Below are 72089 nucleotides of genomic sequence, written 5' to 3'. Positions count from 1 at the left end.
CGGGTGCATGGCACTATAATGCTACTGTACTGGCAAGCTACAAGTGTAGTTCAGATGGAATCAGCATTGGGTTTTGTTCTGACAGGTGTAGTCCTTTTGATCGATAATGATAATGGTTGTTTTGGGGATCAGTCGTAGTGATCGATTTGGTTGTCTGATTATATGGATAGAGTAGCCATTTCATTTAAGTTCTCCTTGCATGATAACGCTTTTGGGATCAAGTCAATTGATTGATGTTTTAGGTAGAGAGAGCATTGCATTGTTAGTGTCACCTTTAGATTTAGAGATGAATTGTTAGAGTCTTACCATTGTGGTAAGGGCTCACGTTTGTTTTGAGAAAGGTTGTTGTTGCGTTTGTTTTTGGAGACAGTTATGGCTAAGGCCGATCATTCCTTCTACCTAGACACTCTAGGACACGATGTCCATAGGGTTCATTATTGCATCACTTTTGTTTTCTACAGTTTCATTTATTACCATGTTAGTAGTATGATTTATGTTATTGCGATGCATGAGTAGGTGAAGGTCTACCCACATTTGCTTTCTTGTTATGTGGCTTTAGCATGCCTTCTTTATATGCTTAAAGATGCGCAGTTTGGGGTTGGTTGGTCCGTAAAGATCATCGTTGTTGATTTGAGTCTTTAGAGAGGATTTGGTGGATTTTGGTCGACTTACTTCCATGCAGGGGGGAAGTCTTTGACCTTGTTGTCATTCGTTTTAGAGGTGGAGTCGTGGTGTTATCCTTCTTAGGACCGGTGGTTTCCTTTCCTTTGTGTCTTTCCTTGGGGGAGTTTTGCCATGGTTGTTGAAGGAGTTTTGGTGCTCAGAGTGAGTTGATAGGTATGAGATCATTTTTCGGGGACTTGTGTCCAATTAATTGAGGATTTATTTAATTCGTGAGGTGAACTCACTACTCTTTTGAGAATGTCCTTTGGAGACTTGTTTTGTTTTTTTTGGAGACCTAGATGTGGTTGACCTTTAGGAGAAGTTTTGAAAGATCGCCGTTGGATTTGGCTTGTTTATGGAGTTTTCTCGTCCTAGTTATGGCTAGGCATAGTTTTTAGGAATTGTAGTTCCAGTGATTGATTGTGAATTGAAATTAAAGGATTTTGATTTAGCTTGGCAATGCCAAGCACGGTTTTGAGAGATTCGTTTTGTGACTTTGGTTGTCAGGACTTGATATGTGTACCACTTAGTGGACTTGTATTTCAAGGATTTGGTCATCCGTAGTAGGGATTTTGATCCGATGTTTGATGTCAGTGTGGTTTCGTAGTTGATCTATTTCAGGATGATATCTGGGATTTCGGAGATGATATTTTGCTTGTTAGACTTTGGAATCTTAATTGAGGTTGTTAATAGGAGTATTTTGAGGCATTGGAGTTGTTGGTTTTGTTGTATTGAGGACTTAGGACCTTAAGCTTAGCGGTGCCTATGACATTGTTGTTAGAGTTTTGGGATTAGCTACCCCAACTCTCACAAGATACCTGGTTCCCGTAGTGCTTTTGGTAATGATGATTCACGACATTGATGTCATTTGTGTCGAGAGGTTTCATGGGTAGACCTAGTGGGGGGCAAGTTATGAATTAGTGCCTTATACTGTCATGCTACCTTACTGACGAGTAAGTGTGGGCGGGTTCTGGTCGCTATTCATACTGCCACGTTGTCCTTGGTTTGTACTTTGATTTGATCTGTGATGATCTTGGAGTTGTTTTGGTGGTTGTTTTTGGATCGGTATGATGGTTCATCAGGAGAAATGCTTACAGTTGTTGTCTTCCATTCCTTTGTCTGGCGTTGGGTTCTGTGAGTGACCTTTGACTTGTCGTATGGCCGTGTGGTCATATTTCTTTTGAGAGGTTGTCCAGTCGTAAGCACGTGGGTGCAAATGTCATTGGCTTGAGCATTGTCTTTCAGCCTTGGGGTTGTTTTCGTTGCATCTTGTTTGGGGTACTCGGAGATGTACTCCATAGTTATCCTAGTTTTGCCTTTTGTTTTGTTGGGGCTGGATTTCGGGAACAAAATCCTTTTAAGGTGGGAAGGTTGTAATGACCCGGTCATTTTCTTCCTTTTCCTTTTTTCCTCAAATTTTGCGGATAAATTTTTTCCGTTGTCTTCTCTTTTCTGTGGATGGTTTTTCTTTGCTTAGTGTCATCTCGAGTGCTCAGAATTGGTTTCTGAGACTCTTTCATGTGAATTGACAACTTCCTTTGTGGACCGAGTCATTTTCGCATTTTTTTTTTGGACACTATGCGTTATTTCGTCTTTTCCCTATTCTGTCATTTTCCTTATTTCGTCTTATCTCCGTTTGTTAGTTTTTGGCACAACCTCACTTCTTGTGCTCGGAGTTGGTTTTTGACTTCACATATCCTTATCGTGAGTGGTTTCCACGAAATACGTATCTTTACTTTTGCAAGAAAGTACTCTAGTTGCTCCCGGTGCCCATAGGGGCATGAATGCATAATTCTTTGGAATTAATTTCATTTCTTTGGGTGTTTTTCATAAATATCTTTTGAAGATATTTTATTTCAGGGTCATCTAAGAAAATATCTTTTGGAAGATATTTTCATTCTGGGGCAGTTTCGTAGTTAACCCTTTTTTGTAGGGGCCATTGTGCAATTAACGAAAGTTATTGCAAAATTTCTTGTCTGGAGCCTAGATCCTCGTACGGGATTCATTTTCACTTTTTGTTAACTTGCAAATTCATAGAATTCCGTTCTGGTCATTTTTCTTTAGTTTCAGAGTTTTTGGACCTAATTGCTGCGAACTTGTTCGGGGCATAACTTTCTGCTCGGGAATCGGTTTTCAACGCCGTTTCTTCCGTTGTTCATATTTTCTCATTTTGAATCTTTTTTGTTCATGAATTTTTTCTGTTTGATTGTGTTTGCTCAAAATCTCATTTTCTGGACCCGGCGGGGCACTTTTTGTGATTTAGTATAAATAGGTGCCTTAAAGAAGAAAAATTAGATTTTCTTCTTCTTCCTCCTTTCCTTGCACGACCAAAGGCAGCCATGAATGCCCATGGAGCTGCCATCTTCTCTCTCCTCCATTAACCTACTTTTCCTAGGTGAAAATCCTTTGGCCTTTGCATTTGTTGCTCGCCTCGTCGTGCTCTACCATTACCCCTTATTAGAAACCATTTCTGACCAAATTTTGAGTTTGGGATTTAGGCCAAGTTTGGATTTTCATGGGGCTTCTTGGAGATTCATATAGATCGTGTTGTCCCCGACAAAACCTAGGAGTTTCGTCAGATTCGGAGCCGTTTCGTTTTGATGGCTTTTGAGATTTTTATCTCAAATTGAGGTAGGGGGTGTCTTAGGATTATATTTGTGTTGTATTGATGATTATATATACTTATACAACTTGTATGCATGTTTTGTACAAATCTTGGTATTTAATTTTAATTAATTTCTTTGTGAAGGATTTAATGCTCAAGGATATGTATGACTTGCAATTGAATTGTAACATGCTAAGAAATTATGCTTGGATATGTTGGTTAACATATATTAAATTTGGCTCATTTGATTAAAAATTACAACTTTTATTTAATATTTATCTTTAGTGAAAGTTTAATTCACATGGTTGTATCAAGCATGAAATCAAGTTGTAATGTGGTATTTAAATAGGCTTTTGCATGTTCTCTAACATAGATTAATTTGAGGTCATTTGAAATTATTTAAAAATATAGAGGAAATTAATTAATTAGCTTGATTAATTTTGTTTTAAATGCTTTAATCACTTAAATTGTCATTTGATGTTATATATGTGATGACCATGACATGTCCTTCAATATATATTAAATTGAGGTTATTTAAGATTAACTTGGAATTTAGAGAATTTAACTATTTAAATCTAATTAAATTCTATTTTATTACTCCATGGATTTAATTGCATTTTGGAAGTTGTTTTTATATTTAAATCATGGATTTGGATTTGGTGTATGTTCACTTGATTACTTTTGAGTATTGGATAACATAGTTGTTACTTTTATATTCATGAGAATATGTTTTTCCTTATTAAATATATTGTTGCTATGTGTAAGGAATTGTACACTTTGTATTTGACATCTTTCATGCCATAGTAGTTGTAGGCTTTGAGTATGTATTGTATATGTTTCCAAAATTGGGTTGTGCTTAGTAAATGGTGTTGGAAAAAGGGGCATTAAAAACATAAACTTTGAATGAGATTTGGAATAGATTCCGCTAATAATTTTTTACGGATCTCTAGACAAGCGTGTTTCTCTCCGTAAGGAGATGAACGGGATATATTTACTTTCTCAAATCCGTTTCCGGTTGAACGAGAAATTAGCTCCAAAGTGTGGTGTTTCGATAAGCCTAAATGGGTATGCAAAATGTGGGAAGTGTTTATCCCACATGGAAAAAAAAGTTGAAACCAATTGAAATTTAAATAAGCTAAATTTTGGGCTTGGTCTTTGGCTTGGGCTTGGGCCTTATTGTAAAGTCCGATTATTCTTTTTACTAAATGGAATTTTGGATTGGGCCTTTATTTTTGGGCTGGGCTTATTTAAATGGGTGGTTGGTTTTTGAATTTAAATTAAAAGTTAGTTTTTTAATCAAAGGGTTGTATCTATTTCCAAAGGGTTGCATCTATTTTCCAAAGAGTTGTATCTGTTTCTAAAGGGTTGCTACATATTAGAATGGATGTGTCTATTGGTAAACAGACACCATGTGAACCATTGCAACCTATTGGAATGGATGTGTCTATTGGTGAACAGACACCAACTAAACCATTGCAACCAATTGGAGTGGGTGTGTCCAGTGTGAAGAGACACTTATAAATGGTTGTGTCCAATGATGGAGAGACACATATAAATGGTTGTGTCCAATGATGAAGAGACACACCCAATCCGAAAAGGTACCTTACTTAAAAACTACTTTTTAGTTTTTTTTCCAAAGGGTTACACTCAATCCGAAAAGGCACCTTACTTAAAAAACTACTTTTTAGTTTTTTCCAAAGTGTTGCACCCAATCTGAAAAGGCACCTTACTTAAAAATTACTTTTTGGTTTTTTCCAAAGGGTTGCACCCACCCGAAAAGGCACCTTGTTACCTATAAATACCCCCATTTGGATCATTTGCAAATCTTTCATTTTTCATTTTCTTCTATCTCTCTTTCTAGACTTGAACCCAACCCAAGTGGGTTCAAACCATAAGTTAAATGGTTCGAGCCACTTAGACCCTAATCCAATTTCATCAAGCCATATTAAGATTGGTCCGAACCATTTGGTTCGGATTACACCCAATTTAGCATTTATATAGTATAGATGCATTTTTGAGTCAGAGAGAGTATTACATGAAGGAGGTTCGCCATATCCACGAGTTTGTAGTGCTGCCACTGGTGGATATAGACCATTGTATCCGAAGCTACTGAGTTCGTTAGCACCATAGTGGGGCGAATCTGCCTTAAGAACATAGTATCCAATACTAACCTCGGTCCAGGTTCTTTATTTATTAGTATTATTTTATTACTTTATTTTGCATATTTAATTAAATATAGAGTTGCATATTTAATTAATGATTTCTTAGCATATTGTTAATTATCTCATGACATATTAGTATAAGGTTTGTTATATCTTAAATGTCATATGAAGCGTATTTTTCACTAACAATCTTAAGACAGAATCGTTCCTTGTATAGATTTTATTATATGTTTCTATTTAAGATATAAACAAGTATAGATTATACTAATAATTGAGATATAATAAAATATTATTATATACATTATTATATGATAATATGCTAAATATTGATGTGTTCAATATTATGTGAAATTGAAGCATATTATATAAATAGATAATTGATATAATTCAATATTGGTTGGGTTATTTTTGTAATATGATATTATATGGTATATTATATTATCTTAAATTTATACGAAATAGAGATGGTGAATACAAAACAGTATCCTCTTATAATTGTTTAGAACTTGGTATAATTCATGAAAAAATGATGAATGCTATGTTGATAAGTTCTGATTTATATCTGAATTTGTGGGGGATAAGTTTTGCTTTCACAAACTATGTTCTCAATAAAACACCTTTAAAGAAAACGAATGTGACACCATATGAATTATGGAAAGGTTGAAAACATTCTTATAAATTCTTAAAAGTGTGGGGGTGTCTAAATCTTAGAACGTCTAAATCTTTTGGTCTTAATTTTCTAGCATGTTTATTGGAGAATGAGTCACAAAGCTTTAAGGAAGCAAAATATTCTCCTTAATATTATTATTTGCTAAATTAATTATGTGATATAATTAATCATGTAATATAATATTAAATTATATTGTTATTTTTATTTACGCGAGTTCAATATTGTTTTTATAAATGTTTAGTATAATATTGAGTTATGTAGTTATATTACTTAGTGTGCATAGTAATACAATTTTACAATACAGTTTATTTAATGTGTGATATTATTAACTTTGTATATGCGTTCATGATTGATTTGTGTATTTAATACAACAAACAAAAATTAACTAGTTTATCTATGTCAATTCTCCCAATAGTCAAGGGAAAAAAAAAAATCTATATTAGTGTCTAAGACACGTATAGCTGTGAATGGGCTGAATAAGAGAGAGATTTCCGATAACTCTAAATGGTTCAATGAAAAATGTTATGAATATACTAAGCAAGTACACCGAGACATGCTAAATCAAGCTAGTCAGCTCTGGTGTACAATTTAGCTAAAAGCTAAAATGTTACTGAGTTGCAAACTAGTTAGTTTAGCTACAAGTTAAAATGATTAATGAAGTGTATAGAACCTAAGAGGAAAATTTGTTAATTGGTTCTAGCTCTCTACTTGGTAGTAAAAAACACAAGGGTGATGAGTAGTCATTTTAGCTATAAGCTATTTAAGTTATACATCATATCTGCTCATATAAGAGTGAATAATACTACTTGTAAAGTAGTAGTTTTTGAAGAATATTCTTCAAAACAAATTACTCTACTACCAAGGTAAACTACTTAGATAAGTGTGTACTAAAGTTAAGAGCTACTAGAATTGATAACTAAGCAAACTTAACTTCAAGCTAGTGGTAATAGCAGAGAATTGTGTGCTCATCATAACCTAGTAGTGAGATATGAGAAGAGTGTGCTTAATCTAAGCTAGTAATGATAGCTAGGAACTCACTTTTAACTAGTAATGATAGTTGAGAAGTGAGTGCTCACTACGTGGTGATGTATCCAAGGCTTAAACAATAAGTGAGTTATTTGCTTAAATGGTTGAGTTATGTGATGTGTGACACATGAAAGGTTATGACATGTTAAGATGACTGACTTGACATGAATCTAAACATGAATAACTTAATTCATAAATACAAGAGATATAGAAGCAAATATTAATTAGAGCCTAATTAATTAATATCTTTAACATTAATTCACAGTAATGTTTGTGACATATTATAGATAAAATGAATACATATGCACTAGAAACTGTTATACATGCTTGTTGAGAAGCGAATATAGAACCTTGGAAATGTAGATAAGGAGAAATATTTAATATATGGTATTTCAAGAGTTAGATAACCATAAAAAATATATCATATATAAAATTTCACGATTATCTCAAAGTTGTGAGGGGATATTGTCCATAGATGATATTTGATACGAGTTACCTCATTAAATAAGAAATACTTATAAATGTGGGGGTTCTTAATCCTAAAAGATTTTGGATAAAACCAAAAATCATTTATAGTATTATAATAATAATGCATATTATTTCCTACGAGGAAAATATTATGGAACAACTAGAATTTCAGCTAAAGAACTGAGTTATTTGTTCTAGTTGAAAAGTCAAGTGTGCAAGCTTATAAGTCCTTGAGTGGATTAGAGCAAGAACCGAGACAATGACATAAATGTGATGCATAAGTCATTGTATGCCTTAAAAAATATTAATGATGTACTAATTAGTGTATTTGATATGAAAGATTTAACATCTGATAACATAATATATTCTCAATAGAGTGAAATTGAGATAATACTAGTTATAATAACAAAAGCCTAGCTAATTTTTGTAGATGAAAATCTCAAATATAAATACTAGTCAAAGTATATCATTAGTTGAGATTACAAGGCATCTTAATAATTGTGTTTAATTGCACACTTTCAATCTAGGATCGGATCACTGAAAAACAATGAATTGGGTAGTTGAGATACACCCTAAGTCCAATATTGCATAAATCAAGGTATCTAACTAAATTGGAGGTATAACAGTGATGCAATTTGGATATAGGATATTAAAGACTTCAAATCCAAGAGCGGATATGTCTTTTATTTTAAAGGTGTAGTTGTATGTCCTTAATATAACTTAAAGTTAGAAACTTTAAATAAATGAAATAGAAAAGTTAATAGACTTCACCTAGAGGACATTTCGAAGTAAGTCTACACCTGTGCCACTAAAGAAAAAAGGATATTGCTAACAATAAGCAATCTTAGGGCATAAAGTATACAGTTGTTCTCAACTGGAGAAATCTCTGCAGAGTGTAATATTTCTAAACACAACCTTGTGGCCACATATAAAATTGAAGGTTGTATTAGAGAGCAAATGTACAGTTCATCAAAGGGAATGGGGTTTAAAGCCGAAAGCTAATGAGTCACCTTAATGGAAACCCAACCTAGCTGACTGGAGATCCCAAGATCTAGGTTCAAAGGGACAACAGAAATTCTGAGTGACTCACCAGAAGCACTGGGAAAATATAAATCTTCTACCCATTTCTATGATGAGACAGTGCTACCTACAGCGATGATTAGGATAAGCTACGCTTTTAATGACTCTTATACCTTGAAAATTCAAGTGGAGTATGGTAGGATACTCTTAATAAGAAGTTACCTATATAAGTGTGAAGTGGGGCCGCTTCTATGAGAACTATAAAGGCTAAGTTTTCTGGAGCACTCATTGAATACCAGGACTCGTTTAGGGCCAAAATGAACACAACAATAAGAACCAACTTTGTGAGAAAAGCTACTGTGTGTTTGTTATTGTCTTGGTTTACACAAACGGCTGAACAGTTCAAGACATCACATTCACTGGTTAGCCAGTAAATTCGATAGCAATACACTAGGGAAGGTTCAAAGCCAAAAGCCACCTATCCTGATGCAGTAACTTTCCGACTATACTCTCTCTAGTGTCTGCATGATCATCTTTTACATTTTATGCAAATTTTCATTCATGTGGGGGATTGTTGGAAAAAGGGGCATAAAAACATAAACTTTGGATGAGATTTGGAATAGATTCTGCTAATAATTTTTTATGGATCTCTAGACAAGCGTGTTTCTCTCCATAAGGAGATGAACGTGGTATATTTACTTTCTCAAATCCGTTTCCGGGTGAATAAGAAATTAGCTCCAAAGTGTGGTATTTTGATAAGCCTAAATGGGTATGCAAAATGTGGGAAGTGTTTATCCCACATGGAAAAAAAAGTTGAAACCAATTGAAATTTAAATAAGCTAAATTTTGGGCATAGGCTTGGGCTTGGGCCTTATTGTAAAGTCCAATTATTCTTTTAACTAAATGGAATTTTGGATTGGGCCTTTATTTTTGGGCTGGGCTTATTTAAATGGGTGGTTGGTTTTTGAATTTAAATTAAAAGTTAGTTTTTTAATCAAAGGGTTGTATCTATTTCCAAAGGGTTGCATCTATTTTCCAAAGAGTTGCATCTATTTCTAAAAGGTTGCAACATATTGGAATGGATGTGTCTACTGGTAAACAGACACCATGTGAACCATTGCAACCTATTGGAATGGATGTGTCTATTGGTGAACAGACAGCAACTAAACCATTGTAACCAATTGGAGTGGGTGTGTCCAGTGTGAAGAGACACGTATAAATGGTTGTGTCCAATGATGAAGAGACACATATAAATGGTTGTGTCCAATGATGAAGAGACACACCCAATCCGAAAAGGTACCTTACTTAAAAACTACTTTTTAGTTTTTTTTCCAAAGGGTTACACCCAATCCGAAAAGGCACCTTACTTAAAAAACTACTTTTTAGTTTTTTCCAAAGGGTTGCACCCAATCTGAAAAGGCACCTTACTTAAAAATTACTTTTTGGTTTTTTCCAAAGGGTTGCACCCACCCGAAAAGGCACCTTGTTGCCTATAAATACCCCCATTTGGATCATTTGCAAATCTTTCATTTTTCATTTTCTTCTATCTCTCTTTCTAGACTTGAACCCAACCCAAGTGGGTTCGAACCATAGGTTAAGTGGTTCGAGCCACTTAGACCCTAATCCAATTTCATCGAGCCATATTAAGATTGGTCTGAACCATTTGGTTCGGATTACACCCAATTCAGCATTTATATAGTATAGATGCATTTTTGAGTCAGAGAGAGTATTACACGGAGGAGGTTCGCCGTATCCACGAGTTTGTAGTGCTACTACCGGTGGATGTAAACCGTTGTATCCTGGGAGATAGATGTCACTGAGTCCGTTAGCACCATAGCGGGGCGAATCTGTCTTAAGGATATAGTATCTAACACTAGCCTTAGTCTAGGTTCTTTATTTATTAATACTATTTTATTACTTTATTTTGCATATTTAATTAAATATAGAGTTGCCTATTTAATTAATGATTTCTTAGCATATTGTTAATTATCTCATGACATATTAGTATAAGGTTTGTTATATCTTAAATGTCACATGAAGCATATTTTTTCACTAACAAATGGTTGATATCTTGTATATACATGTTGACATATATACGTTGTTGCACAATTTGTTGATTTTGGAAACTTGGGGATGTCGTTGTTGTCTACAGCTAGGACTTGGTTCTAGTACGGGGGATTGTCCCTCTATATAGTCTAGTGTACACATAGGGAGGTTACCCATAGGCTAGTAATCCTAAAGTAACTATGTTGTCGGTCTGATCTGGCGTGACGTCCGAGTATCCACTTTGTTTGATTTCGTATTTCATTTCAAGTTGATAACTAGATGATATCGTAACTTGTGGTTCCTTATTTGATTTCTTATTTTGAGCTTAAGATGTAACTTTGTGAAAGCATGCTTTGTGCGTTGTATTGGAAGTTCCATTGTCGGTTAAATTGCATTGATATCATAAATTGTATTTTGATGTTCAAATGTAGTTTAGGAATGATCCTATAGATTCATTTTGAACATAGACGTTTGGTGGCATGACCTACTCTTGTTGTTTTCATATTTTGGATTTCAAGTTGAAGACTTTGAGATTCTATATCTTGTTGCTTTGTATAACATGTTTCTATGTTATTTAAATTGTATGAATAATGTGATCATGCTAGAAATGATCTAAGGTAGTTAGGATGCTCCCTGAGTCTCATCTTGACATAAACATTAGGTGGCATGAGCCCTTTAACATGTTTCACCCTAAGGTGATAAAACTGTAAAACGCTAGGTCAATGCATGCTCATCTCCTATGAGTAGCTTTATGTTACTCACCCCTACGTTACTAGGGTATATTTCAGGTACAGGACTTAAGACTTGAAGATTTCATTGCCTTGGATCATTTGGTAGCTTTATGTATCAAACTTGTATTCTTTGATTCTACGTATGTAAAGTGTACATAAGTACACTCCTTTTAATGCATTTGACATGTAGAACACGAGGCCAAGGACCAAGCAAGTTTATATTTGCACTTGTATTCAATTGGTGCCATATTTTGCTTGAAAATGTATTTTTATCAACTATTGAGGCTTTGTATGCTAAACTTGTTAATGGAATGTAAAGTGGCTTTAGGCCATATTGGTACATCTATTTTATCATATTGCATGCACTTGCATACTCACTTTGGCAAACAACACCATCCTTTATGAAATAAAAATTCTAAGTAGCATTTTTAGGGAGTTTTACCCTATTCTGTTCCAGGGGCATTTCGGGTATTTAACAATGCATTTTTTAAATTTTTTCTCACGATTCACGTAGAAAACTCAACTTTGAGGGGGGTTTATTCTTTGTATTTTTTTTCAAAAAATGCCATCTTGGCCTTCAAAAATTCATATTTGTCCGAAAAATCCTTGCTGCCAGGTTTTGCAGATTTTTAGTGCAAATGTATTTGGTACTATTCATCGACTTTTTTTTTAGAAGTGTGACGACTGATCCAAAACTTTCGGGGGTCTTATGGGTGTATTTTAAGATTGCATTTTCAATTTAGGCAATTTAAAAACCTCCCAAAGCCCTATTTCCTTTCTTTGGGCAGCAGCTCGGAGAAATTTTTACCCCCTTGCCCAGATTTTCTTGGGGGCATTCTGGGCATTTTACAATGCATTTTTTTTGTTTCCGTTCGCAAATGGGGTAGGAAACTTGATTTTAAGGGGGGTTTCTTATTTGATTTTTTCCAGAAAAGTCCATTTAGATGCCCCTTTTTACTCTCAGTTGCAGCAGTAGTGGGTTGACGGCACTGTAGCTGTCACGGCCTTCGTCGGGCCGCTACGACGTCGATTTTGTTTTTAACCTTTCTCCCTCATCCGAACTCCAAATCAAGTGAATTTTTTTTTGAAATTGATTAATTTTTCATTTTCTATCCAATGGTGTACTTAGTTGTACCTAGATATTTCTAAATAATTACTAGTTTACCCCTTTTAGCATTATTGCTCGTTTTTCTTTGTTTTGTCGTTTCTCCTTCGTCCGAAATCCGAATAATAAAATTCTTGAGTCCATCATGATTAGTTTTTCATTGTCTTCCCAGTGGTGTGATTGATAGCACTTGAATCCACTTTTTTGCAAAATGACCATTTTGCCCCTATGTTCCTTTTTGTCCGTTTTTGAAACGACACTTCCGCATTTGTTTTCCTTTGGGTTCCATGACCACATTGAGGGTCACATTAGTGTCTTAAAGACGCATTGTATCTCTAGAAACTGTTGTTTTACCTTTCGCTTCCGCATTTCGGATCCGTTATCGGGTCTTCTTTTGGTCGTCACTGACGCACTGGGTTTACAAAACTTGGGCCGTCACAAAGATGATATGATGTGATATAATATGTTATGATGTAAAAAGTAATCCTTATCCTTATATAGGTAGGTCAAATGACACCCAAAATGAGCTGCGGTCGTGCACAAAATATTCCCCAATGATTGGATAAAGGACAACTTTTGGTGAGATGGAGGAAGTTTGATCGATCGAACCTTGGACTTGGATCGATCGAACATGGCCGAGATCTATCGAACTAAAGTTGGATTGATCCTCAATGGTGGCGCTTTTTGGATAAAGACAAATCTGAGATATTTTGAAGATATTTTTGGGAAAAGGACAAAAATGGTTGGTATGGTGGTACAACTAGATAAGATCAATATTTTGGATAAGGATAAAGTAGTTCGATCGATCGAAGAATGAAGTTGGATCGATCGAACTTTTGAGATCTTTGAAAATGTCATCATGGTTCTGATCCATCTTGAAGTGCTGAGATCGATCATATTGGATCGATCGAACTTTGATCTGAGATTGATCGAAGATGTTGATTTCCACCTTTTTCTTCCTTTTGCTTCCACTTGGCTGCTTTCTTTGATTCATCCCAGAATTGCTTCATTTCTACTCTTATTTGGCTGAGTTAGCTTATTTTCGGGATAAGTGCCTGAAAATGGAAATAATACGAAATAAATCTAAATCAGTAAAGTAAGATAGATAAAGGTACTAGAATGCCTAAGCTTAAGGGGTTTAAATACGCACTTTTCAGCGCTCATCAGTTCCCCCTTGTGGGGAGTCTCCTCTTTGAGTGGGGAGTCGCCTCCCTTCAAAAGGGAGCCGACTCTCTTCCTAATTTCCACCTCTGCGTCTTCTCCGGCAACTCCCAACTCCTCTGTCCTCCATTGTTAAGGTTCCTAAGTGTCTGAACTAGGTCCCAGATTATTCTAGACGTAAATTGAAATCCATTTTGCATGGTTACATCAATTAAAACAAATATTCATGCAGAATAATTCAAGATCAAACAACACAATTTAATTAACAAACCTACTATTTTAATCGAATTCAACACGCAAAGAAGTTCAGTTTGATATTTATTTACTCCTAAAATTGTTCAGGCATGTAAAGAACACAAGCCAAAGGGAGAGAGTTAGATATAAAACTTGCTTTTAGGTTTCAGTTCAAAACCTTTCACCGTCGTCTCTGAGTTTCCGGTAATTTCCTAGACTGCCGTTCAACACCTCTATTGCTCTTGGTTCAACCCAGAAGTAATCCCTTCCTTCCTCCTTGAGCCTCTCTGTTTTTCTCTCAAGTCTCTCTCTGTTTTTCTCTCAAGTCTCTCTCTGTTCTTTCTCTTTGCCTCCACTGTTATGGGAATAAGGTTCTAAACCCTTGGTAGACACTAACGATGTATTTATAGGCCAACTTAGGGTAACCTAATTCTAATTATACTTAGGGAATGAAAAGAAAAGAAGACACAAGTCAGCTAACCCGTAAAGAATATAAAACCCTAGAAATATAATGAATAATAAAATTAATTAAATCCAAAAAAAACAATTAATTCATTTTCCACATAACCATATAATAAAGAAAACAAATACTTAAATTAAATCCTTAAACAATAAGAACAAATAATTCAATTATATAAAAAAATTAAAACAATTAGGCAAATAATCATATAATCAAGTAAAAATGTACTAAACAATAATTTAAAATACCGAGACTATCTTTTGAAAATTAGGGCTATTACATTCTTCCCCCCCTAACAAAAGAAATTCCGTCCTCGAAATTCGCTCTTACCTTTTTCCAATATTTCAAGAAACTGTGAGCGAATGACATCATCCCGTTCCCAAGTAGACTCAACCTCATTGTGATGACTTCACTGAACACGCACTAAAGGGATAACCTTATTGCAAAGAATTCGATCCCAACGGTCGACAATACGACATGGTGGCTCTAAATATGTTGCATCCGGCTGTAACTCAATCTCCCCAACATCGATATGCCGATACCGATCCTCATCTCGCAGAAATTTTCGCAACATGGAAAGATGAAACACATTGGGCACACGATCTAAATGATTCAGAAGTGCCAACCGATAAGCTACAGCTCTAACTCGAGCCGTAATCATGAATGGACCGACAAACCGCGGTGATAACTTCCCTTTCTTCCCAAAGCGTATTACTCCTTTCATAGGTGACACTTTGAGTAGAACCTGATCCCCAACCTGAAACTCCAACGCACGAGTACGACGATCAGCATAACTCTTCTGCCTACTCTGGGCAGTGCGCATGTGATCGCTAATAAGAGCAATCATTTCAGAAGTATCCTTAATGAACTCAAAACCCAAAAATCTACTCTTGCCAACCTCCATCTAACAGAAAGGAGATCGACATAGTCAGCCGTACAATGCCTCAAACGGTGCCATACCAATAGTCTTCTAGAAGCTGTTATTATATGCAAACTCCACAAGTGGAAAATAATTCTCCCAGTGGCCATTGAAATCAAGAACACAAGAACGAAGTATATCCTCCGTAATCTGATTAACCCTCTCAGTCTGTCCATCAGTCTGAGGATGATAAGTAATGCTAAGATGCAACTCTGTACCCAAAGCCTGCTAAAAACTTTTCCAAAATCCTGACACAAAACTTGAACCCCTGTTCGATATAATAGACAACGGAATTCCATGTAACTTCACAACCTCGGTAATATAAAGTCTCGTTAACTGCTCCGATGTGAAGTCAGTACGAATAGGCAAGAAATGAGTTGACTTAGTCAACCTATCAATGATGACTCAAATGAAATTGTGATCCTTAAATGAATTAGGCAATCCCTCTACAAAATTCATAGAAATGCTCTCCCACTTCCACTCTGGTATAGGTAGTGGCTGTAGAGCTCCCAGAGGCCTCTGATGATCAATCTTAACCATCTGACAAGTACTACACTGAGAGACAACTATAGCAATGTCTTTTTCCATAGCTGCCCACCAAAACTGTCACTTCATATCCTGATACATCTTGTCTTCTCCTGGATGAACAAAAAACTCAGGATAATGAGTCTCAGTCATCACATCCTTCCTCAAATTGTCAGCAAAAGGTGCTACTAAACGTCCCTTGTACTTCAAACCTCTATCAGTTCCAACATAGTAAAATGAAACCTCCCCAGAAGCTATCTCTGTAGCTTTGTCAAGGTACTGTTAATCCGTGAGTTGTGCCCCTAAGACTTTATGAATGATAGAAGGTGGAACTACCATGTAAGCCATAAAAGCATCAAATAACTCATCAACTGTCTTCAAAGCATTCCACTCAGTGGTGAATAAAGCAAAAAGACTCGCATAGGGTTAAATCTATAAAGATTGCTGGTGCGTTAGTCTGTCCGAAAGGCATGACATGAAACTCATAAGAACCATATCTAGTGAGAAACGATGTCCTAGGAACATCTGGCTTCCTAACCCAAAGTTGATGATATCCAGAATACAGATCAATTTTAGAGAAGTATGTAGCTCCCTTCAACTAATCAAAAAGATCATCAATCATGGGCAAAGGGTACTTATTACGTATAGTGACAATGTTCAACTCCCTGTAATCTATACACAGGCGAAGTGGACCACCATTCTTCTTCACAAATAGAACTGGTGCTCCCCAGGGTGAAGTATTCCTATGAATAATACCTTGGCCGAGTAATTACTGAATCTGATGCCTCAGCTCTCACATCTCCACTAGTGCCATCCTGTATGGTACCCTAGCAATAGGCGTAGTGCCTGGAGCTAAGTCAATCACAAAGTCTATCTTTCAACTAGGTGGCAACCCTGGAATCTCTTAAAAAACATCCAGAAATTCCTGTATAATTAGTATGCTATCCAGTGACACAGTAATCTCCTCCTCCATTTCCTCCTCCACATAGAACAAATATGTGCTAGTAGCCCCGTTAGAACGTGGCATAGTGACGACATACATATCTTGACTAAGTATGGTGAAAACAATAGACCTATCATAACAATTAACTTGGGTATGGTAATGAGATAACCAATCTATCCCAAGTATCACATCATAAGTGTGTATGTCCAGGACCAATAAATTGGCTAGAAACCCGAGTCTTCCAATATCTAGTATCACAGGCCCATCACCCTCATGTAAAATGGCGATATCGCCCAAAAGTGTAGAAATACCATGAGGTCTATCGCATACTCGCGTTATCATCCCAGATAATACAACAAATGATTTAGACACGAATGAATGAGTAGCACCCGTATCAAATAAAACACAACCATTTGTACTATGTATAAGAAACATACCCTCAACAGCCCGGGGTGCCTGAACATCCTGTGGCATAAGGTTGAAAACCCTGCCATAATGCAATTGCTACGATGCCTGTCTTTGAGGCTGTGGCAGTGCTGGTAAAGCCGGATATGTCTATCCCTGAATCCGTGGAACCTGAGGAGCAGGTAAAGGTAATGGTGCCCTCTGTCCTTGCTGCCCATGTTGTCCCTATCCCTGTCCTGCTTTAGGATACTACCTAAAAGTATGACCATACTCTCCACAAGTGTAGCCACTACCCTGGAAAGTGCTAAACTGTCTTCTCTACAATCAAACCTACACGATTGATTCCCACAAGTTTCTTTTATAAACTCATTGGTAACCGTCCCATCTCAACACAACATACCTAGAAGCAAATATTTGTTTGCTTACACAAATACCATTCACTCCACTGTGATACTCCTTTATCATCGCATCACACTCTTTCCAATATAGTTTAATAAAACCATTTATGGAAAAATCTAAAAAAAAATACTTTTATGAAACACAATTGAGATGCCAAAAACGCTAGTTCACTTTATTAAGAACTTCTTTAAACCATAACCTTCCAAAGAATAACCATAAAATATTCTTTAAAACTACTAGTGTATGTGAAAATCTGTACTACACTTTTACTATTATCTCCAACTACTACTAGTAATTAAAATAAAATTTTACTCTTAAAAGAGCATTCATCATTAAACTTCGATACCTTCCATCTTGGACGCTCTAATATCACCTCCATCATGATCTTCTTCAGGGTCCTCCTCTCCAGTTGTGTTAAGTCCACAATATGGTGGCCAATCTCGCACACCATAAATCTTCCTTGGCTTATACTCTGAAACAATACTTATTTGACACAATTCCTTGGTCTCCAATTCTACCTTCTTGATCTACCTTCGCAGGGGAATCGTCGGAGTAACATTTTTCTTCCTTAGGTCCTTCTTTGCTTTCATCGCGGACCACATCCTTCTCCTAATGCCAAACATTTTGAAATTATAGAATAAACTTGACATTAGTACGTTCTAAGCGAACCGTAAAGGAATACAACGAATCCTAAACTTAAGCTCTAAATAAGAGAATACATTATACGGAAGTCTTAATATGATATAACCCTAGAGACACTTGAACCTGGAGTGCTCTGATACCAACTATGATACCCCTCAATTCTAGAGCCACGGGTGCTCAAGTCCGAGCACAGATCCGAGGAATACCAGACAATTAAGTATGTAAATGAACACAGAATACAAAAAAATAATAATAATAATAATAAATAATAAATAATAAAGGCCAAAAGAATTCTAAACTATAATCCTTAAAATTAAATGATTAAAATCCAATAGTCCAAAACCTCCATTAATAAAACAACTTGGGAATCTATCTAGTGGACCCCTATTAAAATCCCAAATAGAAAGGTAAACAACTGAAATAAACTCTAAAGCTAAACCATAAAGAGAAGTCCTACATTATCGGAAGAGTGAGTGACTGTCTCTGCTCAGCACGAACAAGCTCTAAGCCCAGAACTGACGAACACTTGAAAAATAATAGTGGGTCAGGCCCACGAGCAAGTTCTACTTCTAACTACAATCCAAACAGAAACCTGATACGCATGTACATCCTAAACAACTCAACAATAGCTATATAGTTCGTACATATATATATCCACACTAAGGGACTCTCACTGGACTACAGGCCATTCTCAACCTGACTAGTAGGTAACATGCAACACGCACCTGAGGTAGGCATGTTTACCTAGACCTAACAGGGTACACCTCCAACCATCATAGCCAGCTATGCACCCTAATGCATATACACTCCCTAACCGTCGATCCTCAGACTCAAGCTCATATCAAGGTACTATAACTCTATATTTAAAGTCCATCCAAACCAAAGTAATGCCGCTCAACTATTCATTACCTTAACATAACATATCCATAAGATTTAACTTTATAGTTAATCTATTCCTTAATTCCAGAGTAGGTAGGACTTAGTGTTTTGAGCTAATCCATCCCTAATATGCCACTGTCCCATACCGGTGCATATAATCCATGCATCCAACAATTGATAATATAAACAAGAAATGTAAACATCAATTGATCCAGAATAAACATAGTAAAATTATGTTTTTTAACATGCTAATTTAATACATGTAATACCCCTAATTTAAAAAGATAGTCTCGGCATTTATTTATTATTTTTGTTGTATTTTTGCAGGATTATTTGGTTTAATTATTTTATTTAATTGTTTACCTGTGTGACGTGTATTTAATTGGTATCTATTTATTTGTTTAAATTGTATTTTTATTTTATTTAATTGATTATTAAAGGTTTTAATTTAGGAAGTAATTTAGGAAGTATTTTAATTAACTATTTTTCATAATTGAGGGTTTAGTTTCTTTAGCCGACACAGGATTTAATTAAGTTCTATGGGCCGGTTAGGATTTAGTTAGGGCTTTAATTAATTTAGGGTTTTGGTATAACTCTATAAATATATGGGTATACGTCTGCCGAGGGTTTCTAAAACCCTATTCACCATATTCCCGTATACAGTAAAGAGAGAAGTTGAGAGAACAGAGCATCGTAACGGTCTGTCAAAGAGAATAACAGAGAGGACCAAGGGAGGTGTTTGGTGGATTAGATCAGAACCAGAGGAGGCTAGAAGGTAGTCAGTGGTTACCGGAAAGCTTAGAACAACGGCGACAAGGTTCTGTTTATAAAACTGTACAGGCAAGTTCTTCTCTTTCTCCTTCCCTTTGGCTTGTGTTCTGTGCACCTAGACAGTCTCTAGGAGATTAATTGGCCTTAAACTGAACCATGCATGTTTGATATATGATTTGCTTGATCGTTTTATCTGTGCAAAATTTATTTACAAAATAATTATAGCGCGTATGTTTTCTTGACTCTGTTTTGGCATAACGTCCCACTGTTCTAATTTTTATTTTGAATCTTACTGAAATCAACCAAGGTCTGACTAGATACTAGATGTAAATTAAGACTTCAAATTTAAATTGGAGAAAGAACAGAGGGGTTGGGATAAAACTGATCTTGCAATTTAGTTTCAGTGCCGTTCTTCAACAACGCTAGTTTAAATGGCTTGATTAAACTCTGTAATTGCTTTCAAAAATATTGTAAACAATCTTGGGGAATGCTTCTAGACTAAATTACGAGTCCTAAGATTAGTTTTAGAGACTAACAGAGGGTTAGGAATAAGCCGGAGAAGGAGCACAAGAGCTGAAACGACGCACCGGGGACGAAGGCTCTCAGAGGAAGTGAGAGCCGGCTCCATGGAAGTGGGAGCCGGCTCCAACAACAAAGTGGAGCCAACTCTAGGGAGTCCTAGAGCCGGCTCTAGGCTGGAAAAGAGCCTGCTCCAAATTCTGGAGCAGGCTCCTTTGGTATTTTTGATTTATTTTACGATTTTTTTTAATTTTCTACATACTATGTTCACTGTTGGAGCATGGAGACTGTTTGAATGAATTTGGAACTTTACAGAGGGATCAAGGAATGAATTTTGAGTGTTATTAAGACCCTAAATTGAGTAAAGTTTAATTCTAAGTTGTCGGGACAAACAGTGTAAAAATTAAGGCACTTAACAAATGGAATTGAATTAATTGTTGAATTAAAATTCAGCAATTTGATGGAACATAATGTGTTTATAAAACTTGTATTAGAATGCATTCAAGTGCATGATAAGGTCATTTAATTATTAATGTTGATCTATGCATGCTTAGGAGGCTAGTTGCGGAATTATTAAATTGTTTACTGCAACTATATGGTTAATGCTTGGATTTAAACTGCTGAAATATTTAAACAATCTTCTGAATTGTTTTAGCAATTTATTGGTTAATAATAGGATTATTTAACCTATTCACATGCATGATGGAGTCCCTGACATATTAAATTTGGTCTATGCATGCTCTGGATGTTAGTTGTTGATTTGTTAAATCGTCTCCTGCAACTATATCGTTAAATGCTTGGATTTAAATTGCTGAAGCTTTAAATATTTTTCTGCAATTGTTTGGATGGTAGTTTTTGGTCTGTAAATTATTGAACTGTTATATATGTTGTAATTTACATGGATATGGAGGATGGTATGTACCGGTATGGGACGGTGACATACTAGGGACGGTTTAGCTCAAAACGCATAAACCTAACCTAATGGATTAATGGAATGGATTGAAAGATATCGAATCCTAATTGTGGCTAAGTCAGATCAGCTGTAAACAAGTTGGATGACTTCCTGGATTAACGGATGGTAGTTAAGTCATATCAACTGAATAAGTTGAATGACTAACTAGTTGGTTTATTGTATGACAGTTTAATAAATAGTTGAACTGCATACCCTGGATTTGGTCGGACTTTATATATATGGTTATGGTACCACGAGTTGAGCTTGAGTCTCAGACTCGTTGGTTAGGGTGCGTATATGCAGTGGATGCGTAGCTGGTTATAATAGGTTGAGGTGTACCCTGTTAGGTCTAGGTACTCATGCCCACCTTTGGGTGCGTATTCGCATGTTGCCTTCTATTCATGTTGAGACCCCTATTATAGACTGGTGAATGTCCCTTAGTGTGGATATATTTATACGTATGGACTAGATAGATATTGTGAGGTGTCTACGGTGTATCTGCGTATCGGGTCACTGTATGGATTGCAGTTAGATTAGAACTTGCTCGTGGGTCTGACCCACTCCTTTATTATTCTTTTCAGGTACAGGACGGTTCCAGCCTTAGAGCTTGATCGTGCTTGTCGAGGACAGTCTCACCTTCATCTGATTACGTAGGACTTCTCTCGATATTTCTAGCATTATCTATTTTCAGTTTTCAGTTTCAGTTGAACTTTTGGTTAGGGGTCCATCAGTGGATTCCCAAGTTGTAACCTTGAAGTTTTGGAGGATTGGATTTTCAATTTTCAGTTATACATAGAGGATTTTATAATTAATGTTACTTTCAGTTTTATTCCATCACTTTTGTTTCATTTTGTCATCTGTATTCGCTTTAAAATACTTTAATTGTTTGATATTCCCTCGGGTTTGGGCCCGGGCCTGATCAACCCGTGTCTCGGATCCGAGGGGTATCACAATACAACTCCAACAAAACCCAATAATTGATAATTCAGACAGTAGATGTAAATATCAATTTATCCACAATAAGCATAATACAAACCTATAAATTTGCATGCGTATTTGATATCACTAAAACATGATTAATTGTAAAACCATTCACAGAGAATTGCTAAACTAAGTTTAAGCAATTTAAAATCCTCCACATCCAATAACAGTAAATCAATTTATTTAAATATTATCTACTGCTCAAGTTATAAACCCTAGGTGGTTTATTATCCACTATCATGCTCTCTGGAGCTTTAGTATGCCCTTAGATATCATCTAATCCCCATTACAGCTCCCAAATTAAACCTGGAACATCAAAAACGTATCCCAATAGCCAAAATTACGCCGAAAATCAACAAAAGGGGAAGGAGCTGCCTCCCCCTTGAGTGGAGTTAGCTCTCCCTTAAGGAGAGACTCCTCCTTGCTAGTAGAGCCGGCTCCCCCTTGTGGGGAGTCGCTTCTTTGAGTGGAGAGCCGCTTCCTTTTAAAAGGGAGCCGGCTCTCCTTCTGATTTCCATTTCTACGTCTTCTCCGGCAACTTCCAACTCTTCTGTCCTCCATTACTAAGGTTCCTAAGTGTTTGAACTAGGTCTTAGATTATTCCAGACATAAATTTAAATCCATTATGCATGGTTACATCAATTAAAACAAATATTTATACAGAACAATTCAAGATCAAGTAACATAATTTAATTAACAAACCTACTATTTTAATCGAATTCGACACGCAAAGAAGTTCAGTTTGATATTTATTTACTCTTAGAATTGTTTAGGCATGTAAAGAAGACAAGCCAAAGGGAGATAGTTAGATATAAAACTTGCCTTTAGGTTTCAGTTCGAAACCTTTCACTGTCGTCTTTGAGTTTTCGGCAATTTCCTAGACTGTCGTTCAACACCTCTGTTGCTATTGGTTCAACCCAGAAGCAATCCCTTCCTTCCTCCTTGAGCCTCTTTGTTTTTCTCTCAAGTCTCTCTCTGTTCTTTCTCTCTGCTTTCACTGTTACGGGAATAGGGTTCTAAACCCTTGGCAGACACTAACGATGTATTTATAGGCTAACTTAGGGTAACCTAATTCTAATTACACTTAGGGAATGAAAAGAAAAGAATAAACAAGTCGGCTAACCCATGAAGAATATAAAACCCTAGAAATATAATGAATAATAAAACTAATTAAATCCAAAAAAATAATTAATTCATTTTCCACATAAGCATTAAATCATTAAATAATTAAAATAAATAATTCAATTAAATAAAACAATTAGGCAAATAATCAGATAATCAAATAAAAATGCACTAAACAATAATTTAAAATACCGAGACTATCCTTTGAAAATTAGGGGTATTACATGAACCCACCAAAATTCTAAAGTTAAGTGTACTTAACCTGGAGTAATACCAAGATGGGTGACCCTTTGGGAAGTCTGTGGCCCGAGGAATCCAAAAATTGTATCTAGTTAGGGTGAGGGTTATTACAGATTGGTCTTTCTTCGGCGAGAGTAATAACGAGAGCAATTGGGTAACATATAAGTAAAAGAGTATTTTTAGTCTTTTAGTTTTATATAAAATTTATTTTTAAATATTAATATATAATTGATGGAAAAATTTGTAAAATCTTACAACTCCATTAATAAAGTAGACAGGCGTCACAAATAGGGATGGTAGGTGAAATATTGAAACTTGGAAGGGATGTAAGTGAGATATTGACAAAGGTCACAGAATGTAGGTGAAATTTATCCTCAAAAATTATTGGTGGGGTAATTTAGACCCAAATGTACAGCGAGTTTGTCAAATATGAAATTATTAGTGTATAAATTATTGTATTTGTAATTATGTTTTGTTAAGTTGCTATATATATATACTTTTTATTCTTTTCTTTTCTTTTTTCTTTTTTTTTTTTTTTTTTCTTTTCTTTTTTTATTTTTTATTTTTTATAATACAGTCGCTTTTACAATAATTGTCTACAAAAATTGTCATCCATTAAAATTTCCGGAAGAAAAATCAAAACCGATTAAAGACTAACGACCATATATCTTATCACATTCCTATACTAGTCTAATCTCCTCCTCTCTTTCCACTCTTGTCACAAGGAAGATCAAAGTCGGTTTTGAGCTTTATATCAAATTTAATCACATCCTTACTGAGTTATTGTAATAAATATATATATATATATATATATATATATATATATATAGTTTGGTCGTGAAGAAACTTTTAGATCGAATACAACTTTCTAAGGACGTTTGAAAGGTGTTTGGCCAAAGATCAAGGGCAGGAGGAAAACAATAACGACTCACTGCTCTGCTGCTCAGCACATTCACCTAATTGTTAGTTGGTATGTGACTTATTATTTGAGCTTAACGAGTTGGTTGCTCGTTGTTAACTCAAGTGTACAAATAAGCTTGGTCTTTCTATTATTTTAAATACACTGCTTATCTATCTCATATTTGATCATTTGCCTCTGTTTCTATATTTCTGCATCCTAGTCGTATCCAAATATCTAATCATGAAGAGAATTGGTCTTGTTCATATGATCGGTTTTAAAATTTGTTCGCTGTGTGCTAGAATGCAGCTTTACCCAATCTGTAAACCTAAATACTCGTATACAAACTTTATCATATGTGTTGCCCAAACAATGATTCAAGAAGGAGGTGAATTGGGTCTTTTGGTAAACTATAGGAAATTTTCCAATTAAGAAATTTGTGCTCAAATATAAACCGATTAAAAGATTTGTGTAAAGATTGAAAAATAGATACACAATAATACAGTTATATAAGGACAAAGTAAATACTTGGTAGATTTTTTGATTAATTTGTTAAAACACAATAACTTAGCAAATATGTAAGCTAGTTGAAATTACTTTCATCAATCACCAAAAAAATTTAGCTAATGGAAAGGCAATGCCAGTGCAATATCAAAAAGTACAAACTAAAGACAATGTAGATTCTTCATTTTATCGAATGCTAGCGTGCAACAAGATTTTAGCAAATTAAAATGTAAATATAAGCACTATTACTCCAAGCACAATATACTCAATTTCGCAAAACAAATCTACTCAATCCAAGCATACATCCCATCCTCCCTTTTACCGTACATAATAATAAGAAATCTCATGACATCTTCATAGAATTTACAAGTAATGAGAGATTTATCAAATAATCAAACACTTGCGTGCAAGTGAAGGTAAATAAGCTAAATCTAGCAAATGACTATTCAAGTGTAAGTGCGATATTAAAAAATAAGGAGAGATAAGGGTAGAGAGATGCAAAGACAAAGACCACCAATTCTTTACATGTTCGGCACCACCACCTACGTCCATGCCCCAAGAGTACCTCTTGAGGATTTTCAAAATCCACTATCTTACTTCTCCTTCGCTAGTGGAGAGAAAACCCTTACATGCTCCTTATTCTGGGTCAAGAGCAAACACTCTCTTTTGCCGGCTAAGAGAAAACCATCTCTTTTGTGGGCTAAGAGACTCTCTTTCACGGGTGGAGGGCAAACCTTTACAACTCTCTTTCATGGATAGAGAGCAACCTTTACAATGATCTCAAAAGATAGATGAGAGATGAAGTTCAACAAGAGAATTCCCTCAATGGATAGATATATCAATACAAGCTCAAAATCTAGGGTTACAGATGATAGATTCAAGAGAAAGCTCAACTCTAGGTTTTCAAGATGAACCACAATGAATGATTTGCCAGATTAGGCTCAATGGTGGTTCCTAGGATATTCAAATCTAAACTCATTGATAGATCTTACCTACAACGGATGTTCTACCAACAAATGATTTACAAATCTAAGCTTCATAGTAGATCTTGCGTACAAGAGAGATTCAAATTTATGCACAATGATGGGTCTCTCTATTGCTCTCGTGCACTCCCAAAATGTCAAAGAAATTGGGTATTTATAACCCTTTAAGATTTATGACCATTGAAGAACTTTAGAACATGTTTGGTAACACTTAAATCTGACTTTTAAATCATCCTCGAACATGTAGACATCTAGTATATCCATATAGACATCTAGTATACCCATATTATTATTATTATGTTTAGCTGGACAAAAAACACTACTCACAAACACTTTGTTCCATGAAGATTTGAACCGGTGTGGACATATTTTCTGCCCGAAAGAGAAAAGTCCCACAATTGTGACTCTCTATTATTCCTTGCAATGCCAAATTTTAGGAGAGAAGAAACATTCCAATTAATCTAAATTCACTCTTTTCTCTCTCTCTCTCTCTCTTCAATTATTTATTTTGGACTAGGAAGAATTAAGAACCCGTTCAAATATTGAAACAAAATTATTTGACTAACAAAAGTCAAAACCGAGTAAAGACTTCTACCATATTATCTCACCAACCTATAATAGTGTTTGACCAAGGCATATCAAAATGTAGTCACATTCTTATTGTAATCTCTCTACAGTTTGTTTTTTTGTGAAGAAACTTTAAGAATACAAACTTTGTTTGTTTGTGAAGAATCCTTTAGAATACAAACTTCCTAGGGACATTTTAAAGGTATTTGGCCAAAGATCAGGCAACAAGAAGGACTCATTGGCTCATTGCTCTGCTTCTCACCATATTCACCTGCTTGTTAGCTGGTACGTGATTTACTGCTTTTTTAAGCTTAATGAGTTGGTTATTCTTTGTTTAACTCAGATGTATAACAAAGCTTCCTCTTTCTATTTTATTTTATTACTATTATTTTTTTAATTTTGTTGAGTGGAAATGAAAAGGCCTATTTAATGATGAACAACAGAAATAGTTGATGGGTTCTTAAGCGAATGCCTTGAATTAAGTTTCTTGTAATGTTTATATGCTCTCAAGCCAGTTTTCCAGTTGAGAAAGACACAAAAGGAACTATATATATACACTAATTAAAATATATGGGCTTGACTATAATAGAGAGATTTTAGTCTAAAAGAACTTAGTATATACTGTATAAGTGAAAAGAATTAAAAGGATAACAGGTTCAATATAAAGAATAATAAATTTGATGACAATTTTCATCTTTACAAGATTCAACGATGGAATTTTTTATTGATAGCTTTACATCATGATTTATTATTGAGCAAATGGATGCTAATACTTTTTTTTTCTTTTCCTTTTTCCATTTCTTTGGAAACTAAAGTTAGGATGGAGGGTTGATAATAAGGTTGGATAGACATTGGAATTCAATTTCCATCATCTATCTGAAAAAGAAAAAGGTAAGAGAAGGAGAGGGTGACAAAAAATAAGTTATTAGAAATGACTTTAAACATAGTACGTGTAAAAGAATGGAGATAGCGAATTCACGTGGCCTGACACATATTTGCATGGGATTAAGGCAAAGATGATAATAATTATTAGATAAATGAAAGGTGGACATCAATCTAAAAGTCTTATGATGCATTTGGATTAAGTAGGATTGAAAAGGAACATGGATGATAACATTAGTTTTAATCTTATTAATAAATGTTTTCATTTTATGGCAGCCTGTAAAGTTACTCAAGCCATAAACCCAAATACTTGCAGAAAAACTTTTATCATTTGTTTGAAACAATCTGTATCTCTACAGCATTGCCTATCAAATCCAAGCAAATATTATGTTCATTAGAAATATAATCAATCAAACTGAAGAGTTTCATTGATTTTGCCTTGTGTTTTTTTTCCAGAGATATCCACAAACGACTCCATGTCTTCACCAGAGAAAACATTCATTGTTGCAATAGTAATTGGTAAGTTTTGCGCAAAAAGGAGAAAATCAGGAAAAGGGAAATATGAAAAGATATTCAAGAATTTTCATTGACATCAAATTGAGCCTAAGATCTCACCATTTTAAGTTGTTTCCACTTCCAGGCATAGCAGGGCTTTTGATAGTACTGGCAGTAATAGGCCTTGTCGCTTTATATTGTTGGAAGAAAAGAGAACCAATTATAAGAGAAATGCAACCAATCATAGGTGAAGTGCAGCAAGCATTCAATCGGCCATCACTGAATGGTGTTCCAATTTGGGAGGTTGATGCACCTTCAATGGCGAAGTTCTTCCAAGACCTGGCAAATGAGAAAGCGATTAGATTTCATGAACAGGAACTACTTAGATTCACAAGTAATTACTCGACAAGGTTGGGTTCTGGAGGTTTTGGGGTAGTTTACAAAGGACAGTTTCCAAATGGAGTGCATATCGCGGTAAAGGTCCTCAAAAGGAGCTCAGAAAGAAGTGCTGAAGAGCAATTCATGTCAGAAGTTGGCACAATAGGAAGAACCAACCATATAAATCTAGTCAGACTATATGGATTTTGTTATAATCCCTCTATAAGTGCGTTAGTGTTTGAGTACATGGAAAATGGATCTCTTGACAAGTACCTGTTCCGTGATACAGAAGCAATTGAGTGGGAAAAGCTACATGAAATTGCAGTTGGTACGGCCAAAGGTATTGCTTATCTGCATGAAGAATGCAAGCAAAGAATCATTCACTATGACATCAAGCCCGGTAATGTTTTACTTGATGCAGAATTCTTCCCAAAGGTTGCAGATTTCGGGCTAGCAAAGCTGTGTAATAGAGATGGCACCCACACAAGTGTGACCGGATATAGGGGGACTCCTGGTTACTCCGCACCAGAGCTTATTCTGAAGAATTTTCCAGTAACTTGTACATGTGATGTTTACAGTTATGGAATGCTGTTGTTTGAGATAGTTGGGAGGAGGAAGAATGTCATAGGCAGTCCTACTGAGAGCCTAGATTGGTTCCCGAAACATGTTTGGGATCAGTATGAGAAGGGTGAGTTGGCAACGATGACCATATCGTGTGGGATTGAAGAGAAGGATAGAGAGAAGGCAGAGAGAATGTCCACGATAGCTTTGTGGTGTGTTCAAGACTCACCAGAGACTAGGCCACCGATGAGTGCCGTGGTGAGGATGTTGGAGGCAGGAGTGAACATTGCTCCGCCTCCTAGACCATTCCTCTATCTGTATTCAGTAGGCATGAATGTGCTCAAACCATTCAGCAGTACTGACAATAGTTCAAACGATGCACGAAGGGATGGATCTAATTCGTACTGGTACAAGGACTCCACCACACTAATGACCAAGTCCGAGATACAAATTGTCAGCTCTTCCTCATAAAAGTGAACATTGATTCTACCCCAAAAATACAGGATTGAATTTGTATGTGTGTTATATTTTATTTTATCTGTTTTGGTTAAAATTTTGGAAGATGTGATACTGTTATCATAACCTTTTAGTAGTAAATATTAGCTACAGTATTTGATTTGATCCTAGTGCATTGACCTTAGCAACTTTTTAATTTAATATTTCAACACCAGCGGCTAGATCACTTGATATATAGGCTAAAACGATATTGGTCTTATCTTCAGGAAGCTCCAGTCCAACTTTATATAGGAGTGGGGGCATATAGGTTTGAAATACTTTTCTGGGTTGAAGCTGCACATCCATTCAAGGTCACCCTCACAAACAAAAAAAATTATTAAAAAAAAAAATTCCATTTGGCTATAGTTATTCATACTAGAATGCCAAGGACATAAATGCTCAAACAGAGAAAGACATTACCAAATTATTCATGTATAAGAACCATCACAAAGAAGTATCATCAGCAAATCAAACACCCCAAAACTGCCTCTAACCCTCCAAATCAAAACACCCTCTGATCTCTTGACTGTTCATCAGTAAGAAAAATACAATTAAGCTGAAGATAAATCAAACCTTTAAATGTTATTTGATAGCAAATTCTAATCTGCTTACCATCTAGGTAGAGGCAATTCCAATTTATGAGATTGTAAGGCTTCTCAAAGTTGATCATGCGTCCCTCCAATGCTCTCTTGATATTCATAAATCTTCTTCTTTTCTTTTTCCCTTTTTTTTTCCCCTCTCAATGTTCAAGAAAAAGACCCCTACAATATTGGCCCTAACAAGTTCCAACACTCAACTTCTCTTTAAAAGAGAGATTATGCCATCTAGGCCAATGTCCATTTCTTAAGTCATAATCCTTTCTCTTACAAGCTTTCTCGTTATATTTTATTGTCATCGAAACAAACATCATTTTGATGCAAGTGCTACAAATTACTTCACAGTCTCCTTGAAAAAACACACATACATGTGCATTTAGGATGACAATGGTGCGGTTTGGGGTCGGGATCTCATTTCCCATTTCCATTTCTATCATCGTTTAGTTTATTCACCCTCATAACCACCTCAAAACTCATTAGGTTTTTTAAAGCAGCCCCCTTCCCCGTCCCCATTTACATAATTGGTTCCCCAAAACCAACCCAAACAGAGCGGGCCCGCTAGGATGGGGATTTTTGCCATCCCTTTATATGTACTTAACCTATTTTAATAATATATCATAGTATGTAAGGGTAATTTAATAAATTCACAGTATATTCGGGGCGCGGCGTGGCGGTGCAACCATCTCCGAAACAGGTCCAAAACCTAACAAATTTTTCAAAGCAGCCCTCATCCCCGTCCTCATTTACATAATCGGTTTCCTAAAACCACCACCAAATGGGCCGGAGGGGTGAAGATTTTAGCCATCCCCACGTGCATTGCTTCAAAGATGCAACATATTCCACACTCATTGCATTAAGAATGCAAACATTTTTCCCTCTACTTTCTTTGCCAGCTGTGTGACAAAGCCCATTGGGCTCAGCTACCCCTGGCTACCTCAATTTCTTCTTTATACTCTTGTGTAAGTGAATTTTTGAAATTTTAAGAAAATGCCCCCCTTAAAAACCCCCTTTTTTTTAAAAAAAAAATCTTATTATTTTTTTCTCTTTTACTCTTCTTCTTTACATATCATTGATCCCATCAAAATTTTACATTCTTCATCTTCAATAAAAACCTAATTTTCTCTTTACATTCTTCATCTTCAATAAAAACCTAATTTTCCCCCTTTAAAGTTTTCCCATTTACCTTTTTCTTCTCCTATTATTTTCTTCTTCTTTTGTTTTTATTTTCTCTTTTTTTTGGTCTTAAAATTTATTCTTTTTGACTCATATATGATGTATGTGCAGTTTCTTTAATCTTCTTCATCTTTAAATTTATTACGGTAATTTTATGAACTTAATGTCCATATTTATGTTTTTGGTTTTTTATACTGTAATTTATTATATTATTTTTTATGAAAAATGACTATTTGTACTTCTATTTTTGGTTTATTGTCTTGCTACACTGTTAGTTGTTATGTTAGTTTAAAAAAATAATAGTAATAATTTATTTTATCATGTTCAATGTGCCTATGAAATTAATTCCTGCCTCCATCACTGTTTGCTGGTTACAGAGCACCAAGGTGCTCATCTATGTAACAAGGAAAGCTCCATGGCCAACCCTTCTTTTAGAGTCTATTGTGTTGTGTCTGGTGCAGTACCATTCATGTGGGAGTCTCAACCTGCTCTACCCCTAAATATACGTCTTCAGACACCTCTCTCCCTCCTCTCACACCACCTCCCGCCTACTATTTCAATAATAACACAGAGAATACAAAAAACTCAAGATCCAAATTCTCGAATGCCTAGTTGCCAGAGGTTACATGTATCTTCATCACTATCATCATCATCATGTTCATCACATTCATCAATGTTTGTTCCAACGACACATTCCAATGTTCATGGTAAAAGTTTGTGTGCATACTATTCGTAGGGAAATAAAAGAATGAAAATGGGATTATGCTAGAGCAGAGCTTCGAGCTCTGTTTATGGGGTGACTTGGTAAAATTAATGCATCATTAATCATAAGATATACACTGAAATGAAGGCGAAAGACCACTGTACAGTGGATATGCAGTGGATATAGTTGCTGTAGTCAATGTGTGTAGTCACACTAAACTGATTTTTGCCTAAATTGGAACACAATAAAAGTACACACACCAGTTGATTGAAGCAGAACAAAAAATGACCATCCTTGGCTATATGGACTATGAATTTCAAAATTTTGGTTCAAGTATAATTCAGTGCTAGATAGGTGGAAATGCAGAAACTTTATTTGCCTTTTACCTCAAATTACGCTTTCACCTAGGATTAGAGAGAACTGATGCTTGTGGTGGTGCAGAAACATGGCCATTGGCCACATTAGGAGATACCATTGCATGTGCAAAGTTGTATATGATGTTTGTCTCCGCCTCCATTACTCCCTCCAATACCTTCACCACTGTTGACATGAAAGGCCTTCTTCTCTGATCATTTTGCAAACACCAAGCTCCAATCTTGATCATCCCGACCGCCTCTTCTCTATGACCTTGTACCTCCTCATCCAGATGTTCAACAATGTCAACGAGTTGGTTCTCCCCCCCTTTTCTCTGCAACAATGCAAGTAGATGTTTGCTTGATTCTGATTGCTTGTCATCAAAGTTTCTCCGTCCACAGACTATTTCAAGGAGGGCGATTCCAAAGCTATAGATGTCTGCTTTTGTGGTAATTCTTCCTCGTTGCAATTCTGGAGCAATATATCCAGGAGTTCCTCTCATTATTGTCTGAACATGGCTCTGATCTCTGTCTATCAGCTTAGCTAGCCCAAAATCAGAGACTTTGGCATTGAAATTTTCATCCAAGAGAATGTTTTGTGGCTTTATATCGAGGTGGATAATTCTCTGTCGACACTCTTCATGGAGGTAAGCCAACCCTTTGGCTATGTGGAGTATAATCTTCTTTCTTGCTTGCCAATCAAGACAAGCTCTTTGGTCAGTGTAGAAAATCCACTTATCCAAAGAACCATTACTCAGGTACTCGTATACTAGAAGCCTATGAGAATTGTCTGCACAAAATCCAATCAACTTCACAAGATTAAAATGGTTTATGCTCCCAAGTGTCTCAACTTCTGCTAAGAACTCCTTGATTCCTTGGCCTGATCTATCCAATCGCTTCACTGCAATAAGAATGCCATCTCCAAGCATTCCTTTGAACACGGCCCCAAATCCTCCACGACCAAGTTCCTCCCTAAAATCCCCTGTTGCAACACGCAGGTCTTCATATGAAAACCTTATGGGAATTCCCTGAACTTGCTTGAAAGAGTCTTCCCCATCTTCAGTATTAGTTTTCAGAAACCTCACCAGAGTGAAAACTATCATAAGACCAAAAATTAACACAGCACCAGCACCGGATCCTGCAATTATTGCTGCTAAATTTGTTCCATTTTTTGAATGGGGAGTTGGTGGCGAAACATGGCCTGTATTTTCTTTCCCAGGCACAGTGTCTGGTGCCTCATATGGAATCTGTACTTTGATATATGTGGCTGATCTGAAATTGTAATTGGGAATTTTCCCTTCTCTGATTGTCAAGATCTCGGATGGCATATAACAATAACCATCTGAAACGTCATTTACATACCTGAAAAAAGCTGCTCCACAAGAACAATTTTGCATGCAGGCTTGTTTGCATCCCTCTAAATCTCTGATATTTGGGAATGCAGCATCTGAATCGATGACATTGAAGTAGGTAACATTTCTTACTTCAACAAGATGGTGCTGCTGGTTAAGGGAAGGTGGGCAAGACAAGTTAGTGATCCTAGAGCAACCACTTTTGAGCAATTGAAGTTGAGTCTGCCGCCAATATTGACGCCCATCAGTGCCTACGGCACAGCTGCACTGACCTTCTCTGCATAAGCCATATTCCCCACATTGGCGAGGATGTTGGCATTCACCCAAATCTTCAGTAATCAAATCAGCAATCTCTCTCAATCCAGTTGCATTTCCGTGATAGTATATCTTCAAATGTCCATCACTCTGAAGTTTTACGTACTTCACAGCTTCATTGGATGAAAATTCAGTGGGATTTATCATAAAACTTGTTTGAGATGTTCCCCGTTTAACGATAAACGCTCCTTGCTGGAGCTCGGCATAGTAGGATCCCCTGCTAGTTGTTGAGCTTTGAAATGGCACCAACTGATAGTACATCAGTGGTTGACCCTCACCTGCTTTGGTGTATGCAGCAAAACCTGTGGCCAATTTTAGCCCCGCATGGTACAAACCACGACTCCATTTGTCCGAGGACCTTGAAATGAGTTTTTGACCGTCTTGTAACCGCTGCCCAATGAGCATTGTATCAGAGTGGTGCTCAAAGGACTGCCAAACACTTGCTCCTTCTTTGTTGAACAGAACCAAATTTCCTTTTGCTGTCATGTTCATTCCCGCCACAGATTTTCCAAATGTATTGGTAGACCATACGTTGGCTCCATTTGAGTCGCGTAGCACCAAACCTCCATCTCGTGTCAGTTGCAGTGTTGCGTTCTCTCGCACTGGATGGCTTCTATTTGCCGACCAAACTACACTGTGATTTCCCCCACCGACAACCACGACAGAGAAAACGTAATAGTTGCAGTTATCAGCGCAGTAGAATCCAGAAACAAAATCGGCACCCCTTTGTCTCAACAGAACTACTCTTACCTTTGATACATCGTCACCAGCAGCGGAAAGGGTATTCAATGAATTGTTGTTGTGCCATGCTGTAGGAAAGTTTGAATTGAGATGGAATGTAGAGCTGGAAAATTGGGCAATGCAAACACTTAAAAAGCATGAGATGATCAAAATTAGGATGAAGCAAGCCATGATCACTAAAACAAAAGTAATGTTTTTCTTTATGTGGTTTCCTACTTTCTTACAACATATGTTTATTTCATGGTTTATGTTTTGATGATTGTTCAGAGTAAAAGGGGTGCACGAGAGTGAAAGAGGGGCAAGAGTCATCATTCTGTATTCAATAAATGCATGTAGGGAGGTGTTTTTACTCAAAAGTCAAAGTAAAAAAGTAATGTGGAAAGAGCAAAGAATTGCAATCACAAAATACAACTGTCATACACGCATATTTGTAAGTCATTAAGATACATCGACAAAATGTTGAGAGTCCAAGTCTCCCAAGAAAAAATGGTGGATGAATTTCCAAGGAAAAACTATTATCAGTTCCCTTAACATCAATAAGTCAATATAAGGGTCCATCCCAGAAATTGCATAAACTTTTCCGAGAAAGTAGACTTTCTTAGCCTGCATTTTCCTTTATGTATATGCTGATGAAGAGACCACCCATTGGACAATACTACCTTTTTTTTTCATGGAAAAAGAATCAATAGACTGATTGGCTACCGTGGGCGGTGGGAAAATTTACTTTCTAGTATTCCAATCAATCAGAAGCTGAGAAATGTTGTCAGCCAAATTTTAGGAGCTACTGCCTTAATAATTGATACCTGAAAAGATCTATGAAACGTTGTAACGAACAAAATTTGGTGGAACTCAAGTAACATATAAAATCAAAAGCTACTGAAAATATTTCAATATTTAATCTGTAAATATTATAGCAACTAGTTTCTGTTGATTCAAAGCTGCTCAAATCTTTGTGCAGTATTCTTCAGTTATACAATTTACCTTCACCTGTGGAAAAAACAATACTGCCCAATTTTATTTATTTTATCAGTTTGAGTATCTATAACTCCCCCACACACCCACATGTATATACATATTTAAATACATAGAGTTCAAGGACCGTTCCCTGCTTGGTGTGTAAGGAATTTATGTACGAATTAAATCTTAAATATTGGATATAAAAACATAAACTACTTTTTTAATTGCCCAATAAAATCCGGCAGTTAATACTTAAAGTATGCATACATTTTCCTGCACATTATAGAGCAAGTGGACAATTCTGCATATAATTCTTTTACTATCTAGTATGGAAGTCATGGCTAAGTGTTTTTGCCTAAAATTTCCATCACTGTCACAGCCACAAGATTATGGAAGTTATGGCTAAGTGCTTTTGCCTGAATTTAAAATAATCAACACAAATTTAAAAACAACCAAGTGTTTTTTGCTCAATTGGAATTTATATTTCTAAAAACAACATCGTAGAAACAAATTAAAAACATTCTTCATCACAAATTACATGAATTTGGTTTTGCATACAATTCAGTGAAAGAATTTTGGAAGGCACAGACTTTATTTGCATACCAAGCCATTCTTTCATCTAGGGTTTGAAAGAACAGATGCCTGTGGAGCTGTAGAAACATGATCATTGACCACAGAAGAAGATGCCATTGCATGAGCGAACTTGTAACTGATGTCTGAATCGACCTCCATTACTCCTTCCAAAACCTTCACCACAGTGGACATAAGAGGCCTTTTTGTGTGATCATCTTGCAAACACCAAGCTCCAATCTTAATCAGTCTCACCACGTCTTCTCTATGGCCTTGTACCTCATCATCCAAATGTTCGACAATGTCAAGGAGTTGATCTTCTGCGGCCTTCCTCTGCAACAATCCGAGTAGATGTTTGCTAGACTCTGACCGACTTCTATCCAAATTTCTTCTTCCAGAAACTACTTCAATAAGAACAATTCCAAAGCTATATACGTCAACTTTTATGGTGATTCTTGATTTTCCACACTCCGGAGCAATATATCCGGGAGTTCCCCTCGATGCGAAAAGGTCTTGGCTTTCATCTCTGTCCATTAGCGTAGATAACCCAAAATCGGATATTTTGGCATTGAAATTTTCATCCAAGAGAATGTTTTGTGGCTTTATGTCAAGATGAATGATTCTCTGTCTGCATTCTTCATGTAGATAAGCTAACCCTTTGGCTATGCCGTGTATAATCCTCTTTCGGGTTTGCCAATCTAGACAAGGTTTGTCGTCTCTGTAGAAAATCCAATTGTCCAGAGACCCATTGCTCAAATATTCATATACCAGAAGCCTGCAAGATTTTTCTGCACAAAATCCAATCAACCTCACCAAATTAAAATGATGGATGCTTCCGATTGTTACAACTTCAGCTAAGAACTCCTTCACACCGTGCCCCATTTTATCCAACCGCTTCACTGCAATCTCAGTACCGTCCCTCAGCGTTCCTTTGAATACCGACCCAAATCCTCCTGCCCCGAGTTTCTCCTTGAAATCCTCTGTTGCAATGCGTAGTTCTTCATAGGAAAAACTCACTGGCATCCCCGGAACTTGCATGATATAGTCTTCTTCCTCATCTTCGGTATTAGTCTTCGTCCATTTCACCCGGAATATAACAGCAACTAAGAAACAAAACATCACAAGGGCACCAGAAATAGACCCTAATATTATTGCTAGTGTATTAGTTGGTGCCTTGTTCGGAATCTGAACCTTAATGTATGCGTCGGATGAGAAATTATGATTTGGAATTTGGCCTTCCCTCATTGTCAAGACCTCAGATGGCATATAACAATACCCATCCGAGACGTTGTTGTTGTCATACCTGAAAAAGGCTGCACCACAGGAACAATTTTGCCTACAGGCCTGTTTGCATCCTTCTATATCTGTGATATTCGGAAAGGCAGCATTTGAATCAATGATATTGAAGTAGCTAACATTTCTTACTGGAACAAGTTCCTGGCGGAGGGGACGCTGGCAAGACAATGGAGTAGTCCTCGAGCAACCATCATCAGGGGACTGAAATTGAGTCCGGGACTCAAATTGAGTCTGATTTACTGGACAGCTGCATTTGCCTTCCCTGCACAACCCATATTTCCCACATTGACGTGGATGCTGACATACGCCAAGATCTCGGGTAACAACATCAATAACCTCACTCATTCCACTTTCATTGGTGTGCCTGTATATCTTCAAGTGTCCGTGGCTATCAAGCTTTATATACTCAATGTATGGTCTTAGTGCCGGCAATTCGAAGGGGCTTGATCCAGATAAGTCTTGAGATGCTCCCCAATTCACAAAGAACCCTCCACTCTGAAGTTGGGGATAATTTGAGGTGTCATTAGTGCTCGAGCTATTGTCTTCCTCTTCTCTCATCAAAAGCCTACAACTGCCTCTTGATGAGCTTTGGGTAACTGTTGAGTTCTCTTCTGGCGCCAACTGATAATACATCTGTGACTGCCCCTTGTCATCTCTGGTGTATGCAGCAAAACCGTCGACGGATGAGAAATTGACATAGTAAATGTGGGAAATGAGTTGTTTACCCTCGTATAAACGCTGGCCGAGGAGCAATGTATCAGTTGGGTGGTCAAAGGACTGCCAAACAATAGCTCCTCTGTCGTTAAACAGAACCAAATTGCCCCATTCAGTCATGTTCATTCCCGCTACAGATTTGTTCAACGTGTTTGTTGACCACCTGTATGGTCCATCAGAATCTAGCAGCACTAAACCGCCGTCTCCGGTGAGTTGCAGTTTTGCGTTTTCTTTGACCGGATGTTCTGTGTTTGCTGACCAGACGACACTATGATTGCCTCCGCGGATCACCACCACCGAGAACAAGTAATCTGTGCAAGCGTTGATGCAGTAGAATCCACAAGCAAAACCAACGGTCTGTTTGGTTGAGAGCAGTGGTCTTACTTTGGATCCATCAGCACCATTGGGGGTTGTGTTGATTGAATCGTTGTTGTACCAAGTGGAAGGAAGGGTTGAATTAAGGTAGTAAATGGAACTGGATGTAGCAGTGTTGTGGGAGAAAAGATAAGAGAGAAATATCAGAAAGGACATGAAACAAGCCATGATCACTGCCAAAGAAAAGATCTGTGTTTTGATGATTGATCAGGATAAATGGTAACTGGTAAGAGAGAGAGTCAAGACTCTCAGGAGACAAGTCTTGCTGTATTGGTAGATACAATTGAAGAGGGCTCCTTTGGACCACAATTGGGGAAAGTGGGTTCCACAAAACGTATGCCCTATTGCACTAATTAAAGAGGGCACCTTTGTCTTAGTATTATGTTAGTCCCCAGTTGCAACTTGGGCCACTCAATAAAGTGACTTATTTTTAATTCAAATATACATTCAAATATATATATATTGTTTTTTTTCCCGATACATAATATATATATGGATTGCTTTTATATATATATTGTTTTTTTTCCCGATACATAATATATATATGGATTGCTTTTGAATGTATGTGTATATATATATATATATATATTGTTTTTTTTCCCGATACATAATATATATATATATATATATATATATAAATATTTTTTTTTTTTTTTTTTTTTTTGACACCACATTGATCCTATTGACAAGTTTGTATTACTGAGTGTTAATTTATCATACAAGGTCAATTACAAAAATATAAAATAATTCTGAACGTTTATTCATGTTAACAAATTACCAATGAACTCTCCTCATTGTAAATACTTTGACCATGTTAATATATTACCTAAATAGCATATATACACAAGTACAATACTACTCGTTGACATGTTAAATTCTAAAAATAGTATAACATAAATACGGTGTGGATATGCTTAATTTTTATTTTTATATATTTATTGTGTAATAATATTATAAAATTTAATTTATTTTTAATTTCTAAAGTAGTAATTACTCTGAAATGATTTAGAATATAAAATTATGTATTTATTGCTATGATTTTTATATCATTATTATGCTACAATGTTATAATAGGGTTTTTATTTTAAATACACAAGTATCATTACATACTTCATTTATGATCATATATATAATGTCATTTTTTCTAAAGAAAAAAAAAAATTAACACATTAGAATGTATTTTTATTATTTTCAATATCACTATAGACTTATATTAAAAATTTCTGTAAGTGTGACCTTAGTGTCCAAAATAATAAAATTTAATTTTTATATATGGCACACAATATGAAATATCAAAAATCTAAAAAATGTCTTGTAGCGACCCAAAATGATACAAAAAATATAACAATAATAATAATAAAATAAATAAACTTTCGGCATGACCTCTGTAGAAAAATCCCTCCACAACCTGTTGAAATACATAAAATATGCAATGGCCTCATTAAACCTCAAAACTAATCTATCATATCCCAACGCACAATGCAATAATATACAACATCCCCAAAATCAACACATACATACAGAATGTCTCATTCCTCCATCTCATCCAAACAAGGAATCACTTTAATTAAGTTACAATCCATGAAATATATTTATTTGCACAAATTCTACCATTACAACACTATACAAGTTACAATTAATTTTTATAAAAGGTACATGATCATATTTCTATACAAAAGACAACAAAATAAGAGTTCTAGTCCAGTCTTAATTTATGATGCGTTATCGCCCGCCCCTTCTTTTCTTAAACCTGAAAATTGTTAAAATAATGGGGTGAGCATAAAGCTCAGTAGGAAGTGTTTAAGAGATACCTCTTATGACCCCGTGAATCCACATATAGAATAGATATCAAGAGAACGGGATCATACAATACTGGGGATATAATCCATAACCACAATGTCAAATATAACCACAATTGTCATTCAAGTCACAATTGTACCATGTATGCCAATAAAGTGTAGTGCCATGTCCATGTCGCTCCCCATTTTCCAAAACATTACCATTTCAACTTTCAAACCGTTAGTGCAATCCGACCCAAGACACCTCCAAGGCATCACGAAGGGAGGATTGACTAACTATTCATGATCATAAGGCACCTCCAAGGCGTTGCATCCGCCCTAGTTAGCTCAATCTCTAGTCCCTTCTAGACTACACTAACACCACGGACCACTAGGCGCCTTTTAGACGTCCAGTTTTCACAAACACTTTTCAAAAAAATTTCCTAAAAACAATTTCATTTGTTTTTAAAACAAACTTTTCCATTTACTTTCCCAATGGCAATGCATGAATTGTGCAATTCCTTCAATGCTATGACAATATAAAAATTTCGTATATATCATCCACATCATTTAGGCATCTTAAAAATATGAATTTTCACACAATATCACATTCTTATATTTCTAAATCACGGCATTTTTATATACTTTCAAATCACAAATCCAACAACTTAATTACATAAGGTATAAAATAAAATCATTTATTTTCATAACTACAACATCACTTTCCATAGTAATTTAAAATCATAGGTCATATAATACATCAACACTAAGCATGTTTTTTCACCACAAGAATTTAATCATATTTATAAGTTCACTTAACACATAATATGCTTTTATCACCTTAAATACCAATGACCACAACAAACATAATCAAGATAATTAAAATTAAGCATGCTTAGAGTAAAATTAAAAGAAAAATTCACAAAAAATCTAAGAAATTGTAGATTAGAACATCCCTACCAGTGGATGCAAAAAGCCCCAATTATGCTCAAATTTTCGAAATCCAAAAGGTAACCAAATTGAATTTTGCTCTGATCAAAATAACGGCCTCAACGAGTTCTACAACTTTGTTCAAGGAAATACTATCAAATTCTCAAAGACAAAAGGGGAATTAAGTCTTGAAAATCATGGCAAAAGAAAAAGAAAAATGCAAGAAATGAGGGGAAAGAGATTCTGCCAAGAGAGTGAGATTTTGAAGTCTAAATGGCCTTATGACCATTAAAAAAGTAAGTGGAATGTGGGTCTCTCTACTAAGATAGATAGATAGATATATATATATATATATATATATTTTTTTTTTTTTTTTTCCTTTTTAATTTTCCACCACAATTATATATATAATAAACATTACATGTCTATATCCTACCTGAATAAAATACGAGTACTTTCTAGCACATTACCAATAAACTATCGTCATTCCGATATGGAAAGAGGATGATAGTTGTGGCAAGTCCACCATTTAAACAATTGACAAATGCTTGACAATGCAATAAACAAATTTACATAAATGCCCATACGTGTACGATGTCATTTAATTCTATGTGCACCCACAAACCTTCGATCCTTTCCCAACCCCTCCCCCAAACTCTTTGCCAAATGGCATATCCACTTTAAGCATTGCAATGGCGTCTTTGATTTAGGGCTTAGTTTGAACTGAATTTGTAAATTGTAAATTTGTAAATTGTAAACTAGGGCATGAAATGAAACACAAAACTCATCTCAAATATGCGTCCAAATATTTGATATTTTGCGGATCGGATTAGGCATCAATTCTAATCCGATCTGTTCTCAACGAATTGAAATTTTTTATTCTTCTACCAATTCGTGGGAGAACTGATCGAATCTAATTAGAAATTACTTCAGAAACTTCAAAGATTTCTTGCTTCTAGACAGATTAATAGAGATATATACAAACTGAATCCTTTTCCTGTATGTAGTTCTTTTTCTTACTTTAGATATGATTTTAATTTAAACAAATAGTACTATGTTATTTACTCTATAAATATTTTTTCACCCTATACCCTATAAATAATTTGTCTTAATTTTTCTGCATATAGTCTAAAAAGTGTTGAATTTCATCCCCAATACAATTCTTGTAACAAAGATTTTGAAACCGTGGATTACGGAACAGGCCCTTCACCATCATACTTGATGTTATATTTTGTCCTCAATTGCAAACAGACTTTTCTTACTAAACATCAATTACGTTTTTTGACCAATCACCATAAGAGAGACTTTTCTCGTGTCTTAAGCCAAAGCTCAAGACGTGTGGACCAACTGACTGAATCAATGTATTTCTTTCACGAGCTTCAGCCTCTGGTGGGCAAAAGTTTAATTTAAATAGGATCGTTCAAAGTAATTGTTGTAAAAAAATAGTAATTGTTGTAAAGTGTTTTAGGTTTAATTTAAGGAGAAATTACAGATAGGTAGAATTTGAAATTTTAAATAATAAAATAGTCTATTTTAAAAGTTTACTTTTTAATTTGACTGAATTTTAAAAAATAATTACAAATGCATCAAGAATCTTTTTTAAGATCCAAAATATCCTCATTCCAAAATACCAAAATATCTTTCTTAATATCACATAATTCCACAACACCAAAAAAATTAAAAGCCCTGCTTTGTTCCAAGCCGATTTCAGTATTAGTGTTTTTTTTAATCGATTACCATTTCAAGTATTGCTCTATTGGACTTCTTATGTCAGGATATGGATCAAATAATAGAGATTGGCCGGCGGTATGCCCAAAACGTTATTGGTATTTGCCCAGTCTCTTGCTAAGAGTCCGGCAGGGGCAAACCTGCCATAAAGCTTTCTAGTGGGAAAAAATCACCCAACTGAAATAGAAAATCAGTAAATGTGAGCATATTTGCTTTATTACCCCAACTTCTCCCAGGGAAAGGTAGCATAATAGTCGGTGGTTTTTGTGCTCGGAAAAAGTGTTATGCATGAGAGAAAAATCCATAAAAAAAAAAATAAAAAATAAAAAAAAATAATAATAATTGAATCCATTGCAACAATTTACTTGGTCAATTCATAATGACCAAGAGAGTGATTACGGAGCCTCTTATAAACTTAAATTGTTAAGATCAAAGGAGTATTCGGTTAAGAAATTGTTAAAAAAAATCCATTACTCTCTTCTTTCCTAGTAATTGAAATATTTTTCTTCAACACTGAGAAGAGCTGCAAGGGAATGATTTCATTATTTACCTTCCTCATGTGTTCTTAGCAAAATAGTTTAGGTTTCTTTTGGCAAGTTTATATATATTTTACTTTTTTTTTTTATTCTATAATCTTGTGAATTTGGTCTTAGAATAAATTATACATCAAATCACTTTGAATAGTTTAGGTTTCTTTTGGCAAGTTTATATATATTGTTGATAATTAAACAATTTTAATAAGAAAGAAACATTATTTTATATAAATAGCAACTAAAGAGGAATTATTTTCAAATTATATTATCTTAAAAAGGATATTTAGGTAATTTGAAATAAGAGCTTAAGGGTATTTTGGCCCTTAATAATAATTTTTGATACTTTTGTAATTATTTTAATTAATTCAATCAAATTGAAGTATGAACTTTTAATGTGACGGCCCAAGTTTTTGAACTTGGTGCGTCAGTGATGACCCGATAATGAATCCCGGAATGCGGAAACGAAATAAAATGAACAAGTCTCTAGAGATGTACGTCATCCCTAAGACACAAAAGTGGCTTCCCGAAGAGTCCCGAGACTCAACGGAAGCAAAACGGGAACAAGGGTTTCAAAACCCTACAAGAAAAGGACCAAGGGTAAAATAGTCATTCATTTAGAAATGGGTGCTACTGTGCACACCATTGGAAATAAAACGAAAAATTAATAAGTTTAGATGACAGAGATATGAAGATAGAACAAAGTGACATCCTCCGATTAAGAGATACCACGATCCTATCTCACTAAAACCTTAAGCTCGAGTATTCTAGGACCTTTATCTATCTTAATTTTCCGTTTTAGACTAATTTCATGTTATTACCCTTTTCAGGTGCTTATCCCCAAAATGAGTTAATTCAAGCACATTAGAGCATAAAAGAAGCGGTCTTAAGCTGAATGGAAGAATGGAGCAAAGTGGAAGCAAAGTGGTGGAAATTAGCAATCTTTGATCGATCAGGAATACTTTTGATCGATCTCACATTGATTGATCTCACCTCACCCAGATGGATTAGACCCCTGGTCATTTTCCTCAAAGAATTTCCATCTTCGATCGATCTAACTTTCTTCAGATTGATCGAACTTCCTTGATCTCATCCTCACCTACCACTTTTATCTTTTTCCCAAAATATCCCAAAAATATCCCAGATTTGTCTTATTCCAAAAAGGCGTTGCCAATGATTGATCGATCTGGCCTAAATTCGATGGATCTGGCCACAGTTTGATCGATCTCATCTGAATTCGATTGATTGAACCTCCTCAAGTTTGAATTAAAACAGAGTCCAGCTCATTAAAAGATGGCTCATGGTGCAATCATTGAAGGGACCCTAGTGCACAAGACCTGACCATTGGGTGTCACACTTGAGCTACCTATAAAAAGAATTTGAGCTATTTTTATATCATATCTTCATATCTTGAGAGAACATAACTTAGAATCATATATCACATATCTTGGAGGGGAGGCTAGAGTGGTGTGTCGTCACGTCACCAACGTTTAAAGATGCATTAAGAGTGTGAGTGTGCAATGTGGCTAAGTTTTAAATTTATAAAAGCCACTACTACCTCTAACTAAAAATATAGCTAGGGTGAGTAGGGATCGTCCCAAGAGATTATAGGCGTGCTTGCAATGGAAACAATGTATAGGGTTAGTAGGTCAAATGATCAAAAGATGGTTTGTTTGGTTGATTAAACTACAATGCATTTGAAATTAAAACAAGTAAAAGGTAACAATTTAGAATGTAGGGAAAAGATATGGAGGAGAGGACTTGGGGTACTAGAGCTCACCACTAAACTTGACTTCACTAGACACTAGCAATTGTATATCAATGGGGGAAATTGAATTCTAACTTGTGTGTGTGTGTGACATTAATTGAAACTAGGCATGGATGGCGAATAAGTATAGTTTGTCTAGCCAATTCAAATGGAAAGCACAACCTATCAAATGAGACCAAAATCCATTCAATGAAACCACAATTTATGCACATACAACTATTTAGAAGCATACACCATTTATATTCATAAGTATGGAACATCAAGGAACAAGAATAGATTGTTCACCTATCTAAGAATCTAAAGCAATTACACTACATCTACACTAAAAACATGTAAATTAAACTAAGTAAGCTAAAGGTGTGGCACAGTCCATCAAGAAACAAGTGTAAACCATCAAATAAATTACAAAAGTGTTCAATAAAGTATTATGTTTTGACCATCTCTAGATTAACTTCATCCATACACATAAACATGCATAAATTCTACTAGATCTAGAGAAAAGCACATGAATCATCCATTCTAGCATACATAGACATATGGTTAGAAGTAGATAATCAATTGAAAGCATTAAAATCCATACACATCAAGTAGAAACCACAAGATATGTATATAAATCCAAGATCAAAACATTTATTACAAACAAATCCCCAAGAATATACAAAACACTAGGTCTAGGAAGCAAACTTAGGGGCTACTCTAGCCCCAAGTAGATGTCTAGCCACTCATTGAAGTAGTCATCCAACCCTTAAGGGCTATCTCCATGGTAGGCATGACCTCATTCTTGATGGAAACCCTAGAAGAATGGAAGAACTCCTAGAGATGTGTAAAAGCTCTCTAGTCTCTAGCTTCCTCTCCAAGATAAAGATATGAGATATGATATGTGTATTGAAGATTTTCCAAGTTATGTGTAAAAATGGCTCAAAATCCTTATATAGGAGGCTCAAGTGTCACACCCAATGATCTGGATTCGTGCACTAGGGTCCTTGCAATGATTGCACCATGAGCCAACTTTTAATGAGCTGGAACTTATTTTAATTCAGACTTGAGGAGGTTCGATCGATCGAACTATGTTGAGATTGATCGAACATTGGTGAGATCCATCGAATGCTGCAGAGATCGATCATCCTTGGCAGCGCCTTTTTGAATAAAGATAAATCTCTGAGATATTTTAGGATATTTTGGGAAAGAGACAAGAGTGGTAGGTGGGGTGGTAGGTGTGGATAAGATTGAATATTTTCGGTCGATCTGAGATAAGTTGGATCGATCGAACATGGTAGAATCTTTTGGATAAGGACAAAGGCTTGGATCCATCTTAAAGTGTCTAGATTGATGTTGCTCTGATTGATCGAAGGAATGTTGAGATCGATCGAACTTGCTGTTTTTTCCACACTTTGCTTCATTTTGCTTCCACTTTGCTCCTTTATTCCATTCAGCTTGGGATTGCTTCTTTTAAGCTCTTATTTGGCTGAATTAACTTATTTTTGGGATAAGTACCTAAAAAGGGCAATAACATGAAATTAGTCTAAAACGGGAAAGTAAGATAGATAAAGGTCCTAGAATACCTAAGCTTAAGGGGTTTAATTGCGCACTTTTCAGCACTCATCCCACCCCCAAACTTAAATATTGCTAGTCCCTAACAATGAACTACGAAGTAAAAGAATGAAATGAATAACTAAACAACTATGAACTAGAAAGCAATAAATGAATAACGCCACTTTCGTAGGGAACATGATTGCATTTAGCATATGGAACAAGCCTTTTAAACCCCTAGGTTACCCCTAGTGGACGAGTGAAGTCTCGTGAGGGTTTCTAGAAATGATACCCACAAACATTAAGCTCATTATCACAAAAGAGGCACCAATATTGCAAACAAACATTGTGAGAAAACTACCTCAAGTATGCAATTTTTTAAACATTTCCAAGCAATCTTCCAAAATTTCAACATCAAGCAAACAAGTATAGTCCTCCACGCATTAAGAAAATGATTATGCAAACCAAAACAACTCTAGAATCCTTTTTGAGTGGACTGACATCAAATATGTTGCTATCTAAGCCAACTAAAGAAATGATCACATCCTTACCCTCAAACTAGCACACAAATCTAGTACCGATTATCAAGAGAAAGAGTGGACTTTTTATTAAAACTTTATTGATCTAGGTGCGCTTATTCTTTTCAGTCGATTTTTTTTTTTTTTTTTACTAATCGTAAGGATCAAAGATGGAAGCATAGTGCAATGTGTTAATCTATTAAGCTTTCTAGCGATCCATGAGGTCGAGCGTTAGCTTAATGACTCCCAAACCAGACGGCTTTAGGGCACTCAGTGTTCAAATACCCCTAAGGACTTACAAGCTCAAATCAACTAGGCTACAAATCCAAACAACCTCTATCTAATCATTTCCCATTTCTCACCTTTTGGGAGAAGTCCTCACTTTTTTTTATTACTTTTGCAACTTTTTTTTTAATTTTTTATTTTATAGAAAGTTCAATTATTAACCTAGAGTTTGGGCCCTCCACATTTCGGCACAAGAAATTCAGTGCTTGATGAGACTAGAATCCCGGCTACTCAATGAAAAGGGTTTGTTATCCACCTTTATCAAAATGAAAGCTTTTAATGCACTACTAGCCCAATTGGGATATAACCAATTCAATAATCAACAAAGCATGTACCCCACAAATGAAAGCTAGTATGCGCTTGTGCTAGTGTAGAATCCTAGAGTGAATCTCAAAAAAATCACAAAATCAGGATGATGTGGACCACAAATGCAAGCAAGATATCAATTTTTCAGAAAATTTACTCCTAAATGGCATCTTCAAGGCATACAAGGAGTATTGGACTCTCAAGTCAAGTAATTTTTAAATTTTAAGCAATATAGTCCTCAAAAGATCAAAATCACAGCTAGTTATGGACCAATCATAGAAAATCCCTCAAATACACAAGTTATGCTTAAATTTTTGAATTGAAAGTAAACACTGCAATTAACACCCATTACCTCCAAACTAAAATGGCACAATGTCCTCAATGTGCAAAGAGAACAAAAGGAAAGAGTATACTAATGCAACTAAGGCAAAGAATGGCCAGGACACAAATATCCAAAGTGGGTGGTATAACTCCCCCAAACTTAGAATTAACTGCGGTCCTGAAAAGATGGCACTTGGATAAAACTCATCAGATAACAAAAGGGATAATAACAGTGCATAGTGGACATGCAAGTGTAAATGAGATAAGAAATAAACTAAGGAGAGAGAGGAAAAAGGGTGGTCCTGAAAAATTTTGGGTAGCACTCTCTCACTGAAGTCACTGGGATGCACCTGATAATGAAGTCAATCATAGACAGATATATCAATATAAAGATATGACATCCAAAAGATAACATGTATAGAAAGAAAAATAATATACAATATATGGTACATCACAGTGTCTGGGCAGACAGACTGGCCGCAAAAATATCATATCAGTATCAGAAAGAATAGTCAAATATCATAGATATATATCAGATAAAAGAGAGATAAAAAGATCAGGCAGAGGAGGTAGGCCGAGCAGGGTGTGATCCCCGGATATCTCTTGATATGTCACGCAACGCAACTAAGACATCTGTACGGAAAGTAGAAATGTCTGCTCTGAGAGAGACTACTACATCCTCCAAAGACTGGACACGCTCTCCTAAGCCGGGTGTCAGAACTGGAGCCTTAGGAATAACTGGATCATGAAACTGTGGTACATCCTGAGTCTACTCTTGGGAATGAAGTGGCGACCTAACTAGAGAGTGATGTAGTAGCTCCTCTACTAGAGGCTGCTGCTCTAGGTCTATCTCCATATGTATTGCAGCTGCCGGTGCATCTGCTAAATCGTCCGCTACTACTGTCATCTCTGCCTCCTCAGCCTCTACAGCCTCCTTTACTGCTAAGATAGTGTCCTCCTTTAAGCTCTTGATAAGAGTATTGTAGCTCTTGTTCCAGTCTTTCTTGCCATAGTGGCAAGCCCTTGACTCAGAATACTCCTGTGGATGGAAAGGGTAGCGCTGGTCCCGTAGGATCTGAGTAATAAGATGAGTGAAGGGGAGATACTTAGATCGCTTGGGCTTTGCCTTGCTGATATAATCTGTATATAGTTTCATCATGACACTCTAGTAGAGTGCCGGAATGGAGAACCAGTGCCCGGTGTAAAATACATAAAAGGCTGCTAGAAAATCAGAACGCCTCTGGATCTTATGCCCCGCCATAAACACATTTTGGTACAAGACCGAATTCAAAAACCATAGGTCATCGGGCAGATAAGTCCAGGTGGCGAAAGTCTTGCCAGCTGCATAGTGGCCAGTAAGGGCAATAACCATGTCTACATCAGAAGGCCTCCTCAGAATAGGACAATCAAAACCAGGAGGGCAGACATGGAGGCACCGAGAAGATGTGGCCAAAGTGTCTACTGTGATGATGATTGTAACGACCTACTCCACCACATGGTATGATATTGTCCGCTTTGAGCCTGAGCCCGTACGGTTTTGCTCTTGGGCTTCACCCCAAAAGGCCTCATACCAATTGGAGATGACTCACTTACATATAAGCACTTCACCTTTCCTCTACCCAGGCGATGTGGGACTATGCACCTGTAGCTCGCCAGTGTGGTAGCCTATCAGTATCTCTCGCACCCACCCACGGCACACCTGTCCATAGGGTCCTCATAATCCACCCCCCTTAGAGGCCCAACGTCCCCGTCGGCACACTTCCGGCTGGGTCAGGCTCTGATACCATTTATAACGACCCACTCCACCACATGGTATGATATTGTCCGCTTTGAGCCTGAGCCCGCATGGTTTTGCTCTTGGGTTTCACCCCAAAAGGCCTTATACCAATTGGAGATGACATACTTACATATAAGCACTTCACCTTTCCTCTACCCAGGTGATGTGGGACTGTGCACCTGTAGCTCACCAGTGTGGTAGCCTGTCAGTATCTCTCGCACCCGTCCACGGCACACCCGCCCACAGGGTTCTCACAATAAAGGCCTCGTACCAATTGGAAATGACACACTTACATATAAGCCCTTTACCTTTCTTCTACCCAGGCGATGTGGGACTTGTGCACTTGTAGCTTGCCAATGTGGTAGCCTGTCAGTGTCTTTCGCAACTGCCCACGACACACCCACCCATAAGGTCATCATAATCCACCCCCCTTGGAGGCCCGACATCCCCATCGGCACACTTCTGGCTAGATCAGGCGCTGATATCATTTGTAATGACCTACTCCACCACATGGTATGATATTGTCCGCTTTGAGCCTGAGCCCGCATGGTTTTGCTCTTGGGCTTCACCCCAAAATGCCTAATACCAATTGGAGATGACACACTTACATATAAACACTTCACCTTTCCTCTACCCAGGCGATGTGGGACTATGCACCTGTAACTCGCCAGTGTGGTAGCCTGTCAGTATCTCTCATACCCGCCCACAGGGTCCTCACAATGATAGGGTGGCCATCAATGGTAGTCCGCAGCTCTGACAAATTACCCGGGACCGGCCGGAGGTTTTGGAAGAACATCCAAACAAGCCACTGGAAAATGAGATAAGTAACTGGCGTGGGAATGGCTAGAATGCCGCGCCGCTCAATGTCGTCGAAAGCTGTCCGGGTCAAAATTGACCCGGACAAGAAAGCTATATCAAATACGGACTCATGGGACACTAAAAGGCGTCTGAACTTCCAGATAGGTCGGTCTCGGACCTGGCTAGGATGTGCCGGTGGTGGAGAAGGATAAGATATATACTCATCCTCATCAGAATGGGATGAAGATGTAGAAGTGGTAGAGGCAGAGCGATCAGACTGAGCCGTAGCTAGCTCCTCATACTCCTGCAACTGTTTATGCTACTCAGCCTGCTCTGGATCCTGGGCATGAGAAGGCTCTGCGAGCTCCTCTATATGCCGTTGTACCCTCCTCGGATACTGTCGATAGGCGACTGTCTTAACCCATGCCATGGCCTGCAAAACAGAAAAGAAACACTTGCAAAATAAGTTAATAACATATAATAGAGAATTGAAGCATAATATATAGAAACATGTATGTCAAGTAAGATTGACAACTCAGAATAATAGACATGAATCTATGCAATTGATGACGCAGCTAAGTAAACAGTGACTAAGTGAAACATGCTAAACAGTGTAAGTATGGAATGCATCCAATGTGGAAAACACATGCATTGGGCATCAAGAAACTAGCATGAACACTGTGGATGGTATGTGAAGTGTGCATATGCAAATCTGTGAAGTCTGATCGATCAGGAAAATATGAGATCGATCTTTCTTAGATCGATCAGGACAAAGTTCGATCGATTTTTCTTTGATCGATTAGAGAAAACTTCGATCGATTGAACTGCTGTGAGAAATTTAAAAAGTCATAGATCTGTGACGTGGATGACACGGGGGGTACCCAAGCAAGCTTGTAGGTCCCCCTACACCTCAACAACACAAAAATAGTCACTTAAATAGGCACGTGACCCCCAAAATTAGATCAGAAATGAAAATATACAAAATATATATATATACATATATATAGACATATGCTTCAAAAATCAAAAATGGAAAGAATTCATCATGGAAACTTAGATCTAATTATGGAAATATCAAAAACATATAGGTTGAAGCTCAAAAATGGAAATAAATCTTAGAACTCACCAAGCCGAATGAGAGAAGTGGAGACGAAGGAGATGAGATGAGATTGAGAGGTGGAGATGAGATTTTGAAGCTCGGGAAACTCGCCGGAGGTTGGGAAGATGGGTTGCAGTGGTGGGAGGCGATGAGGGTTGAGATTGATGTGTAAATTGTTCAAATGACCCTAGGGTTTCTATTTTTAAAAATGATTCCTGAAATGTTCGATCGATCATGAAAAATCTCAGATCGATTGAACATAGATCGATCTAAGCTCAAAACGACATAGTATTTTTTTAAAAAAATTTTGAAAGTTTTTTTTGAAATTATTATTTTTTTTTTGGGAAATTTTTTATTTTAAAATAAAATAAAAATAAAGGAAAAATATTTTTGTATTATATATATATATATATATATATATATATATATATATATTTAAATAAATCAAAATTCAAAAAGGGCAGTCAAAGTCAAAGTTAAAGGCAATAAATGGACACAGATCGATCATTCTAAGATCGATGTGGAAGATACTACGATCGATCGAATAGGTGAAAACCTGCATACAAGTCTATCGATACACAGAGAGGCTTTTTTCATGGGTTTCAAAATTTTTTCTAAGTATAGAATGAAGATCGATTTGAGGAAAATTTTGATCGATCTTGGAGCATTCAGATCGATCTGAACTGAATTTCGCTCGATACACAGAGAGCTGAAATATGCAGGAAATTCTCGATCGATGGGACTGAGAGATGATTGGATGCAGGAATGGATGTTCGATCGATCGAACCTCTTTTGAGATCGATCAAACAAGTGCAAAATGCCTATTTTCAGAATGAAAGTGCATGCATTCTCAATCACAGTTCCGAGTAATGTGTATAAACCCAGAATATATCTAGATGACGCAAGAAATGAAAGGTAAAATAGAAATGAGGGAGGAATAGGGTTGTAAACCTTATGAAGCATTGCTAGTCTTTAACATCTCTAGCAAGACGTTGGGCTCTTTTAGCCCGGATCAAATATCTTGTTATGCATCCCCTCTTTAACAGGGTGTGTAAGACCCGATCATTTTCCTTCCTTTCCTTTTTCCTGAAATTTTATGGATGAATTTTTTTCGTTTAATTTTCCTTTCTGAGCTCTATTTCTCATCGCTTAGTGTCATCTCGGGTGCTTGGAAATGGTTTCCGAGACTCTTTTCTGTGAATTGACAACTTCCTTTAAGGAACAAGTCATTTCCACATTTTCACTTTTCGGACACTATTCACTTTTGTCATTTTCCCTATTCTGTCTTTTCTCCGTTTGTCACTTTGTTGGCAAAACCTCAATTTTTATACTCGGAGTTAGTTTTTGACTTCACATATCTTCATCCTTAGTGGTTTCCACGAAATATGTATCTTTACTTTTGCGAGAAAGTACTCTGGTTGCTCCCGGTGTCCATAGGGGTATGAATGCATAGTTTTTTGGAATTATTTTCTTTTCTTGGGGTGTTTTTTGTAAATATCTTTTGAAGATATTTTATTTCAAGGGTATCTAAGAAAATATTTTTGGAAGATATTTTCATTTTAGGGCATTAGTGTAGTTTTCACTTTTTGGAAGGGCCATTGTGCAATTAACGAAAGTTATTGTAAAAATGCCTTGTCTGGAGCCTGGATCGTTGTAAGGGATTCATTTTCACATTTCGTTGAGTCTTGTACTCTTAGAATTCCGTTCTGGTCATTTTTCTCCAATTTCAGAGTTTCTGACCCCGGTTGCCGCTGAACTTGTTTAGGGCATATCTCTCTGCTCGGGACTTGGTTTTCAACGCTGTTTCTTCTGTTGTTCATATTTTCTCATTTTGAATCTTTTTTGTTCATGGAGTTTTTCCGTTTGAGCATATTTGCTCAAAATCCACTTTTCTGGACCCGGCGGGGCCCTTTTGGGGCACTTTTTGAGATTTTCTATAAATAGGGACTTAAAGAGAAAAAGTGAGATTTTATTCTCTCTCTCCTCTCTCTTGGCCGGTAGCCATGGATGCCAAGGGGCAACCATGCTTCTTCTTCTTTTTCCGGCCACTTCCCTCGAGTGAAACATTATAGTGCCTTAACATTTAATGTTTGTCTTAACGCCGCGCACCTTTCACCCTTATTAGAACCCATTTCTGACCATTTCTTAAGTTCGGGTTTGAAGTCAAGTTGTGATTTTCATGGGGCTTCTTGGGGATTATTGTTCACCGTGTTGTCCCCGATAAAACCCATCGGTATCGTCGGATTCAGAGCATTTTTGTTTCGGTGGGTGATCGGTTGGTCAATTATACATCAACCTTCGCAATAGCACGAATCATTGTAAAATAGGGCTATTGGTCAGGTAAGTCGAACCACTGGGACTGCGCTAGTCTATGGCAACCTAAGTGTCTAGAATTGTTCTTAGAGTGATGAGGTGTAATAAAGAGTTGTTGATTGTTTGTCACTTATACTATGAATTGAAATATGCATTAATGAACAACTTACAAGAATTTAAGAGATGAAAGACGAGTAAAGAAGACTAAGGAAGTGAATCAGCCTCCATCCCTATACACATGCTATATTAGACCTAAATTAGGGGAAAAACAACATATGATGGTCAAGAACTACATAGTAACACATAGTTTCCATGTAAGTAATCAAGAGGTACATTAGGTCTCAAACAAGTATAATCCATCAAAAGGGTAAACATGTTTAGACTACCTAACTATGGTGTAGCTTATATACGTTTACTTAAATGAAAGACTATCAAATTCTTAACAAAATGATGAAGCACATGGAGCTAGAGATTAAACATACACTATCAAAGGATTTCCTAAGCAATGGTATATCAAAGTTACCTATCAACATGCCATTAAATCATTTCATAACCTTGTTTCCATTCTCACCGTGTAAACTCAAGCAAAAAGATTAATATAAGACATCGCCTAACATAAGATAATGAGCTTGAAGAAATCATCCATACATATATAAACATTCATTACACCAAATGAAGTGCTCTTAGCTATGAAAAAGACCATAAATATACATTGCAATCCCCCAATATAGACTACCCTAGGACATGCTTACAAGGGAGGGACTTCATCACCTCCCTAGAGAAAGAGTTAGTAACCCATTGCTAAACTAGAAGAAGGAAGAAGCTCCATCCAAGACTCCATTTTTGTGCTCCTTCCTTTGCTTGAAGAACTCCTCCCTTTGCTCCCTTCTCTCTCCTCTATCTTGCTAGAATCAAGCTTCATGATATGTGTGGCCTCCCTCCCTTATCTTCTAGAGATAAGCCTCTAAAAACCCCCCACTAACCAACATCTCCAACCAACCATTAAAGAGGGAAATTAGAATTAAGGAACCCAAGATACAAGTGGCTGAAAATGGGCCATTTCTGGATGCAATTCTGCCCTAATTTTGAGCACTCGAAATAAGGGCTCGAGCACTCGAAATTGGAGCAGAATGCTCCATTCTTGCCTTGCTCCGCCCGGACCTACTTTGGTAAAATGGCCATAACTTTGCGTTCCAAACTCCAAATGATGAAACTTTTGAAGATTTGGAAAGCTAATTCAGAGCTCTAAAAACTTTATGTTTTGGTGGAGATCCAATTCTCAAGGCTGGTTGGTCGAAATTGAAGAGCAAGGCAGAAATTCATTGCTGTCAGGTAGTTCTGGGCACCTATGATAAGAAGATCATAACTCTCTGCTCCGAACTCCGAATGACGAACCACTTGAAGATTTGGGAAGCTAATTCAGAGCTCTAAATATTTCATGTTATGATGGAAGTCCAGTTCTCAAGTTTTCAAGGTCAAAATGACAAGCAAAGTTCAGGATCCACTGCTGCCAGAAATTCAGCCTTGTGCCTTTTGATGGCCAAAACTCCACAAAGCCTTGATTTTGCTCCTTTTTTGGCAAATGGACCTGAAAATATATACATAAACACAAATGAAGATAATCAAATGATGGACTTAACTAATGCAATTTAGGGCGCTTGAATATACAATATTCGGCGCTTATCACACCCCCAAACTTACATTTTGCTAGTCCCTTAGCAAAACCAAAATGGAAAACTCAATGGAATGACAACAAATCTCCTCTTTCGTGAGAGCAACAGTTGCATTTAGCATATGCAACAAGCCTTTTAAACCCCTAGGCATCCCTAGAGGACGAGTGAAGTCTCGTGAGGGTTTAACAGAAATGATACCCACAAACATCGAACATGGTGCATGAAGATGCACAAAGCTCATTTGAAAACTTAGAATATAGAGAACACTGGAGATGGAATCATTATGAAGACTACCTTGTGTATATGAAGCATTGATAGAACAAAATGGTTATTCAAGTTTCAACTTTTATGCATTAGCATCATAGTCTATATAAATACTTCAATTGTCATATCTATAATAGAAATCATCTCAAGCTTCAGTGAAAGTGGATTGGATTCTCAACATGCGGCTTTTACTTTCTTTTCCAATTCTAAGGCATAAGTTTTCAAATCATTGAATTTCCTTTTAAATGAAGTCCCTAAGACATGAATTTATTTTCAAGACAACTTTTGTTGCCTGTTAAGAATTTATTATAACTCAAAAGTGAAACATAAAATGGTTGTGTAGTGTTGAAATCCTTTAAGCTTTCTAACCAACCTATGTAGCGAGCATTAGGCCAACAACTCCCAAACCAGACGGCTTTAGGGTGCTAAGTGTAAAGACACTCCTAGGGCTTAATAGCTCAAGTTGGAAAGGCTACGAATTCCAACAAACCATGTTTATTACACACATTTTTTTTAAATGACTGTGCAATGTTTAAGTCCTTTAAGTTTTCTAACCAACCCATGTAGCAAGCGTTAGGCCGACAACTCCCAAACGAGATGGCTTTAGGGTGTTAAGTGTAGAGACACTCCATAGGACTTCATAGCTCGAGTTGGAAAGGCTACGAACTTCAACTGGTCATTATTTTCTTTCTTTCTCAATTTTATTTATTTATTTATTTATTTTTTATTTTTTATTTTTTATTTTTTTTAAGAATCATGCTAAAGATATTCATCCATTAGGTTCATCAAATCAGATTAACTAGGCCAAGATCAAGGTTAATCAAGTTGCATGCCTCACAGTTAAGTTTCCAATGTGCATCTGTGCATTGTGAAGCTTAAGAGTGTAAATCCAGCAAGAATCTAATTGAGGCATTTATACAGACTACATTGTATTTTGCATGATTACTTCAAATTCAAATTTCTTTATTTTCAAAAATTCTCAATTGCTTCTATACACAAGGTTTTAAATATATGCTTTCATCTCCAACAGGTTTCAAATTCCATTATCATTGCTTAGCAAAAATTATGAACCCAAAAATACCCCCAAACTTGAAATACACAGTGTCCTCAATGTGGGATATGGAGTAAAATTGATGACAAAAATGACAGAGAATAAAAAGGAACAAAAATACCCAGGGGGAGGAAACAGCATGGTGAAACAAAACCCCCAAACTTGAAATGAACTGCGCCACTTGGATAGTATGACGAAGAACAAAAAGAAACAACCACAAAAAGCATTAATAGCACAAGCATAAATACAGAAAAATAATGTACATAAAGTTAACAAAAAAGAGAGAATTTGCATTTCAAAAAGAGTTTACATGATTACAAAAAGAGCTGTATAGGGATCATGTCTACTAGAGCAACCTATACATAGCAAATTCTTACAGTGCAGAAGTAAAACAACAGATACAAGAGAAATATGTACATATGACACAAAAAGATAAGGTCCAACACTCGCAGCAGCTATGGTCTAGAGGGAAGACGGGCGAGGATGGAATGGAGGAGAGACTGAGTCTTACACAGGTCGGTCTGAGCCAAACTACATTCCTCAGCTGCGACACGGCGGTCTTCAGCAGCAAGACGACGATCTTCTTCGGCACGTGAAGAAGTCGCACACATAGTCCGAGTGTTCGCGGACAAGGTATTCTCAAAACGATCCATCCGCTCATGAATACCAGCAATGCTAGCCCGGATGAAAGCCTGGTCCTGCTGAGAGTCGACCAGAGGCTCTACCCTTGCAGCGGCTGCTGCCGTGGAAGCATCCTCAGAAAGAGGAGGAGGTGGAGCTTGGATGAACAGGGGGGCAGCAGGCTAAAGGGTACTAGAATGGCTAAGAACATTGATCCACCGGCGCTTGGTAAAATTTTTAATCTTTTCGCCTTTTGGTTCATGGGGAGGAACAGTGAAGCCTTTGTGTTTTAGGAGCCAAGTGATGAAAAACGGCAAAGGCAATTTCTGATTTTCAACTCGCGGAGCCCGTGCATTATGAGCGTCATGCCAAAACTTCATAAATGTGGTCCAAATGAGCTCCGGGATGGAGAACCATTGGCCTTGGTCCATGGCATATAAGGCTTGCAAAAGGAGGCCCCTACACTCGGTGCTATGCACCAAAGGGCAGACATTGTGCTTGAAAACAGTGTCAATGAACTAGAGGCGTTCCAGAAGATTGGTTTTGCGGATAAAAGACTGGGGCCTATGAGGGTCATCCACGTTGCAAATGGCAGCGACAACCTGCTCCACAGTTAATGTATCCGGCTCCTCATATAAAGGGAGATTCTCATGATTAACAATGTCATCGAGGCACTCAATGGGGCAACCAGAAACCTGAATGATGTCAGTTATAGTGAAGGCATAGGTGGTGCCATCAATGGATGTAGTGAGAGAAATGGGTGGCTCTTCAAGGCATTGGAGATTCTGGTAGAAGAGGCGCACTACACGGGGGTAGGCAACCCTGGCAAGGGGCGCGCAAATGTGCTGCAGACGCCGGTTAGTCAATTCGGCTATAGCCCACGAAGTAGTGGGTAGAATGTCAAAGGCATCCGTGAGTGGAAAAGAAAGCTCGTAGTTGAGTTGTTTGCGATCCCAAGGATCACGTGGTCGCTCACGATTGACAGCACGGGCACCCGCAGAGGGTCTAGGAGGGTGAGAAGGACCGACACGAGACATTTAGAGAGGTGGACTTGGTTGAGGACTTTCAGCGAGCACCTGGCGTGCACCACAAAAAGGAAAAGGTGAGAGTAAGTGGGATGGAGGAGCAAACCCAAAAATTTTGGCAAGAAAACAAGCTCTAGCATAGAGCTATCATCAACAACACAAGCATCAACAAAATCACCAATATGCAATCCCATCCACCTTATGATGAAAATAAAGACAAGGAAATGAGAATAAAAGGAAGCTCACATACCGTGGGAAAGAATGAGAAATGGGGAAATGCAGACATGCATGGGTGGTGGCAATGTGGGTTGGCTGGTGGTGGATGAGAGAGGAAGGTTGGGTTGTGTGAGTGAGAGTTAGATTGGGGTTGGTTGGTTGCTGTGAGATGCTGTGGTTGAGAGGAAGGTTGGATGCAAGGAGTGGTTGTTAGGATGGGTAGGAGGTGGGTGATGTTGCGTGGGTTGCCGAGAGTTGGGAATAAGGGAAGGTGGTGGGTGGTGTGGTTTGAGGTGGTGGGTGTCGGTGGTTGAATGGGATGGTGGTTGGTTGAGTTGGGAATAAGGTGGTAAGGATGGTTGGGGTGTTGGAGCCAAGAGGGGTGAGTGAGAGTGAGGTGGGTTGGTTTTAAAAGAGAGAGGCAGGCTTGGTTCAAGCACTTGAAGTGTGTCTTCGAGTGCTCAAAAATCCGGCAGTGGGCTCGGCTGTTGGGTGTGTGAGAGCTCGAGCATTTGCGAGCACTCGAAGCTTGGTTTCGAGTGCTCGAAAATATTATAGAGAGGTGAGGGTGATGTGTTGTTTGTGTATGGGTTTGAGGGTTGGTTTGGTTTGAGTTGGTGGGGAGAAGGGGGAAGCCGAGAGTAAGGGTTTGTGGTTGGTTTGAGTGGTGGTATGCAGGGTGGCTTGGTGGAGAGGCTCGGTTGAGAGAGAGAGAGTTGGTTTGGGTTGGCTGAAGTGGGTTGCCGAGATGACAGGAGGTTGGTTTGGGGTTGGTTGATGTTTGAGAGAGTGGCTCATGCATGGTTTGCATGCTGCATGGGTTGGAGGGTGGTGCTCGGCTGTTGAGTGAGAAGAGAGTGGGGTGTGCGAGCACTCCCAAGGGGGAGCTCGAGTGAGGTGAGGATGATTTGGTTGTTGTGGGTTGAGAAAATGGGTGGTTGGTTGGTTGTTGCCGAGGGAGAGATAGTGTTGGTGCATGGGGTTAGGAGATGAAGGTTGGTTGGCTAGCAGTTGGAGCACTCGAGATGAGGTTGAGATTGCTCGAGAGTAAGGCAGAGAGTTGGGGTCTTTGGGTGAGAGAAGTTCGAGCACTCGAAGTTCAACTTCGAGTGCTCGAAGCCTGGACAGTGAGCTCAACTGATGAGTGCATTTGAGTGCAAGCTTTATGAGGGCATTTGAAGATCGATCAAGCTGTTGCATGCAGTGGGCTTAAGTGTTAGGTAGGAGGAGTTCGGATGAATGAAGCTTGGGAGGAAAACTGGAGCACTCAAAGCTTGCATGAGGATTAAAGCAATGCATGAATGCAATGCAATGATGCCTTAATGCAACATGTGAACCTGAACTCTAACATTTCTTAACCATTTCATGCAATGCAAGTTCTTGAACCTGAACTTAATGCAATGCAAGTTCCTTTGCATGCATGAATAAACTGTGCATCATGTTGGCATCAAAGCTGCATGCATTATGATTATGATTATGATAAAAATATGTATATATATATAGATTTGATTATTGATTATTTATTTATTTGCCTTTTTTTTTTTTTTTTTTTTTTTTTTTTTTTTTTTTTTTTTTTTTTTTTTTTTTTTACTTTTCAAACTTTGCAATTTCTAATGCATGGAAAAATTGCCAACTTTCAGAACATCACACAAAGCATGGGTGGATGTAAGAAAATTTTCAAACCTTTGCAACATCACACAATGCATGAATGAAATTTCTGGAGAAAATTTTAAACTTGCAAATTCATTCCATTCCAATGCATGGGAAATTTTGAAAGTTTTGTTTTGAAACCTTGCAATTTTTCAACTTTTTAATCATCTCAAATGCATGAAGAATTTTGAGAAAATTTTCAAACTTTTCATTAAAACTGAGAAAATATGCACATGAGTCGCATTTAAAAAATCTAAAGAAATTGCTAGAAAGCGATGGAGACTTCCGGGAATGAAAATTAGAGTTGAGAAGGTCTAAGAAAAATCAAATTTTTTGCTTTTCTAAATCGTTTCCCAGAAAATTTGCAAGGCACGAGCAATTTCAAAGAGAAGGAAGCTTGGAAATTGAAAGAATTGCTTCCCTTGAGTTGCTAAATTTAATGTCGATAGCTAGACAAAGCTAGAGCAGGCACTAATCCTCATAAATTGGATCCGTCAAGAGGACTTCCTCAACTTTTCGGGTTAGGATTATGCCGTCAATGCAAGGTTTAAGCCATTGGCCATTTACCTTGAAGAGTGATCCACTTGCAGGATCATGAAATTCGATTGCTCCATGAGGAAAGATAGTAGTGACAATGAATGGACCATCCCATCTTGACCGGAGTTTACCGGGAAAGAGTTTCAAGCGGGAGTTGAAAAGCCAAACCTTTTGTCCCGGGGCAAAAGACTTCTTGATGATGTGTTTGTCATGAAAAGCTTTAGTCTTTGCCTTATAAATTTTTGCACTTTCATACGCGTCATTACGCAATTCCTCAAGTTCATTTAATTGTAACGCACGATTAGAGCCGGCTTGTTTGAGATCAAAATTGAACCTTTTTATGGCCCAATAAGCACGGTGCTCTAATTCTACCGGGAGATGACATGCTTTGCCAAAGACAAGTCGATATAGTAACATGCCAATGGGTGTTTTATAAGCTGTCCGGTAAGCCCAAAGCGCATCGTTTAGCCTTAATGACCAATCTTTGTGGTCCGGTCTAACCATTTTTTCCAAAATGTGCTTAATCTCCTGGTTAGAAATCTCTACTTGACCACTCGTTTGAGGGTGGTAAGGTGTAGCAACCTTATAAATGACTGAATACTTAGCAAGAACGGATTTGAGATAATGATTTCGGAAATGAGATCGGCCATCACTAATGATTGCTCGGGGTGTACCAAAATGACTAAAGATGTGAGACTTAATGAAATGGATCACGACTTTATGATCATCGGTTTTGGTAGCCTCGGCTTCAACCCATTTAGACACATAATCCACCGCTACAAGGATGTACTCATAGCCATAAGAAGATGGAAATGGTCCCATGAAGTCAATCCCCCACACATCAAAAATTTCAACAATTAAAATGTTGGTGAGGAGCATCATGTCTCTTCGGGACATGGATCCAAGTTTTTGACATCGTTCACATGATTTGCAAAAATTGTATGCATCCCGAAACAAGGTAGGCCAAAAGAATCCGCTTTGAAGAACTTTGTTAGCGGTCTTTTTGGCACTGAAATGGCCTCCACAAGCAAGAGTATGGCAAAAATTTAGAATGCTTGTGGCCTCGGTTTCAGGAATGCATCGCCGGATGATTTAGTTCGGGCAATACTTGAATAGTTCTGGATCTTCCCAAAAGAAATGCTTGACTTGGGAGAAAAACCGGTCCCTCTCTTGTTTGGACCAATGAGCTAGAATTTTGCCAACCGCAAGATAATTGACAATATCCGCAAACCATGGAAGATTGGAATGTGAAACTTGAAGAAGTTGCTCATCCGGAAAAGAATCATGGATGGCTGCGAATTCGGAAGATTTTTCAATAAGCAAGCGAGAGAGATGATCAGCGACAACATTGTCGGTCCCTTTTTTGTCCCATATTTCAATGTCAAACTCTTGAAGTAAGAGGATCCATCAAATTAAACGGGGTTTTGTCTCTTTTTTCGCTAACAAGTGTCTAAGAGCGGCATGATCCGAGAAGACGATGACCTTGGAACCTAGGAGATAGGAACGAAATTTATCCAAGGCGTACACCACAGCTAGCAATTCTTTTTCAGTGGTGGTGTAGTTCAATTGGGCATCGCAAAGAGTCTTGCTGGCATAGCAAATGACATGCGGAAGTTTATCCACACGTTGGCCCAAAACCGCCCCTAATGCATAGTCGGATGCATCACACATGATTTCAAAGGGAAGAGACCAATTAGGCGGTTTCATGATTGGGGCGGATGAGAGAAGAGTGCGAAGTTTAATGAAAGCTTCCATGCAAGCGTCATCAAAATTGAACGGAGCATCCTTGGCTAAGAGATTACACAAGGGCCGTGAGATTTTGCTAAAATCATTGATGAAGCGACGATAGAATCCGGTATGGCCAAGAAAAGAACGGATTTGACGAACGGAATTCGGAGGAGGAAGATTAGAGATCAACTCAACTTTTGCCTTGTCTACCTCGATTCCCCGTTTAGAAATGACATGTCCTAAAATAATGCCTTCTTGGACCATGAAGTGGCTTTCTCCCAACTTAGAATAATATTCGTCTCTTTGCATCTTTGAAGCACCAAAGACAAAATTTTGAGACACGAGTCAAAGGAGGAGCCAAATATGGAAAAATCGTCCATCAAAACTTCCAAGAACTTTTCAACCATATCCGAGAATATAGACATCATACACCTTTGGAATGTTGCCGGCGCATTGCAAAGCCCAAAAGGCATGCGTCGATAGGCAAACGTATCAAAGGGACATGTGAATGTTGTTTTCTCTTGATCTTGGGGGGCGATTGCCACTTGGTTATAGCCGGAATAACCATCAAGAAAACAATAAAAGCTTTGGCCGGCTAACCTTTCTAGGATTTGATCAATAAATGGAAGTGGAAAATGATCCTTCCTAGTTGACGAATTGAGTTTCCGGTAATCAGTGCACACACGCCACCCGGTGGTAGTCCGTTGTGGCACGAGCTCACCCGCTGAATTTTCAACAACAGTGAGACCGGATTTCTTGGGGACAACTTGTGTGGGGCTTACCCACTTGCTATCAGAGATAGGGTAGATGATTCCCGCATCTAGCAATTTGATCACCTCTTTCATGACCACTTCCTTCATATTTGGATTTAACCGGCGCTGGACCTCTCTAATAGGCTTTGCGTCATCCTCCATATGAATGCGGTGCATACAAATGGAGGGGTCAATTCTTTTCAAATCTACCACTGTCCAACCAATAGCTTCTTTATGCTCTTGGAGCACCGCTAAAAGGTTGGTCTCTTGGTCTTTTTGAAGGTCCGAGGCAATGATGACTGGAAGGGTTTGCTTTGGACCAAGGAACACATACTTGAGATGGGCCGAGAGCGGCTTAAGCTCAAGTTGTGGCGGAGATAGCAATGATGGGAGCAGAGGAGTAGTGGAAAGTTGGGGAAGTGGTTCTTTTAGAATTTTCTAAGGAGGTACATCCATGATAGCATTAATATCAAGCAAGGAATTGACTTCTTGAATGGCTTGATCAACATCAAAGTTTGAGAAGTCAAAATGGGACATGCAAGTTTCAAGAGGATTTTTGCTTAGAATGAAGGGGAGAGATTCTTCGACCACTTCATCAATGACATCCACAAGAAAACAATCATCCTCATTGGAGGGATGTTGAGTTGCATGAAAGATGTGGAGTTTGACTTGCATGTTTCCAAAAGCAATGTCCATCACCTCGGTTCGGTAATTAATTGATGCATTAGCCGTGGCTAAAAATGGCCTACCAAGGATCACAGGAATGTGCTTTTTTGGGTCATGGACCGGTTCCGTATCAAGAACCACAAAATCTACCGGGAAGTAGTATTTGTCCACTTTGATGATAACGTCCTCGAGAATACCTCGTGGATGCTTGACCGATCTGTCGGCAAGTTGCAAAACCACGGAAGTCGGCTTAAGATCTCCCAAACCAAGTTGTAGGTAAACTGAATATGGAATTAAATTCACACTAGCTCCTAAGTCAAGGAGTGCCCTATCGATTTTCCTGTCACCAATGACGCAAGAGATTGTGGGGGCACCCGGATCCTTATACTTCGGAGGAGTGCTATGCTGAATGATAGCACTAACATTTTCAGTCAACCTCACCTTTTTTGGCAAATGATTTTTAGAAGTGCGCTTTTGAGTGCACAAATCTTTGAGAAATTTTGCATAGGGAGGGATTTGCTTGATAGCATCCAAGAGGGGCAAGTTAATCTTCAATTGCTTGAAAACTTCCCACATGTCTTGAATTTTACAATTCTTGTTCCCAAAATGTGTCGACTCTTGAAGACGTTGAGGAAACGGAGCTTTTGGCTTATAAGTAGTTTCCACATTTGGGGTGACATGTGTGGGATTTCCGTGAATGGTATTTGGACAAGAATTTGGATTAGAAGAGCTTGGATTTGGATTAGAAGAGCTTGAATTTGGATTTTTCAAAGGAGGGTTTTTCTCACTTGTGTCTCTATCAACCTTGTTGTCAACCACTCTACCACTCCGAAGGGTGGTGATAGCTTGAACTTGTTCATGAGTCAGCCCACTCAGAGGAGGGGTTTCATCAATCACATGCATTCCTCTAGGATTTTCAAAAGGTTGAGAGGGAAGCTTGCCCTTGTCCTTTTGAAGTAATTGATTCACCGAGTTAGCTATTTGGCCCACTTGATTTTCGAGCTTAGCTATGGATTGAGTATGGGAGTGAATCATTTGGAGAGTAGGCTACAAAGATGTCAAGAGTTGCTTATTGGAATCCATGATTTGCTTGTTCATTGATTCCATCATTTGCTTGTTTGCAGCTACTATCTCATCAGTTGGACACACAGGAGGTTGATTGGAAACATTTGGATTATAAGGAGGACGGTGGCTTGAAGAGGCTTGGAAAGGCCTACCTTGATATTGAGAAGAGGGCTGATTTTGAGGCCCTTGATTTTGAAATTGGGAATTTTGTGGGGATTGTTGCCTCCACGAAAAATTCGGATGGTCCCTCCAACCCGGATTATATGTATTGGAATACGGGTTATGCCCGGGCCTTGAGAACATGGCATTAGCTTGCTCTTGGTTGGGATTGGGAAATTGCTCCGGTATGGGGCAATCTTCCTAGAGATGGAATGGACTAGTACATGAAGCACAAACTAAACTTGCCGAATTTTGAGACAATGAAGGAAGAAGATGTGGTGCCATCAATTGGTAGAATTTATGAAGGATGACATCCACTTGAGATGATTCCTCCCTTATTGATTTTGGTTGACAAGGGTTGGTGTTCTTTGCAATGGTTGAGGTCGGAGCCCTACGAGAATTATGTTGAAGTGAATTTTCGCTTAAATTCTCAAGTAGGGTCCAAGCCTCATCCGCATTCTTGGACATGAACATCCCACCACAAGAAGAGTCAACCATGAATCTATGGGTGTCGGTCAAGCCGGCATAGAAAGCTTGCACTAATTCCCATTTTGGGATCAAATGATGAGGACATTTCCGAAGAAGATCTTGTAACCTTTCCCAAATCTCGTGGAGTTATTCTCCATCAACTTGAGAAAAGCTTAGAATGGAACGCCTTATTTGGTTGGTTTTACTCACCGGATAATACTTCTTAAGAAATTCTTGTTGCAATTGAGCCCAAGAAGTAATGGAATTGGGAGCGAGGGAGTTCAACCAGTATTTTGCCCTATCCTTTAGGGAGAATGGGAAAAGATGGAGATGGAGTGCATTATCCGGAAAACCTCTCAACCGGATGGTCGAACAGATTTCAAGGAACTCATCAAGATGCTTATATGGATCTTCATTATTAAAGCCATGAAATGATGGAAGCATTTGGATGGTTATTGATTTGATCTCATATTAAGCTGCATCGATGTTTGGCATTACTATGCAAGAAGGAGAAGCATAGGTTGTAGGGATGAAATGATCTCTATGAGTCATTGGTTCGATATTAGGAATTTCTGCCCTTTCATTCCCCGGATTTCCTATATTATCTCCCATTATATTAAATTCAGTTTCAAGATCCCTTGTTAGAGTAGATTCCCTAAGGTTTCTTCTAAGAGTTCTTTCAAGAGAATTGATATCAATGGGCGAATCGATTGTGGGTAGAGAGAGTGACCTACGACAGAACATCAACAGCACAGCATATAATCAACAAAGTAATTCATTATCCACAACTCCACATACGATGTTCCCTTTCTCCTCAATTATCAAGACAGAAAATAAATGGCCACGACAAGGACCGATGCTTATACACAGAATTAAAACAATAATATAGCCTCAACAAGGGCTTGCAAATAAATTAACTACTTCTACGCTTAACACATGTACGATATCTTACAATGTGAAACTAAAAGGTCAAGAAACTTACCTGGGGTCCTCTAGACTTACGCTTTGCTAGCGTTTCTATGGCGAGATTCGAGTCCCTAGAATCTTACAACACGAAGATGATCAAAACACACAAAAAAAAAAAAAAAAAAAAAATGCACAAAACACAATATGCACAATCAAACTAAATTTAACCCTAGAACTTTGGTCGCTAAACCGTTTGCAGTCCCCGGCAACGGCGCCAAAAATTGATCGGTTGGTCAATTATACATCAACCTTCGTAATAGCACGAATCATTGTAAAATAGGGCTATTGGTCGGGTAAGTCGAACCACTGGGACTGCGCTAGTCTATGGCAACCTAAGTGTCTAGAATTGTTCTTTAGAGCGATGAGGTGTAATAAAGAGTTGTTGATTGTTTGTCACTTATACTATGAATTGAAATATGCATTAATGAACAACTTGCAAGAATTTAAGAGATGAAAGACGAGTAAAGAAGACTAAGGAAGTGAATCAGCCTCCATCCCTATACACATGCTAGATTAGACCTAAATTAGGGGAAAAACAACATATGATGGTCAAGAACTACATAGTAACACATAGTTGCCATGTAAGTAATCAAGAGGTACATTAGGTCTCAAACAAGTATAATCCATCAAAAGGGTAAACATGTTTAGACTACCTAACTAAGGTGTAGCTTATACACGTTTACTTAAATGAAAGACTATCAAATTCTTGACAAAATGATGAAGCACATGGAGCTAGAGATTAAGCATACACTATCAAAGGATTTCCTAAGCAATGGTCTATCAAAGTCACCTATCAACATACCATTAAATCATTTCATAACCTTGTTTCCATTCTCACCATGTAAACTCAAGCAAAAAGATTAATACAAGACATCGCCTAACATAAGATAATAAGCTTGAAGAAATCATCCATACATATATAAACATTCATTACACCAAATGAAGTGCTCTTAACTATGAATAAGACCATAAATATACATTGCAATCCCCCAATATAGACTACCCTAGGACATGCTTACAAGGGAGGGACTTCATCACCTCCCTAGAGAAAGAGTTAGTTACCCTTTGCTAAGCTAGAAGAAGGAAGAAGCTCCGTCCAAGACTCCATTTTTGTGCTCCTTCCTTTACTTGAAGAACTCCTCCCTTTGCTCCCTTCTCTCTCCTCTATCTTGCTAGAATCAAGCTTCATGATATGTGTGGCCTCCCTCCCTTATCTTCTAGAGATAAGCCTCTAAAAACCCCCCACCAACCAACATCTCCAACCAACCATTAAAGAGGGTAATTAGAATTGAGGAACCCAAGATGCAAGTGGCTGAAAATGGGCCATTTCCGGATGCAATTCTGCCCTAATTTCGAGCACTCGAAATTAGGGCTCGAGCACTCGAAATTGGAGCAGAATGCTCCATTCTTGCCTTGCTCTGCCCAGACCTACTTTGGTAAAATGGCCATAACTTTGTGTTCCTAACTACGAATGATGAAATGTTTGAAGATTTGGAAAGCTAATTCAGAGCTCTAAAAACTTTATGTTTTGGTGGAGATCCAATTCTCAAGTCTGATTGGTCGAAATTGAAGACCAAGGCAGAAATTCATTGCTGCCAGGCAGTTCTAAGCACCTATGATAAGAAGATCATAACTCTCTGCTCCAAACTCCGAATAATGAACCACTTGAAGATTTGGAAAGATGATTCAGAGCTCTAAATATGTCATGTTATAATAGAAGTCCAGTTCTCAATTTTTCAAGGTCAAAATGGCAAGCAAAGTTCAGGGTCCACTGCTGCCAGAAATTCAGCCTTGTGCCTTTTGATGGCCAAAACTCCACAAAGCCTTGATTTTGCTCCTTTTTTGGCAAATGGACCTGAAAATATATACATACACACAAATGAAGATAATCTACTTAAATAATCAAACGATGGACTTAACTAATGCAATTTAGGGCGCTTGAATATACAATATTCGGCGCTTATCAGTGGGCCTTTGAGGTTTTCATCTCAAATTGAGGTAGGGGGTGTTATAATTTATTTTCTTGTTATATTGTATACTTGTGATGCATATACAACTTGTTTACATGCTAGGATATTAATTCTAGAACTTTTGATTTTTTATTTTCTAGCATGAGATTTGATTTTCCCGGTTGCTCATAGCTTTGTTTAAACATGTGGCATGATAGAATATTACCCCTTGATATATTGATTGACATATTAAATCTAGATCATTTGGATAAGTAACAAGGATTTTATTTAATATTTATCTTGAATAAAATATTAAATCATGTGGCCTTAACTAGCATGTAATCAATGTGTGTTAGCATATTATATTAGACGCTAGCATGCTCTTCAACATAGATTAAATTGAGAGAAATCAGAGACGTTTTGAAATCTAGTAATGTTTAATTAATTTGATTAATTAATTTATTCCGAGTGTATTATTCACTCCATTGAAATTCCGACTTGATATTCTTGATATGCATGTTATATAGTTTCACATATATTAAATCTAGAATATTTGATTAAGTTTTGAAACTTTCATTTATTATTTTTCTAGTATTAAAGTTTAATACTCATGGCTGTACATTACATGGAAATCACTTGTATCGTGCTAGTAAATCAAGTCTTAGCATGCTATATGACATATATTAATTTGAGATCATTTAGATGAGTTTCAAAATCTAGAGATTTTAATTAAAAGAATTAATTAAAATCCATTCAATGATTCCTTTGTCTTGAATAAGTTTCTAACTTGGTATTCATGCTTTCCTTGACAAATTCTTTCACGTGTATCAAATTGAGAATAATCGGATAAGTTTTGAAACTTATATTTAATTAATTCCTTTGTATGGAACTTAAATCACATGGTTGTTTCTAGTATGAAGTGAACTTGTAGTTTGACATTGGACTTGCCTTGTAATCTTGACAATTTAATCCCTTAAGTAGATTAAATTTCCTTATATACTTCCATCGCGTTAATCATGCCTTGATATTGAATTCTTGTTAAATTTATGAATTGGACTTGTATTTCATGGATTTCTATTTTTTATCAAGCATCGTGACTCCTTGTACCTAGGTTTCATTAATGTACTTAATGAACATGCGCATTTGTCTTGAAATGAATTAATTACACTTGTGTTGTTTAATATGTAATTGAATCATGTATCTTATACTTGTGGCATACTTGCTTCAATAGATTCTAGTCTATATAGATGCACACTGTGATTTCTTGACATTTTACATGCCATTATAGTTGATGAACTTAGGGCATGACTTGTGTGTTCCAAAATTTTGGTTGTGCATGAAACGTGGTTAATGTATTTCTTGTATTTTAATACAATCTTGGTTGCACAACTTGTTGATTTTGGGACTTGGGATATCAATCAAGAACTGACATGGCTAGGACTTGGTTCTAGTATGGGGGAATGTCCTTCTACACTATAGTACGCACTAGGGGAAAGGTACCCTTGGGTTAGTAGCCCTAAAGTGATCTCAAGAGTACGGTTTTAATCTGGGCGATATCTGAGTTTCCATATTGGTTGATTTCACTCTTTAAATTTCAAGTTGCTATGCCTTGAAGATTTAAACTTATCGTGTTATGTGAAATGCTCCAATCTTGTCTCATTGCATAGATTTTATGCCTTGTCCTTGCATAGATTTCATGCCTTATCTTTGCATAGATATTATGCATTGTTCTTGATTTCATGTATAACCTCCTTTCGTGTTATATGAGGTATTCCATCCTTGTTTAATTGCATATATCTTATACATTGTCCTTGATTACAAGTATACTTCTCGTCGTGTTAATTGGATTATCCCAATCATGTCAAATTGCATAGATATTATGCCTTGTTCTTGATTTTGTGTATAACTCTTGTCTTGTAATTAGAATGCTCTAATCATGTTAATTGCATTGATAATGTAATTCTTGTTAACTTGTATCTGAGTATGCTTCTTGTCGTGTTGTATGGATTATTCCAAACCTTGTTTAATTGTATTGAAAGTGTAATTCATGTAGATCTATTTTCAAGCATCCGCCTTATCGTGTTCTTTGGATTATCCCAAACCTGATTCATTGCATATATATTTGTATATCATGATTCTTGTTAACATTGTTCTAAGGTAGCTTAGGTTGCTCCCTGAGTCTAACCTTTGACATAGACATTAGGAGGCATGACCCTTTTGAACTATTACATGACAGTCTAAAAATCTCTAAAGAAATCGAGTCGATGCATGCTTATTCTCTACGAGTAAACTTGTTTACTCACCCCGAAGTTACTGGGGGATTTGTTCAGGTATGACGACTTGGTTCGTGATGCTTAGCGTTCATTGGGATGACTTGTATCTTCAAGTTTCCATTTCATGCAAGTGTTAGCATGAGATGTTATTTGGTAGCCTTAGGTATCAAATTTGTATTCTTTGATTCCATTTATGTAATATGTACATAAGTACACTCTTTTCATTGTATTCAACATGTATAACATGAGGCCAAGGGCCAAGCATGTTTATATTTGCACTTATACTCATTTGGAGCCATATTTTGTTTTGAAATGTATATTTCATCAACTTTGGATGTTTGACATGTCAAATCTTGTAAATGGAATGTAATGAGGCCGTAGGCCATTGTAGCATGTTTAAAATACCATATTACACTTGCGTGTATGTTCACATCATTATACATTAGCTTATAATGCAAATTGATCATGTCATGGGGATTCATATAAGACTTAGAGTCTTTTCTTCAGCTTGGGTGCATAACAGGTTCAGATGAACTTTCTCGAGCCATTTTGGTCGATCGAAATGCTAGTTCGGTCGACTGATTCTCTTTGGGTTTCAATTGTTCAGCAAAGTCCCAATTCCAGTAGTCCTTTTCATGATGTGGACCCAGTTCGGTCGACCGGTTCTCTGTTTCAGTCGACCGAAACACCTCTGCTTCTTTTTCTAGCCCATTTCGGTAGACTGATGCTCCATTTTGGTCGACCGAAATGGAGCTGCCTTGTGAGTTTTGTTTGGTTTGTTTCCTAAAC

At 37.2% G+C, this 72089-nt stretch overlaps 3 protein-coding genes across 6 annotated transcripts; 1 reads left to right on the top strand and 2 right to left on the bottom strand.

The window, feature by feature from the left end:
* The first annotated feature begins 24313 nt into the window (after positions 1–24313).
* Positions 24314–29535, top strand: LOC132311225 (rust resistance kinase Lr10-like). Of its 4 annotated transcripts, XM_059809050.1 has the most exons (4): positions 24314–24618; positions 26764–26885; positions 27939–28001; positions 28123–29535. In XM_059809050.1, the coding sequence occupies exons 3-4, from the start codon at positions 27959–27961 to the stop codon at positions 29385–29387; spliced, it is 1308 nt and encodes a 435-aa protein (XP_059665033.1). In that variant the 5' UTR covers positions 24314–24618; positions 26764–26885; positions 27939–27958; the 3' UTR covers positions 29388–29535. The 4 variants fall into 4 exon arrangements, with proteins under 4 accessions (XP_059665033.1, XP_059665036.1, XP_059665035.1 ...); XM_059809053.1 differs by lacking the exon at positions 26764–26885; XM_059809052.1 differs by lacking the exon at positions 24314–24618 and having other exon boundaries at positions 24625–26885.
* A 1452-nt stretch (positions 29536–30987) lies between these two features.
* On the bottom strand, positions 30988–34946 carry LOC132311224 (G-type lectin S-receptor-like serine/threonine-protein kinase SD2-5). Its single transcript, XM_059809048.1, has one exon. It carries the CDS (start codon positions 34813–34815, stop codon positions 32284–32286), a length of 2532 nt encoding a protein of 843 aa, XP_059665031.1. The 5' UTR covers positions 34816–34946; the 3' UTR covers positions 30988–32283.
* Positions 34947–36042: 1096 nt separating this feature from the next.
* Positions 36043–38830, bottom strand: LOC132311223 (G-type lectin S-receptor-like serine/threonine-protein kinase SD2-5). The gene has a single exon (XM_059809047.1). The coding sequence runs from the start codon at positions 38722–38724 to the stop codon at positions 36217–36219; it is 2508 nt and encodes an 835-aa protein (XP_059665030.1). The 5' UTR covers positions 38725–38830; the 3' UTR covers positions 36043–36216.
* Positions 38831–72089: the final 33259 nt, after the last annotated feature.

Source organism: Cornus florida, unplaced genomic scaffold, assembly GCF_030987335.1.
Source record: "Cornus florida cultivar Cherokee Brave unplaced genomic scaffold, ASM3098733v1 CherokeeBrave_3.0.0_Hap2_Chr06, whole genome shotgun sequence".
NCBI lineage: Eukaryota > Viridiplantae > Streptophyta > Magnoliopsida > Cornales > Cornaceae > Cornus > Cornus florida.
The sequence above is the reverse complement of the archived record's forward strand: the minus strand, read 5'-3'. Positions and strand labels throughout refer to the sequence as shown.

Coding starts and splice junctions, on each gene's coding strand:
- LOC132311224 (XM_059809048.1), bottom strand. CDS start 34,815: ATGGCTTGCTTCATCCTAATTTTGATCATCTCATGCTTTTTAAGTGTT.
- LOC132311225 (XM_059809053.1), top strand. CDS start 27,959: ATGTCTTCACCAGAGAAAACATTCATTGTTGCAATAGTAATTG. Junction 28,002..28,122: donor CATTGTTGCAATAGTAATTG/GTAAGTTTTGCG, acceptor TTCCACTTCCAG/GCATAGCAGGGCTTTTGATA.
- LOC132311223 (XM_059809047.1), bottom strand. CDS start 38,724: ATGGCTTGTTTCATGTCCTTTCTGATATTTCTCTCTTATCTTTTCTCC.